Consider the following 72,089-nt stretch of genomic DNA (forward strand, 5'->3'; position numbering starts at 1 on the left):
CTACTTCTATAATATCAAGTTTTCGTTATATACAAGGCTTATGTTTAGGAATGTCACTAGACGTGAAAAACTAAATGGGAGAGAGAGAGAGAGAGAGAGAGGGAGGGGGCGAGTTAGAGCGCGAGAGAATTATCACAATCTTTATTCCTAGATCGTGTAAGGGATTTCCTGACTACTTGCATATTTTGTAATGTTACTAATTTTTACATAAAGTTTTCACAATCTTTACTCTTTACCAATATATCAGATATAATGTATTATAAAGTACCGAAATGTCATGTCATACTGGCCAAGTTATCAAGGTTGCTGGTTCCAAACAATCTTGTTCTAAACAATCGTGTGATGATCACACAAGCCCCATACCTAGTATGTTTCATTTTGAAGAACTTCAGTTAGTGTTCTCGCTCATTAATTATTAACTCCATAATATCTCCTAGCATGATTTCATTTAAAATTGCCTAGCACCCCCTCCATTGAGCCTTAGAGTTATTAGCTCCATCTATCCCCTAGCATGATTTCATTTAAACTTGCACTAACTACATCCAGCCTAGCACCCTCTCCATCTAGCCTAGCACCCCCTCCATTGAGCCTTAGAAATATTAACTCCATTTCCTAGCTAGTTTGCCATTAATGCTAGTTTTCAAAACTAATTTATGTATAATACACCTACGTGTTACTTTCAAGTTGCCTTTGATACCAGGTAAGGAAGTAATGTTCGATAATGTCAAAGTCTTCTGCAATATTTTATCGTAAGTATTGAGATAAGACTGAGTATATGCAGTGCGTCCCATAAAAAAAGAAACTGAGAATTATCAATGTTTTATCATAACTTAATCACAATTATAAACAAAGAAAATGCAATAATTTTTCAATAATTCATTGCATTTCACCCCGGTCCCCAACAGGAAAAATTCCTCTGTAGGGCTCTGCATTATGGTTCATGGAATGCCCACATAGAGGATACTTTTATGTTGGGGGTCGGGGCAAAATGCAATGAATTATTGATAATTAAATGCCTGAAACCCCTTAGCTTACTGGGAATCTGCCCTTGACCAGTGGCGGATCCAGGGGGAGCCCGGGGAAAAAAATCATAGAATTAATGATAGATATGATTCTATTGATATATTATAGAGGTAGAAAATCTAATGATAAGCTTGCTCTAAATAATAAAATAAATGTTTTTTTCTACAGCGAGAAAGACATGTACAAAGTTCATTGGTGTATAAACCATTGAAAAGACTGGAGCGACCATGTAAAACACACCGTTACATCAATCTCCAGAAATATTGGCATACTGTATAGAATAAAATGTTTTGTTTTTGATAGAATATTAGTTATGCTATATAATAGTCTAATCTTACCACATATATCCTATTGTAATATTTTGTGGGCAACATCCAAGTGTGTGACTAATAATATTCTTTTGCTGCAAAAGAAATCAGTACGCTATTTTGTACCCGAGTTGGTTATCGTGACCATGCTACCCCACCTGAAATGATAAAGGTTGATCTCAGTCATGTAGAAATACTGTAAGCATGCATGACCACAGGTCTTCCAGACACCCCGGAAACGAGGCTCTTTAAAGGTATAGACCAGTTTTGGAAACGCCCCCTCTCGAAAAATGAAATGGAAGCTCTTACTACCAATCATGTGAAAGAATATGTTTTTACTAATACGTGGTCATACAAATTTTGCCAAGAAACCGCCTACTAATTGATATATTTGGTAAATTATTTTATCTATTTGGACCTGATAGATATAACACACGTGTCGCGCACGTGTGCGTAGTCCCATTAACATCTTTCTGTGTACAGTGCTTATAACATTACCAAGACTGGGCCAATATTTCTTATCATTTGATGATTCCTGAACCTTGGAGGACACACCAATACTTAGCCTATATGCTTGATGATCAACCTTTTCTGATCGATTCCACCACGCCTCTTTCATAATGCAATCGCATGACCATAACTGGTCTTTATCTTGAAGTGATTCGCACGCTTCGCTTACTCACCACCGCCCCCAAAATAAGAATCTAGCTACGTGCCTGCAGTTAAATATATAGCTCAAGCCCGTACAAGCTTTTAAGGAGGGGGGGGGAGGGGTTCTTATAGGGTTGCCACTTTTGAGCCAGAGGTGAGAGTGAATCATTGCGAGGGGTGTAATGAGCACTTAATTTTTTTTCGTGAGAAAAAGTTTATCCGCGAATTAGCCGGCGAAAAGGCGGGGGGGGGGGGGAGGGGGTGGTGGGGGAGGTGGTAGTGAGCACTAATTTGTACGGGTGTAGCTACGATGTTGACTAAGTTAACGAAATAAATCTTAATATATTTATGTTGTCGAGGAAAATGACCTTGTGCCCATATCGCAAGTAGGCCTACTATACAGTGCGTCCCAGAAAAAACGAAACCGAGAATTAATCACAATTATAATTAATAAATGGCACATATTTGTAAAGCATAGATCCTCCTCTTTCATTTGATGTAACTCATATGATGCATATTTCACGCGCGAGTGATTAAAAACAAATTGAAGAGAGGGTACCAAAAAGTCATTTGGCGGGCGTTATCTGAATTTCAAAGAGAAAATCACATTTCTAGAAAGTTTATTTTCTGCCCTTTCATACGACACCTCAATCAGAAATAACAAAGTTCTGTTTGTTTAAATTAATGCTTGCATTTCCATAATTTGATGAAACGAATTGGTTTTTACTGGTTGCCTGCCATAGCAACGAGCAGACTCGACAAAAGACTTAACTACGTTTCGTTGACAATCAGCCATGCACAAAGAGGTCGAAAGAGCCCCCAGAAGCTTAGGGGTTTTGGGCATTAAATTTCCATCAGATTAGCATCCAGTGGACCGCCTTAGGGCCCTAGATAGGGTCCAGGGGGGGGGGGGGGGCAAAGCCACCGGATGTTCAGGGGTCTTGTTATGCCGACATGTTTTGATCGAGTTATGAAATAAAATTATTTGAATTTAATTGAATTGAATGACAATACCCATTCGAAGACTCGAATCATATCACTTCCCCAAAACGACAGAACATAACTTTAGAGTCGATTTGATATTCGCAGAGAAATTTATTTTTAATTTTTAAAGATAACCAGATAGAATGATTAAAAATAAATATATTGGCTGCCATCAAAGCTGAATCACGAGACACACTGAGCTTAAATGTGCTAAATATTACTTTGATATGTATACAAAAATCATACTTTCCGTGCGCGTCTCAAATGTCTGACGGACAATCTGTGCGGAAGAGGTCTCGCACCAATAGTCCGCCTGCCGCACCGAATGTCCGTACTCTAGTCCACACGTATACATATTCAATACAAGTATAATTATACTTAATGAATGAAACGACTGGATAACCCATATTCAGCTTTGCCAGCTAGCTAGGGATGACACTACTGGTCTTCCCGGCGCGGATCCAGGGGGTGGGGGGGGGGGGCGAGAGGGCCTTGACCCCCAACCGCCAACAAAAAATGAAGAGAGAGAGAGAGAAGGTAAAGCGGAGAGTAAGGGAAAGGAAGAAGAGGAAGAAGAAAAGAAAAGGGGAAAAGAAGGTGATCGGGGGCGAAAGGCCTTTGCCTCCCAGGCTGTTGCCCCCCCCCCCCCAGCAAAAAGAAAAAGAGAAGGAAGAGAAGGTAAAGAAAAAAGGGAAAAGAGGAGATAAAAGGAAGGAAAGAAAAAAAGAGGGATATCAGTTGCAGTTTTCCCGCGAACAAGTTGGGGATCGGGGGGGGGGCGGCAAATGGCTCTTGCCTCCCCCCTTCTACAGCAAACTTCAAAGAGAGAGAAAGGAAAAGAAGGAAAAGGGAAAGAAAAGAGAGGTACGGGAGATCAATTGTGTTTTTTCCCTCCAACGCGGTGTGGATCGGGGGCAAAAGGCCTTCGCCTTCCCTCCCCTGGCCCCTCAGCAAACAAAAAGAGAGAGAAAGAGAGAGAGAAGGAGAGAAAAGAAGGGAAAGGGAAAGAAGAGAGAAGAGGAAAGGAAGAAGAAAGGAAAAAGGGGAAAAGAAGGAGATCGGTGGGGGGTCGAAAGGGCCTTGCCGCCCATGCTGTTGCCTCCCCCCGGAAAACAAGAGAGAAGGAAGGAAAGGGAAAGAACCAAAAGAAGAAAAGAAAAGAAGGGATATCAGTTGCAATTTTCATGCACACAAGATGTGGATCGCGGAGAAAGGCCCTTGCCTCTGCCCCCCCCCCCCCGACCACCCCCCCCCCCCTCCCCGCCAAAAAAAAAAGAGAGAAAGAAGGGAAAGGGAAAGAGGAGAGCTAAAATGGAACACAAAAGAGGAAGAAGTAAAGAAAAGGGTAAAAAGAAGCAGAGATCAGTTGCAATTAATCCCACCAACATCATATGAATCGGGGGAGGGGGCGAAAGGCCCCTGCCTCCCTCATTAAAGTTAAATGAGAGAGAGAGAGAGAAGTAAGGGAAGGGAAAGGGGAAAAAAGAGGAAGAAGAAAGGTAGGGGAGATCAGTTGCAATTTTCCCGATGTGTACCCTCCCCCCCCCCCCCCCCCCCCCCCTCAGCAAAGAGAGAGAGAGAAAGAAAGGGAAAGAGGAGAGAAAGGGACAGAAAACAAAGAGGAAGAAAAGAAAAGGGGGAAAAGAATTAGGGAAGATCAGTTGCGATTTTCATTGGTTCTTCTATCATCATTGTACAACTATCGTACAAATCGTATTGTACAAATGTATTTATATATTCATTTATTTATTCCTGTTTGATAACAAAAATATGAATATAAACTCATAACAGCAACAAAATTAAATGCAGAAGGAAACTATCACAAAAAATGATCATGCGAAGGCTAAATTGTTTTGCGCAAATGGTCATTTTCGTCGACGACATAAATATACAAATTATTTCGTCAACTTAGTTAGCATCATAGCTATATATTTAAACGCAGGTGCGTAGCTAGGATCTTATTTTAGAGAGGGGCGGTATTGAGCAAGCGAATCACTTAAATAGCGCGCGTGGGGGAGGGGATGGGTAAAAGGCCTCCCGCGCGAAGCGCGGTAACTTAGACGTTTCATTAAATTATTATGAAAAGAAGACGATTTGTTGTACCGTTCTCGACTCTTAATCCTTGTCTGAATTCAGTTTCCCATCCCACGCGCAGCGCGGAAGCTTAGACGTTTCATTAAGTTATTATAGAAAGAAGACGATTTGTTGTGTACCGTTCTCTACTCTTAACCCTAATTGTCTGAATTCAGTTTCTCCCCCTTCGATGAAGACATCCTTATTTCATGATTGCGTGTGTTGAACTGCCCTGGACTTTACAACTTTAAACCTCCAGGGTTTATTTTGCATATATAGGTATTTATCAAATATCATAGGTAGTAAATAAAGGATGACTAAAAGAGGAATGAAATCAAACAGATAGGAGAGGATGATCGAGCATAATGATGTGCACCAATCTATAATGATAATGATAACCGAGCCCGGCCAAAATATGGGGGGGGGGGCTCAATGATATCCGAGCCTCTCACAAAATATCGGGGGGCTCCGTGATGTTATCCGAGCCCCACACAAATATCAGGGGGCTCCGTGATGTTATCCGAGCCCCACAAAAAACAATTGGGTGATATCTGAGCCCCACAAACATATGGGAGGGGGGGGGGGGCTCAAAGATATCTGAGCCCCACCAAAATATGGGGGGGGGGGGGGCGCTCAATGATATCAGAGTCCCGCCAAAATATTTGGGGGTTTCAATGATAATTATCTGAGATCCACCAAATATATTTTTGGGGGTCAATGGTATGCGAGATCCGATGTCTGAGCCCCCCCCCCCCTCCTCCCCAAATAAATATTTATAAAATATTTATATTTGAATGGTAAGCCTGTAGATTATAGGTATACATGAGTTTCATGCCTAGAATATAATGATTGGGGAGGAGGGGGGGGGGGGGAGGGTTTAATGATATCCGAGCCCCGCAATAAGTATCGGGGGCGGCTCAATGATATCTGAGCACCGCTTAAATATTGGGGGCTCAATGGTATCTTAGCCCCTAAGGACTCAATGATATCTAAGCCCCGCAAAATATTTTGCGGGGCTCAATGATATCTGAGCCCCCCAAGCCCCCCCCCCGGTCCCTAAGCCTTTGTACTTGTCAATGAAGTCTACTTTTTGAAACTTAAAGGGATTGGGTAACTTTGTCTCAGGTTCTGAAACAAAATCCTGGAATGATAGTAAGGGCTAGTTCTGACCGGAAAACGACCCAAATCGGATTATGCATGGCAAGCTGCCCCAGGGCCTTGTCCTATATACGGATCAGGAAAACAATACTTGTCAGGACCTGTGGAACGGCGGGCTTGGGGGCTCAAGCCCCCCCCCCCACACTTTTGAAAAAGTATATTAAAGATAATTAAATAGAAAGAAATAGAAAAGAAAGTATGCTCATGTGACCGTAATTAAATGCCCATACCCCTGAGCTTCCGGGGGCTCTGCCCCCTTGATCCCACCTTGTGCCCTAAGGCTGGCCCCTGGATGCTCATCTGACCGTAATTTTAATGCCTAAAACCCCTGCGCTTCCGGGGGCTCCACCCCTTGGACCATACGCCAATTATTGACCTGCTAGTGTCATGAATAAGGTATGAAAATATGCTCATCTGACCGTAATTAAATGCCCCTACACCCTGAGCATCCGCCAATTTGTGCTACGCTCTACCTTATCTTAAATACTCTAGCCTCCCCCACTCACTTTCAACCACATTTTCAATCACTTTTATTTTCCTGGATCACGAGTATATACTAGTAGTGAGTTGGTTGAAGAACGAAGCCACGTACAAAAGTATAATCAATTACAACAGTTTTGGGGCCGATATTCATAGAATAAAGGTTTTAAATAAAATATTCACTTCTACTTTCAAAAGGACTGGCCCATTTGCTTTAACAAAATTGTAGAGAGTTATTATTATGTAATATCTAGAAAAAATGTCTACCACATGATTTACCGAGTTGCTTCCTTTTATCAAATATACACGTAAAACAAAATGAGGACAGACTGTGCGGATAGCAAACCGCACGGATCGTCCCTCGGACGATCGATGCGAGCAGAAAACCCGCATGTTATGTCCGACGGACAAACGAAACTGGTAGGACAAACGGTGCGGTCACACCGGCGGGCAGATTTTTTTTTTTTAATTCATTATTTTTGTTGTCTTTCTTTAATTTCATTTTTTCCCCCCATTTCATTTAAAAAAAAATATTTATCGATCTAGATCTAGACCGTTATTTATTTTTCTGTAAAAAAAAAAAAATAATAATTGGGATGTCAAGCATTAAAAACGAAGGCAGAGCGAAGATCATAGTTCAGTTTACTTTGTAATTCTGCAGCCAAAAAGTATGGTATAAATTAAAAATATGTTATCAATACGAAAATGTCTTGTGTTTGCGTGCTTGTGGTGATGATACAATAAATAATGATATGATTGATCCACGCCACCTCCTCTTCCTGCCCTTTTCTGTTCTATTTTCACAGAGTAATTTGCTGAATTAAAAGTACATTTTCTCCCCTTTTCTCTCTTCCTTCCAGTTTTTGGAGCATTTGCAAATGAAACAGGACTAGAGTTTTAATTAAATCACTTTTTTTTCCCTCTGTAATTTCTTATGAAAATTCTAGCATTTCATCTCTTTTCAATTTTTCAATCTCTTCCTGCCCTTTTCTGTTCTATTTTCACAGAGTAATTTGCTGAATTAAAAGTACATTTTCTCCCCTTTTCTCTCTTCCTTCCAGTTTTTGGAGCATTTGCAAATGAAATAGGACTAGAGTTTTAATTAAATCACTATTTTTTCCTCTGTAATTTCTCATGAAAATTATGTGCCCCTTGTATCCTCAGTCATCATCGATCTTTTTCAGTTTTTTAAATCTCTTGTTCCTGTGTCAATATTGGATCTGACTCTCTCGCTCTCTTTTTACTATTCTTTCTCCCTTTCTTTCTCTCTTCAACTTCTCTCTCTCTCTCTCTCTCTCTCTCGCTCTCTCTCTCTTTCGCTCCCTGAAGTCCTTAACTGATATACTCCATCTGTTCCTCAGTATCTAATAATATGAACAAAACTTCAATTGAACAAAAACAGGTACAAGAATATTGAAAACAGTAATACACAAAAAGTTTGTATAATCTACATGAGTTATCTTTTATTAATCAGTACTTTCGTTACATTAAGATCACATCACCATTTTGGTTTCAAATGCAGATATGAAGTACTTAAGTCAGTTCCAGGTGATATTTTGACCTTATGCTAAGCAGTACATCATCAAGTTAATAAGAGACAGGTCATCATTCCACTCCTCTTAAGAATGGATCAAATTTAGCCTACCGGTAATAGTCATCGTTTCTCAAAACTATCCTACGTACAAATTCACCAATATCCGATTGGATTGTGTATATTTAAATTACCACATGTTTCATTAAGTGACCTTGCACTTAAAACACTCTTGTGAAACAATTCATGGGTTACACTGATTGGCGCTACAATACACACAGAAGGCATTTCGATGTATTATGTCTAAGAAGCACTTTTTAGCCATTCATAACACACATATAATCTATTGAAATAAATCTACAGTGACAATTAAGAAATGAGAACTGACTCATGTCATAGTTAAAGTGCGTTCAGACAAGACATGTAGTGTTTTTGTTAAAAATAATGACGTAAGTGTAATATGCTTCAAGTTTCTCTATCTTATAACACAGAGCTAATCAAATATGTGGAAGTCCTTTGTTGCATGCATTGCCATTCAATTACATGTAAACAAGCTTGGTGGTAATACTGCGCCATATCTGAACGAGGCTTAACTCATTGGCTACTGAATTATCTTATTGCCATAGGCTTAACACAGGGACCACTAGGTTCCTGTAAGCAATGAGTTAAAAGTGTTGTGAATTTAAAACGTGTGTAGAAGAGGAACCTTGGCATATAGCTCATACAAAAATACATTAGCAAGGGTACATTCTCTACAAATGTATGTGAGTTGTGTGTACTACAGTGAAATACCTTTTAACAATGATATGTTTTATAAAAATGTATCAAATCTAAATCAATTTACAGTGTTAGTATGTTCTCAAATGCCCAATATATAGTTAATATTCTACATAGCATTCATACCTTAAGTATTCATGGGAATAATTTGTTAGTTGAAAGCTTGAAGTGCAATAGCTACATGTAGGTATTAATTAAGTGACATGATGCCCTTCTACCTCAGAAAAGGTGATTTGTTTTTCAGAAAGGCACGGCTTTTCATCACGAACAAAAAATAAAACATGTCGCAGTGAAATTACAGATATTGCAACATCTCATTAACACCGCATACAAATTACATATCTAGCATGTCCAGTGTTCATTTATGCACATTGTTCCCTGAATGTCATCATTTGTACATTAATATGTTGGCTCCCTCTGATTTGCAAGGCTTACATATACTGTGAACATTTATATATTGCCAAATTTTACACAATTTATGAAAATGGCAGTGTAAATACATGTACAACTTTCATCCCCTTACCTGTATTTCCAAAATACATTATGTAAATATCCTTTTGTTAATATCTTTCAATATAGGCTCCAATTCATTAGAATTATATTAAAAAGAACCTTTGTTCTACTTCCTCTATCTCAAATATAATTATAATTTATGTTGTGATTTAAAAAGGAATGTTAACACAAGTACCATTAGACCTCACCGTACATGTATGTATGATAAATGTTAGTTTGCTTTCATATTTAAAAGCAAAAATTACTATGACAAAGACAAAAAAAGACATGAACAAAAAAAAAAGAAGATACATTTACTCTTGCCCAAAATATACTGTAGTCCAAAATGGTGAAAAAGAAAAGAAAAGAAGAGATAAACAAAACAAAATACAAACAGTATGTTTTAAAACATAGACTGTCAGATTGTTCACATAATTAGTGAGGATCTAATGTTTGAAACAAAAAAGAAAAGGAAATTCATAGGGGAGTTTCTCCAGACACATAATGCTGACGTAACATTTGGCTTCAAATTCAAAGAAAAAAAATCATAAATACTTCTCAAATTCTCTTTAAATATAGTATAATCTCATTTGTATTATATAATCAATTAATCAAAATATATATCTATATTCTTACCAACACAATGTAGAATGATCAAATGGTTACAGATAAAAAGATAATAGTGGTGAAAGAGCGTAATACACTCTAAATTTGTCCTGTACGAAATATAAATGTAACTTTAAAGGTAGGGTTATCTACTGACACTTCTTTAGATTTATATATACTGCCATCTGCTGCTCACAATGTCCCGATGTATCAACAGCCAAGTCCCATAATGCATCACCGACTGATGTCACGTGCGTGATGATGCTTGGATACAGGAAACGGAAAATCGCTCTATGTATGCCGTTACCAAGAGATGGCGCAATTGAAAATACATTCAAGCAGTGGTAGCAATCTTGTAAATTACCCTGCCTTTAAGGTGTGATGCTATTGAAATAGTCGGTAACTATCATAGCTTGGTTCAGAAGTATGGTAAAACACGGAGTGATCTACAAAATGGATCAGGGTTACAGATGTTATTTTGTCAATGTTCACAGATTTCTTTACATTTCTGAATAAAATGTATGATTCATTCAAAATGCAGGTGTTCAGCTGCAATACATTCACGTCGGAAATCAAGCAGATGAATTCTTTCATCCTTGGAACTCTTTACAGGTTCATAGTTCACTTTAAAAGGTCAAGATCTAGTAATGACAATCTATACAAATTTAGAAACACACGCCACCTGCTGAATGTATTTCATAGTAAAGTATATCAAGTGATTACATTTGTAATTTTAAGTATTGGTTTTCAGAAAGATTTGGCAATTCTGCTGCAAGGTTATCTGTGTCTTATGGGGCTTGGGAACAGTTATATTGGGATAGGACGAATTTGAGATGTATGATGATGACGATGATTTACTCTTCCTCGGCCTGAAGGATGATATCAAAGGAGAACGGGATGAAGGCGTATCCTTCTCCTTTGAAGAACTTGCTCTGGAATTCCACCCTGGAGAGAGAGAGAAAAGGAGAAACATATTATGTAGAATACCAAGCAAAACAGTGATGAAGCATATGGGACATGAATGTCCAATATAAATGTAATGATCTCTAAGGCCCGAATTCACAAAGGAGGTTTAAATCTTCATTTACATAACACATGGTCTAAAATTAGTGCAAAATAAGCGTGACAGTCAGATGTCCAATATTAGATGCCCGCTAGGCAAGGTACGCTTATTATGCGCTAATTTCAGTTTTAAACCATGGGTTATGTAAATGAGGGTTAAAACCATGGGTTAAATTTAAACCTCCTTTGTGAATTGGGGCTTAATGGTTTAGCCTCGAGTACCAACTAAGGAGAAGTCACATGAGAAATAAATGAGACAGAACAAACTGTACAAGTGTAGAGTGTGAGACAACTCTCCGCTGGGCAACTTCACCCCATCAAATAGCCACTAAAGACAACTTGTCACCTAGGACAGCAACACCTGAAAAGTTACATGTATAGTATCTCTTGGCAAGTTACTCGTTTTGGAGAACAGATTACTTAAAGTGCGGAACACGAAGGTAGATGGGGGAAGAGGAAGAAAGGGAGAGGAAGAGAGAGAGAGAGAGAGAGAGAGAGAGAGAGAGGCGGTAAGGGGGAGGGAGAGAGAGAGAGAGAGAGAGAGGGAGAGAGAGAGGGGGAAAGAGAGAGAAAGAAAGAGGAAGAGAGAGACAGAGAGAGACAGAGAGAGACAGAGAGAGGGAGGGAGGAGGTAGAGAGAGAGAGAGAGAGAAAGAGAGATCGATCACAGTCTTACCAGTGAAGTCACAGAGTATGAAGGAAGATAAGGGAGAGGAAGATAGGAGAGAGAGGTAGGTAAAGAGAGAGAAAGAAAGAGAGAGATGACAGTCTTACCAGTGAAGTCGCAGAGTATGAAGGAAGGCAGACAGTCCCTCCATGAAGAGGAGGATACTGATTGTCAGGACACCCCATATAGCGAAGATGGCCCAGATTGCAAACGCTCCCACATACCCGTTCATCCTCAGACCTATAGCCAGCATCATGTTCCACAGCACTTCAGACAACTCTGAAAAAAAGAATTGAGATGTACAGAAATTGGGTAAGAGCCTCAAACAGAATCTCCACACTATGAGGTATCACCACCACTACTACCGCCACTGCGTGTACCATCACTACTACCACCACTAATACATGTAATATCACCATGACCATCACCTCCAACACCATCGTTTACTATCAACACCGATGCTACCCTTACCATGACCATTTATAACCATACCACCATTATCACCATGAACACTCTCATATTACCAGCACGATCCAAACGGAAAGCCCATGACTAACACCATGATCAACGCCTATAATAAATAATATGCCGTTCCTGTACAGTGCAAATCATATTATGATATAATGTCTCTATGCACTTCCAAAGGACTTTGAATATTCTTTAGCTCCAGCAACCATAGCACTCAGTACATTCATGGAATACATCCTACCAGGTACCCACTCACTACACCTGGGTCAAGTGTGGCAAATGTAGATTAACGTCTTGCCAAAGGACATTAATGTCGCTGAGAATTCAAACTCAGTGGTTTGTGGTTCACAGTCTGAAGACTTATTCACTAGACCACAACACCTCTACACCCCTAACTATGCCTCTAACACCATCACCAACACCACTACCACCCATCACCCGACTACAGATCACAAGGTACAGGGTTCAAGTCCCGCCGCGGCACTAATATCCTTTGGCAAGACGTCTTGACCTCTTGACACAAAAAAACAGTATCCTAAAAAATCAGATTTTCACAAAAGCTCAACACTACCACTGGACCGTCGCCTCCGGGCCAGTAAAATTTCAGAAAAATGTTTGCTCTTTCGTTAAAATTTAATGAGAAAATAGGAAAGCAAAGTTTTGGTTGGGGTTGCGGGGGTTTACTTGTACATATTACTATGCGATTCCACTGATTTTATGGGTAAAAAAATAAAAAATTGTATTTTGAGATTTTAAGATTGCATTTCACTCTTATTATCGTACTAAATACGATTAAATCGTACTGGTTGGCATCTCTGCATTTGCCACTCTCCACCCAGGTGTAAATGGGTACCTGATATGCTTGAGCGCTAGTTACTTTGGCACCCTTGTTACGACCACGGTAATATGTGTAAAACGCCATGAGCGTCAGAACCTGATGGATACCGGCGCTATATAATTAACCATATTATTATTATTATCATTTCTAACACCCATACCACCACTGCAGCCATCACAACAACAACCACCACCACCACCACAACCAACATCACTACCACCATTACCACCGCCACCACCATCACTATCACCATTGCCTTACCAGCGTGAGCCAAGCTGAGAGCCCAGAGTCGTAGATAAGATGCTGTATGTGAGATACATCCAAGGCAGTACTCAATGGTGTGGATAGCTTGGTAGACGAATGTATCACCAAAATCAAACTGGAATAAAGAAAAAATATTCATGTAAGAAAAAAAAACACATCACTAACCATTCCCACTAACCATTCCTCTTAAACCTACTATTGCAGCTACATGTACAGGGCTCCACAGTACACTAAATTTCTTTCTGAGGGTCATTGAAATTCCCTGATTTTTCCATAGCTTGATATGTTTTTTCTACAAACTCTAAGACATTTCTCTGTCTAAAAAAAAAAAGAGATCTATTTTCTTTCAGGTTTTTCCGATATCCTGGATAGATGTCAACCTTGCAGATCACAATCATTCAACTAAAGAGCTTGTGTTCTAATGAATGTGATTTTTTGGGGGTGAGCTTTCTCATCAATTTCATTTCAGTTTGAGAGAATATTAGAGAAGAAATTAGAAAGTATCACTCTAAATCAAATGCCCTCATATTTGAAATATGACAAGAAAGATGTGATATGTTTGTACCAAACTTTCACGCCACATGTGTGTGCAATCCCGGGTACACATTTTTTTTGTGCAGTGCAAGTGACTTTCTGCGAGACTGAATCAATTTCTTAAAATTTTTACATTTTCAAAAACCTCACAGTAATCACAATCAATCTTTCTCATTGACTTTCAGACAGATTATGTCCATCAAAGTAAAATCCCTTGATCATAACTCAACTTTATCTCAAAAATCAGTACAGTGTCACCTTTTAGTGATATTTCTCAAATTTATAGAAATTACATATTGTCCATGATCAGGAGGAACAAAAATCACAGAAAATATAAGTCCATTTCCCATGCAGTACATTGTGGCATTCTTGAATAAGAACAATTTAATTGTACATAATCATTACAATATCAAAATTGGCAACACAGTGTGAAATATATCATCACTATTTTGTGTACACAGTGGCATTTTTATGTTGAATTTAGCCATTTACATTGGTTCATTTCATATTTATTTGTATTTTGTTTTAACCATGTAGGAGTAGAAATTAAGGATAATCACTTCCCATTTGAAGTGGAAAAAGTGATTTATTTAGACCTCGACAATACTGTGAGCTGCTAGGATCTCCAACCTTTTCTTCCATAACTATCAAAGATGAAGTTGAGTTCTGGTCATGCGATTGCATTGTGAAAGAAACGGTGTGGAATCAACCAGGAAAGGTTGATCATCTAGCATATAAGAATTTGTGTGTATTGCGAGGTTCTGGAATCATCAAAATGATAAGAAATTTGGCCAAGTCTTGGTAAAGTTACAAAGACTGTACACAGAAAGATGTATATGGGACTACACGAACACCTGGCATAAAAATCCTACCCTGGATTTGTAGGATGTTACATGACATATTTAGAATATGAAGGCATTTGAAGAGCCATGCTTTTCAGGGAACATGTCCTATCTGATGTTCTTCCACACTTGCGCAATAAAAATGATAACACTCTCAAATTATTTTTCACCTCTTCCCAGAACTCAACCTTCTCTTTAAAGGTATGATTACTCACATCATCATCCTTTGAAGCATTGTGAGCGGCACCGCTTGTCTCTGCTTCTAGTTCATCATGATGCAGTACCTCGGCAGTCTCCTCACTCTTACCCGACAGCATACGTACGTCACGATACATCACAGCCTGGTCATGCAAATAATAATACAAATAATAATCATATCTAAGATTTATACAGCGCTGGTATACAGATACAGTTTCTAAGCGCTCTACATAACAAATGAAATCAAATTTACGTTTAATCTAAATATGTAATAAGGATCAACAAGAAACGTGAAATGGACATTGTGCTTGATTAAGACGAAACAAATGCTCTTACTTAACTAACAGCGTATAACAATAACATGATAATAAAAAATGAAAATGAAAATACAATAATTAAGTAACATATATGAAACTGCAAAGATAAACGTGCAAGGGGGTAATTTGGAACTCACCACTAATCCATTAATACTGCTGCCCAAATTTAGGGCACTCTTGGAGTGCCCCCAACTTTTTAGACAGGCCCAAATCTATTTATACTGCCATTAAAGGGATCTGGTAACTCATGCTGCAATCATAATTATAAACCTTTAAGTCATTCAGGAATCCCATGACTTTTACAAGTCGATCGTCTGTCAGATTATCAAGGTATTTATGAAAATCGAAATTTCATTTTGCGTTTTTCTAACGGTTTTCATAACACTACAGTCTGTTGGGGAAAATGAGTATGGTAAAACGGGTCACTCAAAGATTTTTTACTTTTTTGAGGCACTTCATGATCATTTTGGGCTTCAATATTACACCATATCACAGACACTGATACCACATAGGGCCATGCATCTCAGATTTAACATTGTTAAACGATGCCATTAAGGACCACCCAACTGCACAAGAATGTTGCCATGGTAACCCTCTTAGATCACTGCGATCATTCATACTGGAGTTAGGGCGCCCCTGGACCAGTCTGGGGTATCCACTGGACGGCGCTAACTATGAGGCACCCTAAATTCTTCTTACCCACTTGTACCGGGAGGTAGACCGCCCCTGGAAAGGACATGAGGCAGTCTAAATCCCAGTATAAATGGGGTAATCAATAATCATACTGATATATACTTTAAAAAAGAAATGAGCTCAGAGCAAAACTATGCCATATTGTGCTTACAGGACCCTCGGGAATAACAGTCGATACTGATGAGGCTACCCTTGGTAAAACATACATATTACTAGCAGGACCCGCGGAAATCCGCGGGATTCTAGAGGGGGCGGGGGGTGTAAATAGATATATAGAGACTGTCTAAATTAAAACCACCAAGAACTTTATTTGCCATTCAGGCCATTAAAAAATATAAATGCTTCCTTTTTGGGGGCTGCCTCCTTTTTTTTTTTTGAAAGAAAAAAAACATGAAAAGCACTGCTAAAATGTATTTCTGATTTTTTTTTTTTTTTTTTTTTTTTGAAAGAAAAAAAAACAGCGTCCCCGCCTGCTTCCTTTTTGGGGGCCGCCTCCTATTTTTTTTTTTTTTTGAAAGAAAAAAAACATGAAAAGCACTGCTAAAATGTATTTCTGATTTTTTTTTTTTTTGAAAGAAAAAAAAACAGCGTCCCTTCCTGCTTCCTTTTTGGGGGCCACCTCCTATTTTTTTTTTTTTTTTGAAAGAAAAAAAACATGCAAAGCACTGCTAAAATGAATTTCTGATTTTAAAAGAGAAAAAAAAAATTGTCGGCCGCCATCTTGAAAAATAGCCCGAATGTCAGGGAAAATGTACGGAGTTGCCATTTTGAATAAAAAAAAAAAAAAAAAAAGGGCCTCCTTCCCATTTTTTGAAAAAACAGGACGCTATAAACAGGTTTTTTTTTTAATTTGGCGTTATATAAAAAAAACAAAAACGATCCAACTGTACCGGTAGTTATTCTTTAAGCCACTGGAACTGCGTAGAGTTTCGTAGTGTGGCGTACCGACTACGCAGCAATTAGGCTGCGTATTAATGGGAAAATAGTCCCTGCGTAGGTTATGCGTAGGCTGGCGTACAGGTTTGCTTATGGTTGCTTACTGTGTGGAAAGCTTTAACTGCTTTGTCGATCTGGCGTAGGGTAGCGTACTGTTGCGTAGTCATGTAGCGTAGTGTTGCGTAAAAAGGCGTACTTTCTGCGTCAAGTTTCTACGCCGAAAGTACGCGAAAAAATTAAACATGTTGAATTGTTTTCGTTCATCTTGCGTACCCCTTTCCGTCCCTCGGCATATAGTAACGTAGGCCAGCGTAGTTGGTACGCAACACTACGCAACTCTACGTATTGACCCCACGCTAATTAGTGACCCGCAAGTGTCACAAATAAAGTATGAAAAATATGCTCATCTGACCCTAATTAAACGCCTAAACCCCCCAAGCTTTCAGGGGGTTTATGGCCCCTTGAAACCCGTGGACCCCACGCCTATATTATATATACACTCAACTCAGGACCCGCGGAAATCCACGGGATTCTAGAGGGGGGCGCAGGCAAAAAATTAAGTTTTTCATTTCGGGGGCTCCATTTCAAATTTTTAGGAAATTTTTGGGGGCTACTTTTTCAACATGACGAAAACTCGTCGTTTAAAATTGAAACCCCCATTTGACATTCACCATTTCTACTTGTACTAGAGCTGAGATTGTGATAAGCCGTAAGTACACACTAGCGCTGTAATCCACCCCCACCGAGACCTTGATGAGGTGATAGCGAGAGAGAGATAAACATGATACAAGGGGAAAGGAAGGGAGAAGGGAGAAAGAGACACATGCAGGGGTTCGCTGCCAGAGTTAAAATTGTTGTTATATCGCCAATTATGGGTCATTTTGCTTCGTTCGAACTTTCATTTTGGTCTTCATCTAAATTATTAGTGACTTTAGGACATGAAAATATCTTAAAACAAGTAAAATACTTATTTCCTACTTCTCATTTCCTTTCAGGCAGACCCCAGTAAGAGTTTGTTTACACTAGTATTACGTAAGATGATGTAGAGTCCAGCTGCAATCCAATATCTTAATCTCTCACTCAAAGCCTCAAGGCTCTGTCCAAGTTTTTAACGAGAGAATTGAAAGTGGGGTAGTGAGACCCCATCATATTCCCATTGGTGCCTGTGTAATAGTAGTAGCTCTCTCAAAGTTTTAACGAGAGAAACGAAACTGGGGTATTGCTACCCCACCAGATTACAAAGTTTTAACGAGAGAAACGAATCTGGGGTAGTGCTACCCCACCAGATTACATTGACTGCTGTGCTATAGTGGTGGGGTATAGTTTTAACGAGAGCTTTTCGTAATGAACTTTCGGGGGCTCTTTTTTCTGGGGCTACTTTTTCATTAATTCATAAAAGGATAGGCCTACACTTTGTTGAGATTTGTTTAGTAGGCTAAGGTTTCAGGCTTCCTACTTCATAATTGCCTATTTAAAAAAAAAAACATTTTTCTAGTTCAATAACTAAGTTTTCATGCATTGATTTGATGCAAGAACTGTAACATAATAGACCTTAGATTGTGATTATTTCTGACCATGAATTGCGATAATCATTTTTCAAAGTAAAATTTTCACAAGAAAATCAGACAGTCATTTATACATGTAGACATTGTAATACTTTTACTAATTCTAAGCTCAGGTTTCGTAAATCGATTCACGAAACTATATTGAAATCGCGGCATACAATAATGATGCAAACCAACAGATAACAATTTCAAAGTGTCAAATCTCTTCGACTCAAGCTCAGCTCACGTGAACTCACACACACTACAGCGTAACTCCAGGAAGCTCGAACACCGGCGCTGCAGGCGTCGGACGCCTACGGTGCGCGGTGCCGGTGTTAAAGCTTCCTGCAAGCTCATCGCAACTCACACACACTACACAGCAGCACTGCACTTTGTGTTGACTGAAGGCAGCTTGCGACTGAATTGTCAGTCCAATGGTTTTCTTGTGAAAACTTTCCTTTAGAAAATGATAATCAAATTTTAGTATACATTGCCGTAATAATCACAAAATAAGCTTTGATTTCATACCTCCATTCACGAAAACTATATAAAAATCGCGGCAATCATGATGGAAATAGGTCTCTATAACTCTAAGTTTGGACGTCGACGGGAATTAGCCCCGTGTATCTCTCTGGCTTGTGCAGCGCTACTACAAAGGATATCCACACTACACAGCAGCACTGCACTTTGTGTTGACTGAAGGCAGCTTGCGACTGAATTGTCAGTCCAATGGTTTTCTTGTGAAAACTTTCCTTTAGAAAATGATAATCAAATTTTAGTATACATTGCCGTAATAATCACAAAATAAGCTTTGATTTCATACCTCCATTCACGAAAACTATATAAAAATCGCGGCAATCATGATGGAAATAGGTCTCTATAACTCTAAGTTTGGACGTCGACGGGAATTAGCCCCGTGTATCTCTCTGGCTTGTGCAGCGCTACTACAAAGGATATCCTGTAGAAAGATGCTTTACTCGGGTAATCCCAACCCTGTGCATGGTGCATTTAATACGCAACTTAATGTGAGTGGATAGTCATCGGTCGTGTGTCTACGGATGTCATGTTGAATATCCATGAGGTATCTCTGTCGTCACGCATATCCTGCATTATGCATGTCGCGTCTGTTTTCGCCCTGGACGTCGACACGGAGGAGGACCTCGGGCGGAGTATAGCCAATTCCACAGAGTAGACTCTCCCGCGGACGATGGCACCGGGCACGGGTACCCCGAGGGGAGGGTTCAGGAGGAGATAGCTGCACCAACTTCGGTCGGCGATCTCATTAATAAACAATAAGATACAAAGGCTCGCGGAGACGTCGCGCCCCCCGCGGAGCCTTAGCGTATTACTTATATAGATTGTTATTTAATCCAAATTGTCAAATGTGCATTGAGCACACAGACAACATAAGGGAAAATAACTGACCTTCTTCACTTTCTTGTCGTGCTGTAACTTCATAATTATAGGTTTAGGAAACAACATCCAAGGGATGCATGCAACACCGATGATGATCAAAATCTTCTGGATTTCCACCTGAAAGAGCATGGAAAAAAATAGGAATAACATAAAATAACCTCTTCTGTACATGGTATATTTAGCTAGTAGGAATTGTAATCGTTTGTTAAAATTTCAATGAAAGAGAGAGAGAGAGGAGGGGAGGGAGGGAAAGGGGAGAGAGAGAGAGAGAGAGAGAGGAGGAGAGGGGGAGAGGGAGAGAGAGGGAGAGAGAGGAGAGAGGGAGAGAGAGAGAGGGAGGGAGAGAGAGAGAGAGAGAGAGAGTGAGAAAGAGATGAAAAGGACTACTGTGTACAAGATACATCTCACATGCTGTCTTTGTTGGCACTACCGTATTTGGATGAATTCAATGAAGGCCTCCATTCTACGTGAAAAATCAGTGGCATATTTGGGGTAAAATATAAAGTTGAGTACTAGTCATGCCATTACACTATGAAGGAATCCATCTAGAAGTTATCAGGAAAGGTTGACTGCGTAGTATATTTTTAAGAACACTCCATACTATGAGGTTTCTAATCAAGTTTTCTGAAAATCACACGGTGAAAAGCACTGTACACAAATAAGAGTACATTTCCTTTTGTTTTGATGATTAAAAAAACCTCAAAGGCTACACCAATTCTTATAATCAACCTTACTCACTTGCTCCTATGGTTTCTCAATGTAATTACGTGACCAGAACTCGACTACATCTTTAAACTTAACTTTAGTTAATATGTTACTCAGCTTAAAGGGCCACTCTAACCCAACTAACATAGCCTTTCAAAACATGAATACACCTCTACTTATTAATATTCCAGCCTCTGATTTTTCAGAAAATCTCTAAATTGACCAAAAAATGATAATAGCCATCCATTTTTCACAGTTCTCACGCTTGCTGGGCTACGCCCCTCGAAAAAAAAGGTAATACGGTCACGTGGCTTGATGACGCATTTGATGTCATTGCGGGCATGTCCGATTTGATAGTTTGATAATTTCATAATTAGGAATGACGAAATTGCCAGAAACGTACTAGGATTATCAAGTGCATATTATTTTTCAGATAAATGTCCTTTAAACAAAAATGAATATCATACTTTGCCTTTTAAAAGACATTAAAATGCCTATATCATCCTCCTTTTGTATGCTTGCTTACCTGACCGGGGAACATGACTGGATCGGGTGGAGTCAGAAGTCCCATATTGATGAGGGTGAGGATGAGGCTGGGGGCATTATGCATGTTCCAAACATCGATGAAGAGCCACTTGTAGAAGATGAGAAACACCAGATAGCCGAAGATGGAGAGCATGAATATCAACTGGGGCAGAAACTCGCACCAGATATTGATCGACCTCTTGAAGTGCCTGGAAGTAAACAAGATGTCATTTAACCCTATGTTAACCGGGGGTACTTGAAGTGACTTGGAGGCACCATATGCACCTCTTGAGGTGGATATTGTCAAACCAGAACCTTCCAGATTTGCACAAGTTCCATGATACAAAGTAAAAAAATCACAACTGACGTACCACTACAATATAGTTGCCGGTTTTCTGGTTTTAAAGTAGGTGAAAGTGATACATATATCTGCTGTTAGATAACTGGGGGGTGTTTCACAAAGATTCTAAGTCGGACTTAACTCTAAGTTGGACTTAAATATCATGGAGAGCCATTTGTAGCCTTATAATGAAATATATTCAAAAGCAAAAATTGAAGTATTTTAGACTTTTCATAAATTTCACATCAAGAGCATGAAATCTCCCATGATAATAGAAAATATGAATGCTTGGAATCAACATTTTATGCCTTTTAAAATAACTTTTACAAAATATTTTCAAGGATGCTAATGGCTTTCCATAATTGTTTAGTCCAACTTAGAAGTTAATTTTGACTTATGATCTTTGTGAAACACCCCCCAGGACTCACATGTGGTTGAAGAGACTGAGAATGACTCCAAACAACATCTGACCAATCCCAAAGATGACGGACATCTTCATCTTGAAGGAATTTAAGAAGTTGATCTTATTGGAGGCCAGCTGCCAAATCTAAAATAATAATAATAATAATAATATGAAGAAACATGAAGTCATTCATATACACATTTAGTACATAATGTGTTTCTGTCAAAGAGTTTGAAAATCATTTCTGTTCTTAGTTAGTGCTAAATATTCAATTCAACATTTGAATTTTTACTGACCATTTTGCTTAGCTAAAAATTAAATGCATGCAAACATACTTTCTCCGTGTACAGGCAGCTTACTACAAGCTGCGTATGAAAAACGACTTTTGGGTTAACTGCCAGACAAGGCTACCAAAATAATTGGCTTAAGGCTGCTAGGGAGAAATCTTGAACTTGGCCAAAAACCTTAACTGAATACCAAAGTCGGATGAAAACTTGTTAACATACTTATATTTAGTATTGCACTGAATTCTGTTATCAAACAAGTGAACATTCTTTGGATCTACTCCAAATGAATGCATCCTGTTCTTTTTTTTTATACAGCAAACTGCTGTAAGGTTTAGATTTCCCAAACATTAGAAATACATTTCTGGGCCCCGTCTTAGAGTTGATATCAATCGTAACTATGTACATAAGAGATAGGAGACTGCAAAATTGCGATTGATTGGATGACTTGCGATTGATGTGGATCAATCGTAACTCTTTGTAAGACGGGGCCAAGATATTCATTGGATAAAAAAGACTCTGAGCACTTACTGGATCTACTCCAAATGGATAAGGGTCTGTTTCATTGAAAGTCAACTTTGGATCCAAGACAAGGGAGATGTCCTGTTCCAATAGTTCGTGACTGAAACAAAACAAAACAAATCATAACAGTCTAAGCAATGTGTGTGTGTGTGTATTGGGTTTTTACAGACGTGTATCAATCAGATATGATTAAATACGTCTGCGGACCGACCTTTAAACGTCACCCTCTGAAAGACGCGACTCAGTTTCGAACCTGCGTCCTCGGCTGAATCAGTTTGTAACTTCCACTTTTAGGTGGATTACAGGCGAATGCCACAACGCCTAGTTGATAACTGCTCCTTATAAAGCATTTTACAAGTCACAAATGTCCAAAATGCTCATGTATTATTGTAACCCTGGTCATATGAATAAATTGCTGTTCTGCACACGATAGTGGACATTCTCCACTCTCTGGGGAGCATTCCAGCCAGTTGCCCTTGGACAGGCCTGTACAAGCCAACTTAGCACATGGGTGGAGAAGAATAATGTAGATTAATTGCTATGCTCAAGGACATATATGTACATACCATGCCAGGTCTTGAACCCACACCTTTAGCATTTTCGGTAAAGTGATTATACCAGTCGACCTTGACATATATACACCTCTCCTACATGCTACTATATATAGCATTGTTTATATACCTCATTTTAAGATTCTTTACTAATCCTGTCTTCTGATTGGTTGAAAATGCAGTCATGTTCTTAACCATGCCCGCTAATTGAAATTCATAGTCATTTTTCCCGGCTCTACCGGTTTATATCCATTTTTCATAGCACTGTTTCCATGGCTGTGAAACGTGACGTCATTTTGCTGCGATCCCCATTTTGGTTTACGTGTTACCGTATAAGTTTCTTTTGTGCGATGACCGATGCGCAATACCGTTAACGGTGTTTGAGTGCAATTCGATTTTGGTCGCTGCATTCAGGCGACGAATCTACCAATCCACGCAGCGCAGACGACCGATCGCCATTTTGTGTACTAGTCTCGATCACAAAATACTGGGGTTTTTTGTTTCCAATTTTTTGTCAATAAAGAGGCAAAATGGAGGACACAGCTATGCCAAGATTTCAACTTATGGATGACATTCAGCTGCAAGACTTAATCGATTCTGCTGATAGCAAAAATACGAAGTATGCAGTAAAATATGGCATTAAAATATTTGAAGAGTTCTTGCGAAATGTCAACACGGACCTCGGAGATGTAAACAGACTTCCGAATGCAGACCTGGACAACGTTTGGTATTCCCTGTTCTACTGGAGCACAGCTTGTTGGATTTCATACTGTACACAAGTTATTGTTGGTGTTAATATTCATGACTTCAAAGAGATGGAAACCTAAATGGGTGAGTCAACATTTTCCTTTTTTTCGGTATATAAAATATATATTGACTGCTTTTAATATTTGAGGCATAGTTGTTTCTATAGGGTCTCGGGAAACTCACAACCTGCTATGACCCCGCGGCGCAAGCGCCTTGGGGTCATAGCAGGTTGTGAGTTTCCCTTGACCCTATAGAAACCACTATGCCTCTCAAAGCAGTCAATATATCCTTAATATTTCATGACAGTCCCTTGTACATTCTTGTTCTAATGACCCAATCAATGTGACTTTATCAAATACCATCACTAAGACTTTCAAGAAATCAACTTGGGACAATTTCAATACCCAATTTAAATAATGCCTACAGAAATCCTGTTTGGATTACGTAATGTCGCTGTATCCTTCGAACATTTCATCATGAGATGCACAAGGCTATTTAATTTGCCTTAGGTTGACTTTATGTAAGTTTTTGAGATCATGTTATCAGTAATGGTCTAGTGGATAATTCACCCAACTGCAGATCACGGTTCGAGTCCCGCCGCAGCACTAATGTCCTTTGGCAAGACGTTAATCTACATTTGCCACTCTCCACCCAGGTGTTAAATGGGTACCTGGTAGGATGCGTAAGTTAATGTGGTTGGATGAGCAAGTGTGCGCTTGTAAAATGGCGACTGGCTGGAATGCTCCCCAGGGAGTGGAGAATGTGCATACATTGTGTGCAGGTAAGCCTGAATCCGATGAAAAAGGTAATAATATATCTGTAAAGCCCTTAGACACATCCTTGAATCGATGTATTGGGCGCTATATAAATGCGGGATATTATTATTATTATTATAGCAAAGTAATATTCAATTATTAATTATAATACTCACGAATAATCTGCAGCAGACACGTTCCAGGTGGATCCAAAAATGTTGAATGATTTGGAGAAGCAGTCGTTGTAGACAAAGCCAGTGTAGATCGAGAAGAAGCCCATCATCATCAGTACGTACCTTCCTCCATACACAGTGCCAAACATCTACAAAGAAAGTAGAAATGATTATAATAATTATAATTATATTTGCTTATATAGCGCCTAACACTTGCTTTATCAGAAGTCTCTAAGCGCTCTACAATAATGCAGCATAATTTCCCTGCATGGCTTTAGCAGAGCAGCTGTCATGCGTGCTGCGTTTTAAGGAATAAATTCCTACCAGATTTAGCTAGTACATCTAAAAGGCTACAATCTAAATGATACAACTGCTCCTAGTAAGGGGGTGGACCCAGGACTTGTGTACAGCAGGGGGGGGGGGGGGGGGGAAGGGGAATCCTCTCGTTAATTTCATAGTTATTTCACTTACAAAATGTCAGAAGGTTCTTGAGGTGATCCTAAATACACAACATCCTCCTCGTTCCCCAATCTGCCTATATCACAGATAGAATCTGCCGAAATCACAGGTTGAATTAACAAGCCATGTACAAAACACGGATGCTTATTCATCACCTTGAACTCACTTTAGAGTTTGTAAATCTTAGGTTAATCTTATCCCAAATAAGATTTACAAATACATGTATATTCACATTTATGAAGGTGTTGGATTAACACAGACCCTTTTCTTTCTTCTTCTCGTTTGCATCTGAAGAAATGATCGATTTTGGTTTACATACAATGGTAAATTGAGTCCCAAACATAGGAGGTTTTATGAACACAGGCTATTAATTCTCAAATGTATTCGTCCCAAATGAATAGATTGGAAGATTAGCATGATATTGCACTTCACCCCCCCCCCCCCCCCACTCTGTTCACCCCCTGTGACCCCCTTCACTATCCAACTAAATTACCTGATAGTTGGATTGAGAGGTGTAGAGTTGCTTCTTTGGGTATTTACATAACAAATTTTGTATACCACAAAGTAAAAATGGAACAAAGGACTTGAAGGCATCGTCCTAAAGGTCGCACTTACGGTCTCTAAACCAACCTTACCTTAATAGGACAAAGGACGCCTGGGTAAAAGACTTAAACATCATCTCAAAGTACATAACCCTACATACCCTAATCCTAACAGGACATAGGATAGATGAAACAAAGGACTAGAAGACATCACTCCAATGGTCACACTTACCTCATGATCGGCAACGGACCCTAACACTAACCAACCCTTAATAGGACATGGGACACATGGGGTAAAAGACTTAAAAACATTGTCTCAAGACGTGACCATACATGCCATAATCCTAAATCTAACACGACATAGGATTGATGAAATAAAGGACTTGAAGACATCACTCCAAAGTTCACACTTACCTTATGGTTGGCTACGGACCCTAACACTAACCAAACCTTTATAGGACATGGGACACATGGGCCAAAAGTCTTGACAACATCATCTCAAAGGACATAATCATACATGCCATAATCCTAAATCTAACAGGACATAGGATTGATGAAACAAAGGACTTGAAGACATCACTCCAAAGGTCACACTTACCTCATGGTTGGCTAGGGAGGCGTGGAGTTGTTTCTCTCTCAACACCAGCCACAGTCCAAAGAGGAACATGATCGTGCCGTGACCGAGATCCCCAAACATGATGGAGAAGAGGAACGGATAGGTGATGATCGTGAAAGGAGCTGCAGACAGAAGCAAAACAAAAGAAACATGTATTACCGTTCGTTTGCATACGTCACCGTTTTTTAACGCATACCTAACAGTACGTAATCTCAAATTTGTCTATGTTATAACACACAGATAGGTGGGTATACCTAGGACCATTGTTGCACACAGCTACTTCTTTCTGGGTAAAAAAATATTTAAAAAGGTACATATGTTTAGAAATACATTTCAAAACTACAAATAACTATTTAACCAAGAGTTTTGTTTAGACCCTTCTGCTGGGCACACAATGATTTGTACATGTGGAAAAGGAGAAAGTGTACAGATTTTTGACACATATCTAAAGACATCAAAAGATATTCTTTATTGCGCATAACAATCATACCTCATTTTCTGATCTTTTATCCCTGCTTTTGTTGAATTTTACAAGCTTTAACGATAAGCAAACACGAACATGTGAAATTAACAAAAGTATTTTCAAGCCTGTTCTTGAGCTCACATTCTTGAAGGGCCTACAAATAATAGTGGTACACATTCTCACAGTTTCTTAATGCAGCCCTGTTAACATATGACATGATGCCACCTTTAAAACACCAGTGGCAATATAAAATGACTGAATAGTAATCCACTTAAACCATTTATTATGGCTATTTTTTTGGAGGCGGTTCAAAAGATCATATGTAAATCATAGTTTATCTGACCTGGATTGACCTCTCCATAGGTGCAAACACCATAGGCATCGACCAGACTCTGGAAGCAGGAGGTGAACTTGTTGACCTTGTTATACGTCGGTGGGTCTTCGCTGGTCTCCATGCGATTCAGAATGGACGGAACTGTTGAGCCACTTCTCTCCTGCATTTCAAACAAATGGTAAAAATGGTGTTTAAAATAGGGGTCATATAAAAATTATAATAATAAAAGCTCACATTTATAATGCATGTAATACTTTGTTTCTAGGCGCATCACACATTATTACCTCAGTCATCGGATTCAGGCTTACCCGCAACACAATGTATGCACATTTTCCACTCCTTGGGGAGCATTCATATATCGGAGCTGAACTCTTCATTGCTGTGCATTTGCCTTGCATTGCATATTCAATAATATAATAAATAATAAAAACGGTGCTTATAAAGCGCTTACTACCAAACTCTCTAAGCGCTATAACAAACAAAATACAATGATAAACAATTAGTATTATATAGTTAACAAAACAAAAAAAGTGCAGATAAACCTACAAATTACAATACATACAAAATATACATCAATGTGAACAGAGTAAGTTAATCATTAAAAGCAATTTTGAATAGATGTGTAATGTATTTTCAAGATGTGTACTACTCACAGTGCCTCGTCTGAGGGCCATCTGGATCTTGTCCAAGTCGGTGATTGGACACCAGCATTCCGCGATGAGGCACTTCTGGGTGACGTCCAGGTTGAAGAGATTGAGGGTGTGGTAGATGGCCTTGAGCTTGCGTACCTTGATGAACCACACCCGCACGTTCTTGGCAGCAGAGACCAGGACGCGCTGACGATGCTCATCTGTCTGGCTTATGACCTGTGGAGGGACAACAGCATTAACAACAATGGTGTTGACTCTTTCACTTCTAATGGCAGATTGAACCACCCATGTATTCATATTTATAACAAATAACACTTTTACATGCAAATACCCTCCCCCAAAACAACAAACAAACAAATTTTCAACTTAAAATTCAAACTTGGTTCATGAAAGTTAGATATCATGGAATAACATTTCATCAGGTTGAATATTGAAGAAAAAAAGAAAAAAAAGAAAGATTGAAAAATGATCTTAAGGTATATTATCAGTATTTTTATTATACTGTTATTATTATTTGTTCAAACACGTGTCGGAAAGCATGAACTAGGACTGTGGCAGAAGGTCTGAGACTAGCGAACCTTGATAATATTAATAATATTAATGATAATAATAAAAACCTTGCTTATAAAGCGCTGTCTCTAAGGATGCTAAAGACTTGACCGCATAGAAAGAAGGCCTATTTTAGAATAAATTTTATACCCAATTCAAAAGTAGGGGATAAATGGATGATGAATGGAAATGATGATGACCATGATGAAAATGATTATGATTATGAGGATAATGATGATAATGATGATGATCATCATCATGATGAAGATGAAGATGATGATTATGTTGACAATGAGGACGATGATGATGACGATGGCTCAAGAGCCCCATTACTCACCACTTGTAGATCCTCTATCCTAGTCATGACACCAATGGCCGTCTCCCTTCGCTCTGCCTGAGTCTCATGGCAGGGGTATAGAGTCGCACGGAACCTGTCAACAAAACCGTAGAATTGTGAAAATCCCTGGAAAGAACATAGAACTCTTTGTGGTACTCCTTCCTTAGCAACTAAAATCAGCATCCAAAGGTGTCACATTCTTATTTGTTTACAGAAATAGATTTTATTTCCTTCTTCAGTATTTCAGAGTCCATCATAATATTTTCCTGCTCACAACTCATGGTATTTCATATGTTTTAGAGTATAACCATTCATATTCAAATATAATCTACATTCTAATAAAATCTAGTCATGAACATAATATCATTTCGGTAAAAGATATTTCTGCATAACTCTCAAATATTGCTTTAAGGAAAAATATCTGATGAAAGGGATTTCCATATCTACTCCATTTTTTATTAGCTGTTTCAATTCAAGGTTATCCCCTGCTCTGGGACTACAAGTCCTTTGACATATTCAATAGCTCTACGCTAGTGCATAGGTAATAACAAGGCAATGAAATTCACGGCCATTCTTAGAATAATTATCAATCGGTTTACCCTTCACATATCTTCTTGACTCTGCTTTTGAGCTGGTCTCCCTGAAAGAAGATGATGAAGACAGACTTCTGGACTTGATCTCCCTGCAAAGAGGTTATAAGAAGAGGAAGAAAAGGACTCAAATGAAACAAAATGCAAACATTGATCAAACCTGTCTAATCCACTTGGTAATGCCTTCCTATCAACATGATTTCTGTCTTTTAAAGATAAGCTTGAGTTTGGTAATGATAGAAAATAAATTCTCACATCATCAAACAAAACCTACACTGAATGTTCAAGATTACAAATAAATGACATAATAATAATAATAATATTTAATTTTTATATAGCGCTTTATACAAATGTCTCTTAGCGCTTTACAAGTATATTATTACCCCGGACATGTGCCAAACGATTTTGGTAAAAAATATATAGGGGCTGCTATCTCATCAACTCAGCTCTCAATTAACATAAGAAAAAGAGGATCATGGGGGACCAATGGTCACCGATTAGGCATTGTTTACTATATAGAGGAAGCAAGTAGCTACAAGTAGTACAGTGGGGTTTTAAGTGATAAATGTGGTCCCTATAGCCGTCAACAATAACAATGACGGTGATCTTTTACTCACGGTGCTTGGATCCTCTAGGGCAGTATCGATCTCAGCTTGACGGAGGAACACGTTGCCACGGCAAACACGCCACAACATCTGCTCAAAAGCGTGGATGCGTTCACGCTGGATAACCCCAGCAACAAATCTGAATAAAGGAGAAACAAATATTAGAATGAAGTGTATATGAGTGAATATCTTGCACTCTCCCTTACATCACCATCAATGAACAAACTGATATGGCTGTAAGTAATTTACCCCTATAAATAAAAACAGACCTTCTATCATAAAATATTTTTATCAATATTGGTCAATAACCACCTTAAATGCCATTTTTTTTAAATCCTACAATCCTAATTACAATGCAATGAATGTGTTGTGGTGCATAAAGTCATGAAGTATGTGTTTATGTAGTTTCAGTTTTAGTTTAAAGGTAAACATCCAAAATAAATAATTTAAAACCTGACTTTTGAACCTATCCATATGAAAATATAAAATCTGAAAGAATTAGGCTACTAGATTTGTGATGTGCTGTTTTTTTTTTTTTTTTTTTAAATCAAAAAAATAAATAATGTTTTTATTTGTCTGTTTCTTGATTTTTTAAATTTTTAATAGAAAATAATTCACACTTGCCCAATCCCTTGATCTATTTAGACATAGTAGTAATGCAATATGTTCCATATCTAAGAGTTTTGCATTACTGGTAAGTAGAGGGATACCAAAGAATAACAACGAATTACAAACATTGTATTAAAACGCTGTGTGATGCAAGTTGCTAGCGAATTCTAATACCTTCTACTACACTCTTGTCTATTTGCTAACAAATCAACCCATATAATAGAGTAAATACAATTATAGTGACCGCTGTGTGCTATCATATGTAATGTGAGAGTTTCTGCACCTGTGTCTAGTGTACATGTAAATTAAGTTTTATCATAAATTCAGGTTCTATTTGTTCAGCCTTTAGTACTAGGATAACTCCATGGCTTCATACCACTCTTATCTCCCTTTCTATCCCTATTTGAGTGTGTTTTAAAAGAACAATGAGCATGGAATCCAATTCCAAACTGGGTTGTCTCTTTAGGGGCTTAATGTCATCCTTTACTTTATTCATACTTCTCAAGTCATATATCCTTACAATGTGTGGTAAAGTTCTCATTTGATTTTTCATCGAATTTAGATAAATACACATTAGCTTTACACAACTTATTTATTTAATGTGATTGGCCCTCTTGAAAATTGATTTAATAGGCCACTTTTATAATGTAATCCAATTTAACGCACGAACCTTTGTAAAGTGCCTCGTTACAAACAATTTTATTCACCTGTTACAAATAATTGTATTTCAGTAGTCAGTGGGAATTGCATACAGTATGTATTGTCAGGTAGGACAAGCAATGATGTTTGTACTACTTATCAACAACTAATGTATGCAATTTGCATTCTGACTATTGTAATAGAATTATTTGTAACAGGTAAATAAAATAAATTATAACAAGGCACTTACAAGATTTTAAATTTTATTACACAACGAGTATGGCACATCGAAAAAATGGCAACATAACAGCATTTTTCTCTTCGTATTCATAGAAAGCAGCTAATGCCTCGGTCACATCTTCGCGTATTTGGCTTGCATATTGCTGCATCTTTATGGCAAGCCGTTTTAACATTTATTCCTATTTCTTGATATCAAGAATTACCATTGCTTTACATCAGAAAATCTTATCTTGATATCAAGAATTCATTTCTTGAAATAGGAGTAAATGTTAAAACGGCTTGCCATAAAAATGCAGCAATACGCAAGCCAAATACGCAAAGGTGTGACTGAGGCATTTACATGTAGGTACATACCCCAGTCTCATAGTGCGTCCAATCATGGGTCCGTCGTCCCCTAGCAGCTTGTGAGCTTCCTCCATGCCGTCACCATCGTGCATCTGCTGGTGGTGGAATTCAGCCTGGAGTTTAGAAATGTCCCACACACACAAACAGACAAACAGACACACAAACACAGGCAGACAGACAGACAGACATGCAAGAGCACGAAGACCACGACAGAAACAGGTAGATATACAGCCCCATTCCCCAGTGGGTGCAGAGTGAGGGGAGATGGGGGTAGTGGTGAGGAGAGATAGGGGTAGTGGGGAACAGGGAAGGGGGTGTTTGAAGAGGCGCAGACAGAATGCATTTTTTTTTTTTTTGATGGACGGGTAAGATGCATAGGCAATACATGTGAACAACAAACATGAGTAGAATACAGTGCACATAGCAGAGACCCAGTAACAGCAGACGGAAGACGGATTCATACACAAAAGAGAGACAGGGTGCAGTGCAGAATTTTATTGGGTAAATGATGGGCACAATTCACCACAATGCACCAAGAACCAGAAAAAAGCAAGAATGAAAACCATGAATTCATATTTTAAGCAAGCAGTAAGAGGTACCAGATTGAAAGTAAATTGTAGAGAAACAGTTTAGAATTCAACAGCATCCAAGCCCCCAAACCAGGCATATAGGAGATATTTAAAAAAATAAAAAATAAAAAATAAAAAAAATTATCCATTTAATGGCAAAAGAAAGAAGAAGGATTAATTTCACCAAGTATGCAAAGCAAAAAATATTGAAAAATTGATTAGGAATATTTATAAATAAATAGACATAGATAGTAGTTTATTCAAGAAGTTTAAAGAAGTATAAAACAGTTTAGTGAAAAGACAAACATGAGAATTTTTTTCATAAATTGAATAAGCAGGTAAAAGAAATTTGTTCACCAGTGTGAATGACATAAAGAGATTAAAAAAAAAAAACAGAAATTAAATTTTGTTTGAATGGAACATGCCAAGCATTAAATACACGAAGGGTTACATGAAAATGGGAAATTAAATGGTTAGTGCACAATTCAACAAAACATGTGATGGGTGTTAATATACAAAATGCAATAAAAACATACAACTCAAATGGATTAGTCAATTAAATCATTTAAATTCAAAGCATGCATTTTAATTCAGGCCATTATAATCGATGCACAAATGCGGGAGGATGGTGAGGGGAGAATGAAGTATGGAGTGTGAAAATAGTAGGATGAAAGGTAGGTATGCACAGTACATGTGTGAAAGAGAGAAACATGAAAAGGGCGGGGTACAAAAAAAGAAACAGGAAATATATGTCAGCTGGGGTGCAATGAGTGTAACTTCTGAATGAAAAAAGTTGACAAATTCATTAAATAATTAGGAACATTACCCTTTCATAGTTATTGGCCCGAATTCACACACACACAAAAACTAATGCTCCCCCCCCCCTGAAAAGGGCGGGGTACAAAAAAAGAACAGGAAATATATAATGTCAGCTAGAGTGCAATGAGTGTAACTTCTGAATGAAAAAAGTTGACAAATTCATTGAATAATTAGATACATTACCCTTTACCGGTAATAGTTATTGGCCCGAATTCACACACACAAAAAAAACTAATGCCCCCCCCCCCCCCCCCCCCCCCCCCCCCCCGAAGCGAAATAATGGCCGGCACAATTTTGAAATTTCAAATTGATTTCAAATCCTGGATCCGCGCCTGTACAAGTTGATCTATTTTTTTTGGGGGGGGGGGGACTGGATAGGATTGGATGTACATGTATAGAGTTGTGTATTTATTTCCTAACATATGTAAATGAATGATAAGTGGGGGAAATGTTATGTAACATATTATGTGGTCGGTAATGAATGTGGACAAATTATTCACAACAGTCTATGCACATATATATATTATATGGTTGCCATAAAATTACATAAATCTGCTTATCTCTTAACTATAAATACAAAAACAAATGCCTCAAAACACGCATTTTCGAATTTAGAGTTATGCTTAAATGTACACAACCTTTTCTGAATACATGTATACAAAAACATGCTTCTCAGTCAATTTGTATGCAATCACCTATAACTTTTGCATGTGGACATTTATGGACGGAATCTTTAATGAATATATTTAGAACGAACGGTCAGAAAATCATTCATTCATATGCATGTTTCAGTCGTAGCTAGGTAAGAAATGGCCTTAAACAGATTATTCATCAGTACATGTACATGCAATATTTCACATACATGTATTATAGATTCATGAAAAGAATGGGATGTTGAACAAAAAAATTCCTTAGATGCATTAATACTGAGTAGAATACGAAATAAATGCATCATGAACATTAATGAATATAATAAGTCTGCAAATTATAATCTGAAACGCTAACCATCATGCAATCATGCGTAACTTCCTTATTAAACACCTAACAATTTATGTAAATGTTGTTAGGAGTCCTGTATATTTTGATAGCCTTTCCAATGCAAAAAAAGAAAAGATTAAAACAAATTTTCACCCTAAAACAGTGACAAAAAGTCAGAAAAATAAAAATCATAGATAAATTGATAGAGACTGGTAATCTGAGAGCAAAAAGCCAGACACGGTAACACCGACAAGGATAAAATCAAGATGCTGTAAATTCAGGAGAAAGGCCAAATAAATATTAAAGAAAAATACTGAGTGGTTTGAAAGTAGTTCTAGCTAAAACAGGCACCAATTAATTCCTCCGGTCTCTTTGCAAAGTAATCTGAATGGGACTTTAAACCAAGTGGTTCACAATCTAAATACATGTATACCAATATAGACTTGTTATCCTTAAAGCCTGTCTGCACTAGTTTGACCAGGGGATGAGACATGCCTGCAAGATCATTGACAGGTGGTTATCTCATCAATTCAGCTCTCAATTAACATAAGAAAAAGAGGATCATGGGGGATCAACAGGCACCGATTAGGCATTGTTTGCTATATAGAAGGTGCAAGTAGCTGTAAGTAGTGCAGTGGGGATTTAAGTATCACATGTTCCATTCTGAGATTATTTGCTCAAAATGTTTGAAGTTTTTGCTCCAAAAATCATCAGTGCTTTAATTATATGTAATTCAATGGTAAAGCCTTTAGAATTTCTTCAGTTTTTTGTATATGTTTTATTTTGTTAAATTTTGTACAGGTTACCTGTACACGTAACCTTTTTATAATGAATTTAGGAATATTGCTATATTGTCTATGAAAATCACTATAATCATGCAGATGTTAGACAGCTTGTAATGTTAATCTCCAAAGACATAAGAAATGTTGCTTATCTAAAATGTTGACTAATGTATTCACCCAATGCCATAGATTCAATGTAGGGCCCGCCAAGTTCTAGTAGGAAATGGCTTAACACTCGTAACATGATTACTGAAAAATGACCCAAACATGCAAGGCAACTGAAGAATGCATCTTGACAATGACAACAGCTATAACAAGAGCTGATAGAACTGACATTGAAAGTAAAACAAAATTCCCAAAAGGAAGCTGAAAAAGAAGAAGCGACAAAGGCTTCAAGACGGTACCAAATTAAGATATGACAAACACAACTGAAATAATCTCCATTTATTGAAAGTGAAGACATAAATAACTCAAACTAATTCATAACAGATTAACTCTCTGAACATGTTGTCCTATGGGCAGCTTTTGAGCCATGAGATAATGTGATACCCCTTATGACTTATGATTCCTTTTTTTAAGTGTGATTGCTTTCCCACAAAGATATTAATAACATCATATCTTTATTACAAGAGGTAAATTAATGTGAAACCAATCAAAAATCATCTATTTTTTTTTTAGGGTAATTGCTTTCGCCCAAAAAGTTTGGATCCCACCATGGATATGTCCAGTGGCATATTTAGACAATCATGCTCAGAGATTGTAACGTTTCATTACCGTTGACAAGCTCAGTAAGAATGTCTGTAAGAATGTCAAAGAAGAATAGAAACTCTCTGTAAATTAATGTGCTTTAATACATTTGAATCATGGCTGTTTCTGCAGAATAATGTAAAAATACTTCCCTAATACACAGTAAGTATAAAAGTAGATCACAAACATAGAGATCTTTAAATTTGTCCCCCCCCCCCTCCCCCGTCTTTACCCAAACAACATATATTTGTTTGTAAGCTTACAACGAGACAGTACTGACCTGATATTATAAATTCATTGGTCTAGGTTTTAAGTCAAGTGTCATGGTAAGGATAAAAATAGTGGGGGGGGGGGGGGAGGCAGAGGTGAGAGTTGACAAGGATACAAGGGGATCTTCAAAGAAATGTATACCAGTTGGATTCACCCTTGAAAGATAATCTCACATGCTAAAGTCCTGTATGTGCTGCACAATACGATACCTGCGCCCCGTTTCTTAAAAGCCGTTATCAATACCAAGTGCCGAAATTCTATGACAAGTTGGCTCGCAACCAATCAAACGCAACTATTTCAGTAGCTTATTGTAACTCGTTATTGACAACAAGTATTATGAAATGGGGCCCTGATCAAGCCTGAAATCGTAATATGGCCTGAATACTGGCATCCTTGCACAAATGATTGAGTAGTATATACTCCCTACTGTTTCAAATAATATCAGCTGAAAAGAATCCAACTCTTTCAGTAGCTTATTGTAACTCGTTATTGACAAGTATTATGAAATGGGGCCCCGATCGGGCCGGAAATCGTCATATGGCCTGAATACTGGCATCCTTGCACAAATGATAGAGTAATATATATATATATATGAAGAGTTTAATTCCCAAAGGAGCTAAATCCATTTTTGTAACTTGAGAGAAAAACGCATTTGTTTACCAGATTTTGTACAGGCGTCTACAAAAAAGTGATATTAGAGGGTGCATTTTTTTATAATTGCTCCCAAAATTTACTCAATTTTCATCAAAAGTAGATTTAACTCCTTTTGGAATTAAACTCTTCATATACTCCCTACTGTTTCAAATAATTTCAGCTGAAAAGAAAAGGCATACCTCATCAAAGAAGTGCTGGGTCTTGCGCAGGATGTGCTTGAGCTCAGTCAGCTCCAAGAAGTTCCTCTTGAGTGCTTCTTGGTTGGTGTTGACTTCCTTTAGTTCATTCTCCAGCTTTTCAAAGCAGGCCTGCAGTAAACAAAGACACAAGAGACAGAGGCACATGTAGAGAGACGAAACGAGGAGAAGAGAAAGTGTCAGTAGATAAACAAAGAGGTACTTGCAGTTTTAAAGGGATTGGGTAACTTTGTGGCAGATTCTGAAACAAAATCCTGGATTTAGCTCCTGCTGCAATGATAGTAATAAACCTTTAGGTCAGTCAGGAACCCCATTACTTTTAAAAGCCGATCGCCTGTCTGATTATCAAGATATTTATGATTGATGCCTTCAAATTCTGCAAAATTGGTTTTGTCCATACTTGGAATAACAAGCTAGACATATAACATCAATTAAATCGCTGGTCTAATCTAAATAAACTTTGATCTCTTTTCATTTTCACAACTTCTTTTATGCATACTGGCCACTAGCACTCATATTCATCATGCAGTGATGCTCATGACGCTTAGACATTATTACCCTGGTTATAGCCGAGCTGCCAAAGTAACTAGTGCTCAAGCATATCAGGTACCCATTTACACCTGGGTGGAGAGTAGCAAATCAAGATTAGCGTCTTGCCAAAGGAAATGAAAGCACGGCTGGGATTTGAAAAATTACAACGATTGCTCTTTTTTTATTTTCCTGTTATTGGAACTTTTCCTTTACTCTGTATATTTATCTCAATAATGTAAGAAGACGTCAACACATGGTAATCCCACATATTATTTGCAAAATAGAGCTAGAAAAAAATCTGATACTGAGAGGCATTCAAGGCCTGCAATTGGACAAAATCATGAAAGCTGCCACCCATTTCTTTTAAATTTTGACTATAAATCCAGGGGGTGTTTCATAAAGCTGTTCATAAAGTTATGCATGACTTTACAAACGACTTGAATATGAAGTGCAAGATAGGATGCCCTAAGTTTTTCCTGATGATTTTACAAAGTGTGACTACATTTCCAATAACCTCAGTTAAATTATGGCAAAAAATGTACTTTTATTATAAATATTTGTTATAATAAGAATGTTAATCTACATCTACACAGTTAAACTTTAGTTGATGCAGTAAAAATTGATTGAGCATCCCATTTGGCTTTTCATATTTAAGTCGTTTGCACAGTCATGCGTAACTTTGTGTGAACAGCTTCATGAAACACCCCCTAGTTGCTAACATGGCTTCAAACTTTACTCCAAGGTTACCTCTAGATCAATCATCTCCCTCGGCGCAGGCGCGTCAGGGTTTTCTCCAGTATCCAAGATAGGGATACCAGCTCTCAGGATCTCCTTCTCAAGATATCCTACAACAAAGAATAACATGAGGTTACAATAAGGGACAAGCACTGAGAGATATCCTACAATAAAGAATAACATGAGGTTACAATAAGGGACAAGCACCGAGAGATATCCTACAATAAAGAATAGCATGAGGTTAAAAAAAAGGGACAAGCACCGAGAGATATCCTACAATAAAGAATAACACGAGGATAAAATAAGGGACAAGTACCGAGAGATATATATATATATATACTTGAGGTTATTGGTCCTGTCCAGTTTCACTGAAAAGGTGTATCTGGGCCCTGTTTCATGAAACTGGTTATCACTAACAAGTGCTAAATTTCTATGACAAATTTGCTCTCAGCCAATCAAATGCCACGATTTCAGTAGCTTATAACAGTTATTGCTACTTGTTATTGATAACAAGTTTCATGAAACAGGACCCTGATCAGTAATGCGACATTGAGAAATAGTTCCTTTACCATAATCATTACAAAGATAACTTATTTTGGTAAGCTTTGGCTTGCTGTGCTGCAAGCCCATCAAGGCCCTGTTTCATAAAACTTGATATCAAACAAGTTACAATAACTGTAATAAGGTACTGAAATAGTGGCATTTGATCACCCGAGAGCAAAACTGTCATAAAAATTGAGCATTTGTTATTGATAACAAGTTTCATGAAACAGAACCCACAAGCTCAGAAGAAGCATACGGTGCTCACAGCTAATGAAACCTTATAGGTAAAGACCAGTTTTGGAAACGCCCCCCTCTCAAAAAATGAAATGGAAGCTCCGATTACCAATCATGTGAAAGAATACGTTTTAACTAATGCGTGATGATACAAATTTTGCCGCGAAACCGCCTACTAATTGATATATTTGGTAGATATCAAGCACGTGTCGCGTAGTCCTTCTGTGCTTGTAACTTTACCAAGACTCAGCCAAATATATTATCATTTTTATGATTCCAGAACCTTGCAGTACACACCAATACTTATATGCTTGATGATCAACCTTTTCTGATCGATTCCACCATGTTTCTTTCACAATGCAATCGCATGACCAGAATTGGTCTATACCTTTAAGCATGTAGTGAAACAGCAATGAGTTTCCTACTTACGTAGCTTCCTTTCCATCTCATCACACCGCCTCACTTCGTTGACAAATTTTCGTTGGAAAGCATTCACATCTGGATTTAACTGCAATGAAGACAGTACAAACAAATACAAAAATGAGATACATCAAAGTACCTGGTCAAAATACACAATAATGATCATCTCCTATGACACAAAGGCCTACTAAACGGAGCAATACAGATAAATAGAGAATTCTAATTATGAAACTAAAAGTACTTCTTTGTAATTAATGTACATATACAGTATATATGACATGTTTAAGTGGTTTGATAAAGAAAGAGAAAATTAAATCAGGTACGGTACACAACTATTTTCTCAGAGCTGTTGGGCAAGTTTAGGTTGTGAGTGAGTTGATAATAGGTTTTAGAGAGATACATTGGATCAGTCTAAGATTATGGATACTTACATCTCTAAACTGGACCAGACCCAGTTCTCCCAACTCTGCTACACATGCATAGGCCGCCTCAGACTGCAAGAATAGCTGGGCCAGGCACATCCCCTCACTACGGTACAAGGAACCCATCTTGGCCCTGTGTACTCGTCTTCCTTCTTGAGAATCTTTTCAGCTCACTGAAACTATATTTCATTTGATAAAAAAGAAAAAAGTATTAAAATAAATCATTAAGAATTTCAAATAGATGCGTGTATACTTTGTATAACAGACATTTGCATTTAACAGCAACATACATAGCACTGGACATAACAAAAACGAGGTAATTCAGAGCAACAAAAATAACAAAAAATATGAAACAAATTATTAGAAGGGCCATAACAAGAAGGAATATAGGCAGGGAGCAATGTTATTCCTTTGACAAACACAGACGAACACACATAATAGCACAAATACATACATGTACAACTTTTATACAGACCAAGTTCTGGGTCTCGTCTTCAGAGAAGTTTTTAATTGATCCACATTGTTTGCACGGCCTCTAATCAATCACAAATCGTTAATTTTCCTATCTCTCTTGTTCAAAGTACACAGTCGCAATTAATGTCAAGTTGTGACTAAATTGAATCAATTGTAAACTCTTTTTGAGATCAAACTCTCGTCTGCACTACAGTTTTCGACAATGGGCAGAAATATGTGATTTTTTCTAGTGATAAATGTACCAGTAATAAGATTATTACAAAGCCTTGGATATCAACAAAGAAAATAATAACACTAAACACAATTTGTATTTTTCTATTGAGAAGGTATTGTTCAAAAACATGATCTGCATTTATACACAAATACTGCTAGAGGTATATCAACCTTAATCTCAGAGTTTGTGTAACTGATTATCACCTTCAAACTGACTTTATCACATTGCCAATCTGGACCTTTGAAAGCAAACATCCACTTCAAGGGTGCTTATGACGAAAACAGTTTTTATATAAAGATGGCCATGAATAATCAAATACGATTGAGCAAGTTGGGAGATAAAATTTCAATAAATTATATCAAATACCAGATATTCAATATGTACAGTAAATGAAGAATAATGTTGGGCTAGGCCGCTAGATCAGCCTATTGAAAAAACCAGTAAGAGTTATAAAACTGTATTCCACTGCACTTTGTACTCTTACCGGTGATTAAAAATTACAAAATAACATCCTGAATTTATGCGTTTTATAGTGTCTATATTATGATGCCAATAAGAACACCACGACCATTACTTTATTTCTTTGCCACTATACAGGCAGAACAAGCAATGACTTTGCAATTTAAAAAAATACTGTATTGAGGTCATATGACTGTATAATGTGTAATTTTGTATGTACATACATTTACACTTCTCTTTTATTGTGGATGAAATGACTTAAAGATTTAAGCTGGTATTTTGACTAATACATACAGGTACAAATTTACAAAGAAACTGTATGAATACTTTCCGAGGGTACATGTATATGTACATGTACATGTACGCATTCTAGCAAATGTACATGAAGCATAGACATGTACCGGTATACAGAGTGTCTAGAACTGGGTATACATGTAAACGTACATGTATGCATTTTATATCTACCGTATTACATCATTTTACATGCCATGATCTGAAGATGGAAAATGGTCTTGCAAGAGATCTCCTACACGAGTATACATCAGAATGATCAGAGTTCCTACATGTACACACCAGACTTGCTGGATTTCCAATTTATTAACTGTACATGTGCTGTATTGTGTGTCCAATATGGAAAAAACTACTGGTACTACTATTTACATTCACTATCAGAGGGCATACAAATTACAATCTGGCTTGGTAGATTATTTACATAATCTCTAGACCTATTCTTGTCTTCGATTTAGGAAAAATACTTTGAAAATGATAAGAAAATTGACACGAAACAGGTAACAAACATATCCAATTTTAAATCATGACCTTTATAAGTTTATTTGGACATTTGATGAATATTTACTTCATATTTTAGTAGGGTATCTCCACGCCAGAGTTACCAGTAAGTTAAGGGTCAAATTTTGGATAGACTTATGAACTAGTCTAGATCTAGATTTAGTAGTCTAACTTAGACCTAGATCTAGATCTGGGGTCCAGACAACTCGCCACAAAGACAACCCGCCCCAAGACAACCCGCCACAATACCCTGGACATCCTGCCACAATACCCTGGGCATACAAATTACAATCTGGCTTGGTAGATTATTTACAAAGTATTTTGAGGGGGAAAATATCCCAGGGGTTTAGATTCTTCAATGGTACCGGTATTTATGAAAGCAGAACCACAGCAGAACTTATTATTTTTTTTAATACCCCCGGTAAGTTTTTTTCGTGGGGGGGGGGGGGGGTATAACTAAATATTGGCAAATAATGTGATTTACCTGACTGAAAAATGTACAGTTTATCTTTTTATCTCTTTTTTTTCCTTCGATTTCAGCAATGAAAGTAAAATAGAGATGAAAATGAAGATGTTGCAATAATGCTTAAAGAGGGTGAAAACAAGAATCAGAATAGTGAAATGAATGGTGCCTTTCTTCAACTTTTTAATTATCTATATACAGAGTTTGAATAATCTGGTGAACTTTCTTTTTATGATAGAGGGGAAAGGATATTGAGCTCTCTGCAATGAATAAAGATGTACAGCAACCCTGGGCAGCAAGATATAGCTATAGTACATGTAAGTTCAAGAAATAAATAAAGTAAATAAGAAGCATAAAGAAGAAAAAAAATCAACAACATCCAACAAAAGCAAATAGGATAAAAGCATACAGCATGAATCTACAGTGTAAGATTATGAACTGTTTTTGCCAATGTTGGTCCTTGGTTGGCTACACTGTATGGAATTTAGTAAAAGTTAATTCAACTTAATAGTTACTTATTTCACACAAGTAAAAACAAAGTCAAAAAACAATGGAATTATATTCTCTTTAGATCAATTCAACTGACTCAAAAAACAAATCAAAATAGCTTACCACCTACTGCCTACTCAATGAAAGGACTCATATATACATGTATATGAAGATGTATTCTCTACAATGTACATGCATGTACAACACCTCTCTTACTGCAAACCACTCTTTCTGATTCCCTTCCAAGCAATCGGGAGTCCAGCCTCTTGCCAATCCTGGCAAGTTTTGACTAGTCATATCAACAGGAAATGAAACCAATGCAGACATTGGCTATGACAGGATGCCACTCATACCTGTACTTTCAATATCAAGAGCTTGCCATACTGTCGTCTGTGTAGTATTTATGTTCATGACAAGAGCTGTGATTAATGAGACATACATGTATACTGAACTTCCTTTCAAATAAGTTTCGATATCAGTAATACACGTTCGTACAGTTATTACATTATATTACAAGGAATTCAAATGCTTCTTTAAAAAAAAAAAAAATCTAACAAACAAAAAAAGTACAATAACAAGCAAAGTTGTAACTTACATACCACACTGCCTGATTAATATGTTTTATCAAACTTTTATGACACGTTTGAATAAAATTCTTCAAATACGGATGTCAAATGCCAAATAAGCAATCATTGAAATGTAGCAGAGCATGATGACCTGATGATGACAAACTAACAAACTTAGTTATAAATGCACCGGACACAAGGCCTCTTCACAACTTCAGTTTACAAAAATGCACATGTAATGCCCAGGGCTGTATTCATTGACATAGTCTATCATCCTATAGAGTACCAAAGTGTGAACGTTATACATGTATTCGCTCTTACACGTATCGTAAATCTCCATGTATAAGACACATTTTTTGGCTGCCGAAAAAAAAGTTGGGGTGCGTCTTATACACAGGTATAATTTTTTTTTATATAATTAAAAAAAAAAAGTTCTGATTTATGCCTGGCAATGTCTCCCAGCTCAGTAATCGGTGTGTTGACTCAACACTCGGAAACTAGAACAACACTACCCGCATGTCTGGATTTCTGTTTGGACTTAGAAGAAAATTTGTCTGTCATCTTTAATTTTAAAAACAACATTGTTACTATTAGTGCTGTTATCAAACGTTTAACCGTCCGGTATCCGACCGACCACGGCCCTATCCATTTTCAATTTGACGGTTTTGTTTTCCTGTTTTTTTTTGTTTTTTTTTAATCAAAAGAAATCACATTATTAGCATATATAATGTACATAATTAGAAACAAAAGCACTGAACAAAAACAGAGACTTAACTGTTGGGCATGCATTAGAATAATGACTGGGTTTCACTTTATTCATCAAGTTTTGCCGATATTATAGTCATCATAAGTCAACCCTGACTGATGAATGTTGAATTGCAGAGCAACAATCTACAGTACACGATAATAATCAATTGAAAGATTGTAGATTGAGAAGACTCATAAAACTTAAGTTCCCAGCCTTGAAATACAAGCAAAAACAGCACAATACTTGACTGATGCCATATTTTAAATCCCAAATCCTGACCTCTGCAATATCACGATCGTGAGCTACAGGTATAAGCATGAATACACGTGCATACTAGACTCATCAGCTTCATAAACAAAGTGAAACCCAGTCATTGTTCCAAAGCATGCCCGACAGTAAAGTCTCTGTTTTTGTTCAGTGATTTTGTTTTTGATAAATGTGAATTATTTGTGAATAGACCTAGATCTAGATCTATCATGATTTCTTCTAATTTTCCAATTAAAACACAATTTTTATATATTTTTTAAATGGCGCTAGTTCAGCTAGCGAACGTAAACTAAGATTACATTCGCTAACTTAACACATGCGCCCGCACCCGACCATCGGGATGGTATGTAATTGTATTGTGCTGCAGTTTGCCGTGAATCCCATGAGAAAGTGCATAGACCTCTAATACTCTCTAGACCTATTCTTGTCTTCGATTTAGGAAAAATACTCTGAAAATGATAAGAAAATTGACACGAAACAGGTAACAAACATATCCAATTTTAAATCATGACCTTTATAAGTTTATTTGGACATTTGATGAATATTTACTTCATGTTTTAGTAGGGTATCTCCACGCCAGAGTTACCAGTAAGTTAAGGGTCAAATTTTGGATAGACTTATGAACTAGTCTAGATCTAGATTTAGTAGACTAGAGTAAAGGAGCCCGTTTTCGGCCACTTAAGACAAAATCCTATTTTTAGGACCCTTTACTTCCTATTTATTATCATTTTTTGTTCAAATCATGAAGCAAATATTATTATTATTTAAACAAAAAAAGAATCCCAGAAAAAAATCACGAATTGCCATGACAATATTCATTTCAATTTTCACTGTTTTGGAGCCAGTTATCGGCCGAGCGTTTCAGTTTACGGCCGCATGTACAAAGTCAATAGGAAGCGCTCGCGCGCGCCGTGCGTTTCCGCGCTGATGTACAGCACAAGCGAGCGGAGCAGGTATCCCACGCCGGAGCTCCCTGGTGCTCGCCTGGCCGAAGACAGGCACAGCGGTGATCGGAAGTTGGAATCTGAATTAGACAGACATATCGTGTGTGCGTGGCAGGGTCCGGCTGCATTGATTTAATACATGCGATGAGATACTTTTGAGCTTGCGACTAACACAAAATCGGGCTCTAAATCTGAAAAATACTTGAAATAAAGCTGATTTTATGGTAGACCGAAAGCTTCAGTCTCTATACCGTCGGTTGTTCCACTGAGACTACGTCTGGCTCCACTAGACCTCCGGTTATAGAGACTGAACGATCGCCTATGCCAGCCTATGTTGAAGATATCACGGCTAGATTTTAGCCGTTAGGCCCCTCCCACAAACATGAACAAACTTGCCACGGCCGTATTGTTATGCCCCCAAAATCCCCAAAATGTCATTTTACCTCGTGCATATCCAATTTTACATTAGGCCTAGGCTATAATACATCGGTTCCACTTACTAACTTGATTGAAATAATCCGTTTAATGGTCCCTTTTAAGGAAATTATGGGGCAAAATCGACATCCATGTTGAAAATCTTGCAAGCCGTGTTAAACTCTCGCTGCTGTCAATCTCATCCCTTCTAGTCTACGCTGAAGGCAAAATGATTATGAAGGAAAAACTGTGCGCCATCTACACGTTCGTAATGGCGTTATCACAGTTTTTCCTTCATAATCATTTTTGCCTTCGGCGTAGACTAGAAGGGATGAGATTGACGGCAGCGAGAGTTTAACGGTACGGCTTGCAAGATTTTCAACATGGATGTCGATTTTGACCCATAATTTCCTTAAAAGGGACCATTAAACGGATTATTTCAATCAAGTAATAGTAAGTGGAACCGATGTATTATAGCCTAGGCCTAATGTAAAATTGGATATGCACGAGGTAAAATGACATTTTGGGGGATTTTGGGGGCATAACAATACGGCCGTGGCAAGTTTGTTCATGTTTGTGGGAGGGGCCTAACGGCTAAAATCTAGCCGTGATATCTTCAACATAGGCTGGCATAGGCGATCGTTCAGTCTCTATAACCGGAGGTCTAGTGGAGCCAGACGTAGTCTCAGTGGAACAACCGACGGTATAGAGACTGAAGCTTTCGGTCTAATTTCATGGTACCCATATTTCTTACATATACGCGTAAGATAATCGATTTTACAGATTCGGGTAGCGGGACCGCCGATTACATCGCTAAAATGTGATATTTTAGGATATATTTTTCATTACAAATGTGGTTCTTCAGTGACACTGGCATGGTATGGTATGAGTGGGATATGTGTTATGCTATTATGCGATGTATTTTAGAGTGATTTTACCTTGCATCCAACCAATCGGCCGAAAACTGGAGCTGGCCGATTACCGGCTCCTTTAGTTACTCTAACTTGTTAGCGCCAAAATTAACGTTTAACCGAAAACCGTCCAGTTTTGACTATCGGTTAAACGGAATTAGAAATATCTGTGATGTTACAGTTTTGGAAATGCCCCTCTCTCAAAAACTTAAATGGAAGCTCTTTTTACCAGGCGCGTAGCCACGGGGGGGCACGGGGGGGCACGTGCCCCCCCAAAATTTCCAAGATCGATTGAACTTTTTTTATTATGAAAACAAAAGCCTTATACTATTTACTTCACACATTCTTCATAACTTTATTTTATTATGCCTTCAACTTCATTTCACCTATATCACATTAAGCAGCCATTTTTCAGAATTTCTGATAACTGAAACATTCCGAAAGTAAATTACATAATAGCCTGTGTGGATGAATCTACCGACTGATCGTCGCGCGTGGGGTCAAGTTCGGGACAAATACAATGGGTTCATTGTTTTGACTATATGCGCGTAAGGTGAAGTTGTATATTATGGACATTTTTCGGTGTGTACACTGTACAGTGCAGTATCTATAGATACACAGTACATTAATTAGGATTTATGATTGGCCACTACTATTGACTACGCTGGATTACATACACTGCTCTGATAATTATTTCAGTATTACAATGAAAAATGTCTCTTTTTAAATTTGGATTCACGAGTCGGGGTAAATCAGGAGCGGAATTTAGTGACAGTAAATCACGCAAAACAGAGGAATTTCGAGAGGAACATGAGGAATTGAAAGAGGGAGGTCTGCGAGAATCATCAGTAACACTGCAACCGGGTCCATCCAGTAGAACAAGTGCTGGATCGTCGGAAAGTGATGTGAAACTGATAAGTGAGGCTGAGAGTAATGCTGGGTTGTTGGATTTAGGATCAAAGGATTCTGGACCGAAACAACCAATCCTAGCGTCATTCCCTCAAGTTAAAACAGGTGGGAAAAATCGATCGTTCAACAAAGATTGGTACAAACAATTCACATGGCTGGAATACTCCGCAATCAGTGATGCTGCCTTCTGCTACTCTTGCCGGATTTTCCCGTCAATATCCGGTCACAAAGAACACAATTTCACTGAAAATGGGATAAATCAATGGAAGAAGGCTATCGAGAAATTTAGGAAGCACAGCGAAAGTGAAAGCCACAAGACTTCGTTTTCAAGATGGCACCACTACCTTCAAAGTCTGAGTGAAGGCAGCATTGCTTCCAAAATATCCGGACAATACTCTCGAATAGTGAAGGAAAACTGGGCATACATAACCCAGATTTCTAAAGTAATCATTTTCCTCGCAAGACAGGGAATAGCATTGAGGGGTCATAACGAGAGTGCGGACTCACTTAATCGAGGGAACTTTTTAGAACTGTGTTCTCTGATCGGTGATGCCAATCCTGCTTTCGGTGAAAGAATCAAAACGATGCCTCTCAATGCTACTTATCTCAGCGCCGAAATTCAGAATGAGCTCCTGAACGTGACAGCGGAAATAATTCGGGAACAAATTGCGGAGGAGGTGAACTCTGCAGGATTGGCCACAATCATGAGAGTAAAGACGTCTCAAAGAAAGAACAAATCAGCATTTGCTTGCGATATGCCGAATACAAAGAAGCAGAGGGACATATCTTGCATGAGGAATTCTTAGACTTTCATGAAGCAGATGATCTTGACGCCAAGTCACTTTCCAACCAGATAGTGCGAGAAGTTGGTAAACTTGGCTTGAGAAAATTTGACATTGTGGGCCAGTGCTATGATGGTGCGAGTGTTATGTCTGGACATCTGAGTGGAGTACAAGCACGACTGAAAGAACATTTTCCGAACGCCCAGTATGTCCACTGTCATGCGCACAGGCTCAATCTGGTCCTTGTGGATATGTGTAAAAACGTGAGTTCTGCCGGCGAGTTTTTTGTCTTGTTGGAAGCGTTGTACGTCTTCATGACCCGTTCCCTCGTCCATAAAGTTTTTGTAGACTACCAGCAACGAGCCAAGTGTCGAGTTAAAGAACTCGTCCGACTGAGTGACACGCGGTGGGTTTGTCGTTACCAGTCGCTTTCTACTTTGAAGACGCGGTATAGTTATATACTTGAGGTCTTGGAGCATTTCTGTGACTCACAAGAATCGAAACGAGATCCGAAACTCGTGGTTGAAGCTCGAGGACTTCTCAATCAAGCGATGAGCGTTTCATTCGTCACTCACTTGGAAGTGTTGATGACATTGCTGTCTCACTCCCAGGCACTCAGTGAGACCTTGCAAGCCAATGACGCCAACTTAGGGAATGCTGTGACCATGATCAACTCTGTGATATCAATTGTCGAGGAAACACGGGCATCTGGGTGGCCTGATTTAGTGCAAGATATCACTCGGATTTGTGAGGACAACAACATCCCTACAGTGCCGCAACCAAAGCGCCGGAGGAAGCAACGAACCTTTGATGATAGTTTCCTCATGGCTTCGACTGGTCATCGGAGTCAATCAGAGGCTGAGTCAAGTGCTGAGTTCCTTGATGACCTTCGTGTCAACACCTTTCTCCCTATACTGGATGCATTCAAATCTGAGATGACCAGGCGTTTCTCTGCATCCAACATTGCAATCATGCAAGGTGTTGACGCGCTACTGACACCTTCCTCTGTCAACTTCCTCAAATTCTCTGCCGTCGAACCCTTTGTTGAACTATACACAGATTCTCTGGATGTGGACGTTCAGCTACTGAAGGCTGAAATGACAATGGCCAGACAAATCATCAGCAATAAACAGAAGGACTCCAGCACCCCCGATTCATCTAGAAGGCACAATGCAAATAGCTTTTCCAGCATGGAAAAGTTGATACCCTCGGCTAGTTTACCCAATCTGCGGAAAACGACCCAGTTGGCTTTGACATTACCGGTTTCTTCGGCTGTATGCGAGAGAAGTTTCTCTGCAATGAAGTATATCAAGAACTATTTACGGAGTACAATGAGAAATCAACGGCTCTCTGATCTTGGAGTTATTTATGTGTCCGGTGAAAGAAGTAAGGAGTTACAAACTAATCCAGTGGAGGTGCTGAAGAAGTTTTCGCAGCGGGAACAGAGAACAAGGATTCAACTCTTCTAAGCGGACACACGAAGATATACGAACAGGTGAGATCGTATTTTCTTTTCCATCACTGTATACCATCATATTGGCAAAGGTAGCTAAGGAAACTCACTGTCAAAATGGGAGATGACGTGGTACCACCAGACCACTGTGGTGCTTATATAAAAGATGTCAGGAAGAAATTCCTACTCATATAATATAGTTGCCGTGCATTTGTACAGATGAGATACATGCTTGAATGAGCTGATCGTGATTTTGAAATTCCGTTTTTATGATAAAATGACATCCACATTAGAGTGAATTTATGTCAAAAAACATGATTTTGCATCTTCACCCTTTTATTATAGGCAAAACATTTCCAAAGGGAAGGGAGACACCCCTCCTCTTAGTCCCCTCCCCAGGACATTGATCAATTAAATGTATGTGCCCCCCCAAACATCAAGCTCTGGCTACGCCACTGCTTTTTACCAATCGTGTGAAAGAATATGTTTTGACTAGTCTACGCCTCGGCCTCCGCCAAGCCACCGCCAAGCCACCCGGCACCTCTCTGCTCTTTCATGCCTTCGCCCCCCGCTAGCAGCTGCCCACGACTCTATCCAGTTCACGCACAGCTCAGGGCAGGCACTACCAAAGTAACATATGATATTCCCTTCCAAAATTACACCATTATGTACCTAGTTCACCATAACAATACTAATTTTGGTTTGAACAATAAAAACATACAATAATGTCAACTAAATCATGTCAATTTAGACCACTTACCATTCAAAATACTTATATTTAAACGTAAAATTCTTCTCTTCGACTTCTGAAATTTCTGATCTGCCACACGTAGCGATGACGTAATCATGTGATTAAAATGTCGACGATATATCGCGATCGCGATATAATATTAATAGTCTACCTTCTCAGACAACATATTACTAATACTAGGCCTAGTAGTATATTTGGCGTCATGATCTCCCCCCCCCCCCCCCCCACTCACCTCCAGTGTTAATTAGGGTACGCATATGCTTGTTCTCTCTTTTTGAAAGCACCCCCTTTCTGAGGACTGCCAATATTTCCGAACCCCCCTTTCGCAGGCTTTTCGCGGGCTTTTCCTGCCTTGGAGACCCCCATAAATCATGAAAAATGCTCAATTTACCCCCCCCCCCTAAATTCGGAATAATAAGGAGTCCAAAGAGATGAGAAAAAAAAAACTTTTTGAAGAAATCACCGGGTCAAAAGTTAATACACCCCTTTTTTTTACAATTTTCGGGCCGGACTTTGTCGCACGAAAAGTACCCCTTTACCGGACATTTTGGTAACACGCATGGGGTCCGTCCGTTCTCGGAGTGGGGAGGGGAGGGGGGGGGGGGGCATGATCTGGCGTCATGATCATCATGGACTGCGATTGAAAGTTCAAAATAAGTGTTTGATGACAACAAAATACAAAGAAATAACTGGAGATAAAAGTTTGCCAGCATTATGTTTATGTTTTTGTACACAGATAGACCTAGAGATTATTGTGTGCTGTCTAAATTCTCCTGAGAGTCATTCCAGCAACCAGTTCTTGTAAAACAACTCCTAACTTTATGACCCTATTTTCTTCTTTAAAAACATCCCCTGGGGGGTACTCAGATTTGGTTTGGACGGGGTGTGCCGCTCAAGCCTCGAAACCTATACCCATAATTAGGGGACATTTTGGGGCATTTTTCTCGAAAAAGACACATTTTTCAAAACTTTTGGGTGTTTGCTTTTGCAAATTTTTAAAAAACGGACCATTTTTTAATGGTACTTTTGTTAAAGTGGGACCAATGTTTAGCGATTTTTTGTGAAAAAGTTACCAGTTAGAGTGGCACACCCCCGTATGTCTTAATGAGTACCCCCCCCCCCCCCCTCCCACTCCCCGTAGATTCATCAATAAATGTTAACTCCAGTGGATTCATCGATACATTTAGGTATACGGTACATTTTGAGTAATTCTTAATTTGTAATTATATACTTTCATAGAAAAAAGGTAATTTACTGGATCGAAGTTAACCACTGAATGAAATTCTGATAACATGTACGAGCTTTTAGCTTTTTCATCATATTTATCAGTGATTCACAAAGGAGCCCCATTGGAAGCCCACCCCCTCCCATTGCAACAATTAAGATATGGGACAAATATATATAGGAGGGGGGGGGGGTAATTCCACTTAAAGAATCAATCTTTTATAAATGTTTAACAATAATAATAATGAAAAAGATGATGATGATGATGATTGTATAATGGTGATGTACGGTGATGATGATGATCCACATCACTTGTATCTGGCCTGGCGCATGTATCTGTTTCAAACATTCAAAGGCGCCCGCTTATCCAGTCATGAAAAACAATATACAAGAATAACAGATCAAAATTATAAAGTCAGCTTGAAAAGGATAAACCAAGAAAGCTCGAGAGCTTATTTCCAGTGGGGTCCCCGACCAGTGGTGGACTTAGCCGGCGGCAAGAGGAGGGGGGAGGGGGGCAATCCATGAGAAAATATTGAGTTGCCACTCAGCCAGCCTGTGAATAAGCGGGGGGTGGGGCAGTGGCGAATCCAGGGGGGGGGGGGGACCCGGGAGGTCTGCCCCCCCCCCCCCCGCTGGGAAAAAAAATCTTGTAAAAACACGTGATTTTTACCTTTTTGGGGGGATGGCCCCCCTGGCGCCCAAGGGGGTGGGGTGCACATTTTTAAATTTTCGAGGGCCAAAAAAAAAAATGTGCTCACTGCCCTGCCCCCCCCCCCCCCCCCCCCCCCACACCACCCCCCCCCCCCCCACTGAGCGACTTTTCAACCGGCGCGCGATTTTCAAATTTTCGGGAGCAAAAATAAAAGAAGTTGGGCCCCCTCCCCTAAGCAATCCAGGATCCGTGCCTGGGTTAAGTCCCCGACATTATAAGTTAAAGAAATAAAGAAAGAAACAACTTATTAAAGATAATAATGATGATCATAAGAATAACAACGTTAATAGAAATGATAGATAATAAGTGTAAGAAGAAAAGAAGGAGAAGAAGAAAGAGAGGAGGAGGAGGGGGAGGAGGAAGAGGAAAATAAAGATGAATATGGCAAGGGGCACTTGTTATTATAGTAAAAGGGGAACCTCTCATATTTGAATTGGGCAATTGTCAGAGATGAAGGGGGCAATTATCAAAAGTGAAAAGCCTGCACTTCTCGTATCTGAAGGGGCACTTACTAGAGATTAAAAAGGGCACTTATGAGAATGGAAAGTGGACACCTTTTGAAAAGGAAAATGGGAACTTGTTGAAGGAAAAGGGCACGTTTCAGAATAAAAAAAAGGGCACTTATCAGTGGTGACAAGGGGAAGAAGCACTTTTACAAATTATAGGGGCACTTGTTAATGTAAAAGGGGCACCTTTCCTATGTAAAAAGGGAGACTTTGGGGATATTAGAAAAAGTGTGTGTGGGGGGGGGGGGGGGGGAGAGCATTATATCCCCCCCCCCCCCCCACCCCGGAGGACCGCCTCTGGCTACTACTTCTAATAATAATAATAATAAATAAATAAAATAGGAACAAAGATGATGATGATGATGATGATCAGTAACGTAATGATAAAAGACTTTTTTTAAGGAGGGCAGAAGGGGAAAAAAGGTATAATTTACATAAAAGTGAGAGAAAAACCCCGGAAAATATTTCAGCAACATTTGTAAATCCCTCGTATCGAGTTAAAAATAAAAACATGTTTGAATTTGGGGGATTTTTTGGGGGGAGGGGGCATCTACCCCACCCCCCCCCCTTCAGTACACCAGTGATGATGATGATTGATGGTGACAAAGAAAATAGTCTGTGGATTTATATACAAATACTCTGCACTGCGGATAGAGTTTAGTGGTCTGCATTATATTTCGTCTACGACTAACTATTTTAACGTTTAAAATCTCGTACGTTACGAGAAAACCCACGTACGGTCTTTTACACCTAGCAGGAATCATGGTACGGAAACCCAAACGAAAATTTCGATTAAATCCTCTTCGATCAATTACATCTTTGATTATATGAGACTGATATTAGGAATTTTGTTTTAAGTCACATTTATAGTATGTTCTGCGAAGAGTTAAATGCACTGATATTTTCCACAAGTGGTGGAAATCGGGCATTATTATGAGCATACGAATTATATTTGGTGTGAATTTGTGTAATTGTACCACTCGTAGGGATCAGTGTTGGGAGTCGGAGAACTTTCCTTCTCGAGCATATTTTGAATGGAATCCTGATGAACTGTCGTAAAATAACTCTACTTTTGCATTCGTTTATCAACTATCATTCAAATATATTGAACATAATATGTTGTATGACTATGAATTGGCACAAATTTAATTGTTTCTTTTTTGTGCATGTTGCATTGAGTGACTGTTGTTCATGAGATTTGTCATTGATTTGGGGATTATTTACTCTCTTGTTTTATTGCTCTAGTTGAAAGTTAACGTGTCCTTCATCAGTAGGGGCGCTGGTCCGGGAATGAGCATCGTTTGATTAACAAGGATATCCTCGTATGCGTAACAGCGTACAAATTGCGTCCTCTGAAATAAGGATCGTCATTTGCACTCTGCAGGTTTCAGGCTCCCAAACCGGACGCTGGCGATGTGAAAAAACTAATTCCGCCGAAGAAAATAACCCCAGTTCATTGTTTATTTTTATGGGTTGTCCGTCTACTCAAGGATTTTCATAACGTGAAAGTCTGTTCACCATGTAAAATGCATCAAGAAAATCATTGCAGAATCTGTTTTCGTATCTCCAACGCCCAGAGCGAAAATTCAGACGATCCTTATTTTTTGCGGGCGCGTGTAATGAAGACGATCCTTGTTTATGTTGACGATCCTTATTCTCGGACCAGCACTCCTACTACTACTAATTTATGTTTATCAGAATGCAAACACAATCAACAGCTTCTAGAGTAAAGGAGCCCGTTTTCGGCCACTTAAGACAAAATCCTGTTTTTAGGACCCTTTACTTCCTATTTATTATCATTTTTTGTTCAAATCATGAAGCAAATATTATTATTATTTAAACAAAAAAAGAATCCCAGAAAAAAATCACGAATTGCCATGACAATATTCATTTCAATTTTCACTGTTTTGGAGCCCGTTATCGGCCGAGCGTTTCAGTTTACGGCCGCATGTACAAAGTCAATAGGAAGCGCTCGCGCGCGCCGTGCGTTTCCGCGCTGATGTACAGCACAAGCGGGTGGAGCAGGTATCCCACGCCGGAGCTCCCTGGTGCTCGCCTGGCCGAAGACGGGCACAGCGGTGATCGGAAGTTTGAATCTGAATTAGACAGACATATCGTGTGTGCGTGGCAGGGTCCGGCTGCATTGATTTAATACATGCGATGAGATACTTTTGAGCTTGCGACTAACACAAAATCGGGCTCTAAATCTGAAAAATACTTGAAATAAAGCTGATTTTATGGTACCCATATTTCTTACATACACGCGTAAGATACTTGATTTTTCAGATTCGGGTAGCGAGACCGCCGATTACATCGCTAAAATGTGATATTTTAGGATATATTTTTCATTGCAAATGTGGTTCTTCAGTGACACTGGCATGGTATGGTATGAGTGGGATATGTGTTATGCTATTATGCGATGTATTTTAGAGTGATTTTACCTTGCATCCAACCAATCGGCCGAAAACGGGAGCTGGCCGATTACGGGCTCCTTTACTCTAAATCTTAGCCTTGGCTTGGCTTCAAAAAATGAAAGTTCATGAATATGAAAATGAATTTTTTAAATTCTTGTAAAAAATGTTAACCAAAACGACCACGGTTACCACACATTTTTCTCCATTACCGAATAGCATTACTGCCCCAAAGCAGCCCAATTATTAGTAGTCTAGGGTGTCTGAACGATTTTTCAATTATGGTTTGCATTCCACCATTATGGTTGGATAATTGAGAAGAAAAAAAATCATCTATAGATCTATAGATCTAACGGAAGAAAGCATTTCAGATTTCAACACTCACCGATATTTCTATCAAAAGATACAGCCTCCCAAAATGACCAAGCAAATATGGTAAGAAACTTTAAAAAGCTGAAATGTTGATTTGAATCATTCATATTTTCTAGTAGCAAGGAAATTTCATGTGCTTGATGTGGAATATATTTGATTTTAAGGCTACAAATGGCTCTCCATAATGTTTTAAACTTAGAGTTAAGTTTGACTTTAGAGCTTTGTCAACCCCCCCCCCCCCCCCCACCTGGTCTTCATAAAGTCTTCCATAATTGATCAAGTCAGTGATGGTTTTGAGTATTTGCTATATGAGAAAATGATTACACTATAACCCCCTCTGAGACTTGATGGAAGTACCAAATCGTTCACAAATTTTTATTTGAAACATTATGTTGCTATAATTATCCATTCCCTTTTAACCTCAGCATTCCAGCCCCTCAGCTGTTTTGTCTGATGCACAAGTACCGCTGGAAGAAAACATTTCAAATTTCAACACTCACCAATGTTTCTATCAAAAGATACAGCCTCCCAAAATGACCAAGCAAATATGGTAACTCAGTGTACTTTTTGTATTGATATATTGAAGTTAACGTGTCCCTTTTCTCTCACTTTTCACAGCCGAAAGCAAAGAAAGTCAAGGGGAAGAAGGTGGCTCCCACCCCCTATGCTGCCAAGAAGTCGGTCCCTAAGAAGGTTGTCAACCCCCTTTTTGAGAAGAGGACAAGGAACTTTGGAATTGGTAAGCAAGAAATAACTTGCCAGTTACACTAATCCTTTATTTGCAACTTAATTCATAGAACAAGCAGTATTTACTCTTATGAAGGCTGTGATATGATTTGATGTTCAAGAAACTTAGCAGCTCCAAATTTGTATTAGTTTAGCATCATATTAAATTCACCTTTTCTTATACTTTTAACTGAACTTGAAAAGCTTTCTTATGACTGTGGTCTTGTGTTAATCGCTCTACTATGATGTATCAACAGAATTTCTTCACCTGAGACAAATCATGAAGAGAAAAGCCAAGCTTTTTAAAACTGAGTAGAGCATGAAAGGTTCATTTTCATTATTCAGTGGTGGGAAAGTATATAAAGAAAACAGTGGAGTGTTTAAGAAAAAGTTTTGCTCAGTGTGCCATTTTCAATCTTTAATTAATATTGGATAAAGTTGCAGAGTTGTGTGCACGGCACTTTGAAACATTTCTGTGTGTCTTGATTGAAAGAAATCAAGCTATGCTAAAGACAAGTCCACTACATTTGCCATTTTATGTCACATGCAAGCTGCAGTAGAACCATCAACCTGATACACACATACATACAGGACAAACTACCTTGGACTTGCCCCATAAACAGCCATAATTTGGTGCTGTCTATAAATTTGTAATGTTCATATTATATTTTTTCTCTGATTCATAATCTCCCAGGCAATGAGGTCCAGCCCAAGAGGGACCTGTCCCGCTTTGTCCTCTGGCCCAAGTATGTACGCCTCCAGCGCCAGAAGGCTGTCCTTTACCAGCGTCTGAAGGTTCCTCCTTCCATCAACCAGTTCAGCCAGGCTCTCGATAGACAAACAGGTAAAATATCCTTTTCAATCGATTCTAATTCATGAAGATCTTATTTTTGACTCGGTGTTGATAGAGAAATGGGTAAAATATCATCTTCAATCCTGTTTTAATATCGATTTTAATTGATGAAGATCTTATTTGTTAATCTGTGTTTTGGATGGATCTAGAATTCATGCACCTTGTTTATCATGGCATGTTCATTTTCTGCGCTTATTTTCGAAGGGACTGATTGGCACTATGGATGATGGGTAAATTCAGATGGCAGCCATAGGGTTTAGAGAATTGAAGTACATGTAGATGTTTCTATTTGGCATTCTTTTTTTAGTGTTTTCAGAGCCAAATGACATAACTATAATTTCATCATTCATTAACATTCGGAAACTGAGAAAAAGGTACAAAGTGAAAGAGTAGTACTTAAATGTAACTTGATGTGATATTTTCAAATACCCTCAGGGGGGTGTTTCACAATTACAGATTTTCAGGCTACAAATGGCTCTCCATAATGTTTTAGACTTAAAGTTCGCCTTAGGATATTTGTGAACCCGCCCCTAGTCTTCATAAAGTTTTCCATACTTAATCAAGTCAATGATGCTTTTGAGTATTTGCTATATGAGAAAGTGATTACAACATAACCCCCTCTGAGACTTGATGGAAGTACCAAATCGTCCAAATTTTTATTTGAAACATTATGTTGCTATAATTTGTGATTCCCTTTTAACCTATGCATTCCAGCTACACAGCTGTTTCGTCTGATGCACAAGTACCGCCCCGAGACCAAGCAGGAGAAGAAGGCCAGGCTCAGGGCCCGTGCCGAGGATCGCGTCAAGGGACGTGAAGAGGTTCCCACTAAGCGTGAAGCTCGCATCATGTCCGGTGTCAACACTGTCACCCGTTTGATCGAGTCCAAGAAAGCTCAGCTTGTTGCCATTGCTCATGATGTCGAACCCATCGAGGTTTGTGACTCCTTTCTTTTAATTTTCTTTGGAATCGATAGATGTACCATTCTTCATCTTAATGCAACACCAAGGTGGATTTTAAATGCTGTTTTGTCAAGAGTAGAGGTATGCCTCATTTCATAGAACTTATCGTTTGGGCTCCTGAATAGACCAGTTTATACATGTGTACTTTTAGCTGCCTCAACTGTTGCAATGATATAAGAAATTTTACTGTTTTAAAATTCTGCAAACCATATAAATCTGTCCATGTTATAGTTGAAAACATCTCTTCCGCAATGATGTAAGAATTTCTTCACCTGAAATAATTTCATGAAGATCACACATAGAGCTTTTTAAAACTGAGCGGAAGGAGATAAAAAAGAAAATAACTGATATCAAATATTAATGAAAAATACAACAATAATCAAAATTAAATAAATTATTATTGCCATGTTTCCCCCATTCTAGATCGTGATGTTCCTCCCAGCACTCTGCCGTAAGATGGGTGTTCCCTACTGCATCGTGAAGGGAAAGTCTCGGCTCGGTCAGGTGGTCCATCGCCGTAACGCAGCTTGCCTTGCGTTCACCCAGGTCAACCCCGAGGACAAGAGCGCCCTCTCCAAGCTGGTAGACACAGTCAGGACCAACTACAATGACAGATTTGAAGAGGTCAGTTTACCAGGCCTGATAATTACCCAAATTAAATCGGTTTCCAGATTTTTATATTTTTTTCATGATTCTTCCCTATTTTCCCCCAATATTCTTACTCAAAAGGAGGGGAATGTTGTTAGATGCCATTCCCCCCCCCCAAAAAAAAAAATCCTCTCTTCTTGTTTATTACTCAAGGGGGGCGTGGTTGAGGGGGAAAAAACACGTATTTTTTTGTAGTGCTCACTATTACCCGTGGTTTACTTATTTTGTTTTTCACGGGAAAGTAGACTGCAGCTAAAGAGTATAAAGTGAACTTAGACTTTTTTCTCTCCCTGTATAACTTGATTAGGGTGTGTAGGGGTACTGCTACACCAGGTTTCTCCTATTTCTGTGTTAGAAGAGCTGGAGATTCTGAAAGTACATGGGGTATGGCCTAAAACTTTAATACAGGGCACCCCATTAACATCCTGTACCGAGAACTCATGAGGCGATTTGTATTTTCCCCAAGATACATTGAATAATTAAGAGTGAATAGGACTTGGTACTCTGGACGTGAAAATTAGTTGGCTACTATTGGAAAAAAAAAAACGAAGGAGGATGGGATTGGTAGAGGGAAGATGATATCTAAGGAAAGGTGCTATGATTAATGCTTGTGAGGAGTTATATGTGATAGCATACTATTGTGAATTACTCTCTTCTGCAATGATGTAAGAATTTCTTCACCTGAAATCATAACCTGAAGATAACAATCGAGCTTTTTAAAACTGAGCAGAAAGAGTACTTCATGAAGTAATATATGGTTGATGGTTTTATTCGAGAACATACATGTTGGTACGTACGATGCATTACTAAATGATAAATTGAGTGAAAAAAGAATGGGGGGGGGGAACTGATGCTCCTCACCACCTGAGGTTTAAATGGACCTTGTATGAGATGAGAGGTATTGGATTAGAATAACAATGAATGACTAGCTATTATTTGGGAGGATAGTTATTTGGTTGATAATGGCTGCTGGAGCTATAAGGCCTGAAAAAATAGATGTTGTATTGCCCTTTTCGACCGACCCATAAATCTTGAAATCTACGGTCCGCTTTTTAATTTTTTTGTTTACCGATTAAAAAAAAAGGAAAGAAGATTTCTGACCGACGAACCCAAATTTCTGACTGACCGACCGATGTTTTGACACCTAAAGGGCAATACAACATTATTTTTTTTAGGCCTAACTGTTGAGCTTTTAAAAATAATTTAACCTATAGGGAATTCGGGAATGATGTAACTTAACGTTAGATGTGCTGTTTTAAAGGGATCCGGTAACTTTGTCTCAGATTCTGAAATAAAATTTTGGATTTAGCTCATGATGCAATGATAATTATAAGCCTTTAGGTCAGTCAGGAACCCCGTGACTTTTACAAGCCGATCGCCTGTCTGATTATCAAGATATTTATGATTGGAATTACAAATTTTGAAAACCGTTCGCCTGACGGTTTTCATAACACTACAGTCTATTGGGGAAAACGAGTATGGTAAAACCGGTCACTCAAAGATTTTTACTTTTTTGAGGCACTTCTTGATCGTTTTGAAGCGCAATTTTTTTAGGGCTTCAATATTACACCATATCACAGACACTGATAACACGTATGGCCGTGTATCTCATATTTAACATTGTTAAACGATCCCTTTAAGGTTGGAATATCATTGATACATTTACATTTTTTTTCTTCAAATCCCTCCCTTTCCAGATCCGTCGTCACTGGGGTGGTGGACAGGTGGGTAGCAAGAGCCAGGCCCGTATCGACAAGCTTGAGAAGCTCAAGTCTAAGGAGCTAGAAGCAAGGGCTTAAACCCATCCACACAGACAGACTGAATCAGTGGCAGCTCTCTCGCTGCTGTCATTGAAGAACATGTTGATAGCACATTCTCAGAATGCAAACTTCACATCCAGGCTATTTCAACGTTATTCGTATCGGTTTCATAACCCACTCAACAAACAAACAAACGGCACTCTCATTTTTGGACACCTTCCAAAACATCCTCGCTTTTTCTTGACTGAAAGCATGACAAAAGTACATCTCTGCTATGTAATAAGTATGGAATAAATGACCATTACAACAAATATTAAGATTATTGTTTGATATGTGCTGTATCTCAGTGTGAAGATGTTCATCTCCACTGCATGCATTTTGTTTTGGTGGTGGGAATAGTGGTGAGAAGGATGATGATGATCGTGATGATGGTGGTGATGGTGATGAGGATGAAGTTGGTAGTAATGATAATGGTGGCAGGAGCAATGAAGACACTGGTGATGGTATTGGAGGTTGATAGGAACGAGTAATGGTGCTAGTAATGATGGTGATAATGATATTGATAATTGAATGCTGTAATCATAATTGTGATGGGGATGATATTATAAGGCGTTTAAAAAAAAGATGTTGCCCATCGTGACCGACCCAAAAATCCTGAAAACCTAGTAACCTACGGTTGGCTTTTTGATAGTTTTTTTTTTTACCGCTTTTTTTAGAGAAAAAAATGTTTAATGAATAAAAAGTATGTATTCTTTTTAGTGAATTTGGATATAAATATATGAAATTATTCCCAAATTCTCACTTGTCTTCTGCCCTAGTTTCAAAATCCTGCTTGGGTAAACAAGTAGCCCCCGCCTCGTGTACGTTGTATATACCATGCACTGCACCAGGTAAAAACCAGCGAGATTTGGGCGACGTTCATGGTTTTTATTTTTTTGGGCGACTGTCGCTATTTTGAAGGGGAAAACAAAAGAAGATTTCCACCCGACCGGCCTAGGTTCTGGCACCTTGAGGGCTATACAACATGGAATGGAAGTGAGAAAGAAGAGTATGAAGACGCTGAATATGATAACGGTAAACAACGATGGTATTAATGAGGATGCTTATGCTAATGGCAATGATGGTGGTGATGGTGAAGAAAGCTTATAGGGACGACTGACGAGTGGTGATGACTATGATGATGGTAATGGTAATTGATGCTGGTAACAATTGTGATAATGATGACAATAGATCAGATGATTAGGAGGATAATACAATGACATAGATCAGGCCTGGCGAAGATGACAACAATGGCAATGACTATAGTGATGGGGATACTGATGATAGTATACTGATGATAGTAAAGAGAATATTGATGGTACTGGTTAAAGGTATGGTTTTACTAAGTAGGCGGAAGAACAATTGAGTGCTGAGAGGGGTTGCGTTATATTATATTTTTCTCTCCCTGTCTTTTCTCCCTCCAACCTCTCTCTCTCTCTCTCTCTCTCTCTCTCTTTCTCTCTATCTCTGCCTCTGTTCCTCATCTCTTCCCTTTTTGGTTATTCAATAAGGGGATCTGAGGGATACTCCATTCACTCAATCTACCTTGTTATTTTCTTTTTCTTTCTGTCTCTGCTTGTATGCTCCTCTTATCCCAGCTGATCTGATTTATTGTACTCCAACCTCTCTCTCTCTCTCTCTCTCTCTCCCTCTCTCTCTCTCTCTTCCTCATCTCTTCCCTTTTTGGTTATTCAATAAGGGGATCTGAGGGATACTCCATTCACTCAATCTACCTTGTTATTTTCTTTTTCTTTCTGTCTTTGCTTGTTTGCTCCTCTTATCCCAGCTGATTGGATTTATTGTACTCCAACCTCTCTCTCTCTCTCTCTCTCTCTCCCTCTCTCTCTCTCTCTTCCTCATCTCTTCCCTTTTTGGTTATTCAATAAGGGGATCTGAGGGATACTCCATTCACTCAATCTACCTTGTTATTTTCTTTTTCTTTCTGTCTCTGCTTGTATGCTCCTCTTATCCCAGCTGATTGGATATATTGTACTCTTTTCTTGTAACTTGTCTATCCGCCCTTTGTTTAGAATGACCTTACCTACAAGAGTTTCTTATCAATATTCTTGAAAGTGTAACACATGCTGAGTAAGAATTAACAATAAATTTGTTGACTCGATGCAGTTCAGTTTGTTTGCGCTTAATTTTGCTTTTATTTTAATCATATTATAAATTATTCAAAATTCATTTAGATCTCCATACATTATGTTATATTTCCACTGATTTATTGAATGCAACAAATTATTCATAAATTGATTATTACACTATGGATTCGAAGCGTTTAGAACCAGGAAGATTCAGTATAATCCAGTTAAAATTGGCAATTATGCAATAAGAATATTATAGTGTATATGATTTATATACATCATCAAATATGACGACATCTGAAATTGTACTGAATTGAATCAGTTTAACCAATTAAGGTGAAACAATATTTGAATATTGAAATTTGGAAAGACAAGGAAGTTGTGCTAAAAAGTTAAAGTTTGTCCAATTTGTAACAAAAACAACTGAAAAAGTTCATGAAAGTACTTGTCATTTTTATATTTCTTCTTCACTATATAATGTTCCGACAATAGATTTGACCTTCCATTGGCTTTTAACCCAAATCATTCAGGCATTTTGTGAACTTTCGTGGTTTACTCTCTTGACAGAAGTACATGTATATAGACCCTACCTTTGAATATCATTTTTTTTCGTTATTAATCATCTCTGCAATTCTTCCCATTTTTACAAACGGGTGACTACAAAGCAACGAAATTTACACAAGGCCATACTTATAAGCGGAGGGCCAAAGTCAGAAAAGAGGGGTTTGCCTGCCAATTCTCACACAAACTAAGCACACCATGTTTATGCGAAAGATTTTTTTCATAATACACAATATTTCACCTTTTTTTTTTGTTTAACTTGCAGCGAACATCTCTAAATCGGGGGGGGGGGGGGGGGGGGGGGAGTGTCCCCAAAATCGGCCTTTTTGACGAAAAATAGTATTTTGTAAAAAATATTTTAAGGCAATCTTGAATCACCATGAGTTTGGTGTCATATGAAATATAATTGAATTATCAACATTTTGATACCAGTTTAAAAACAATAAGAGTTTATCACAAATAGTTTGTGTGGTAGTGGCAACCAACTCGAAACTTAGCATGATATTTGACTTTGGCCCTCCGCCTAATAGGTCGGACAGCGAAAAATGAATTAGTAAATACCATTCATTTTGTCACCAAGCTTTCAACAAGCACGTACCTCGGTCATACCGACTATAAATTGAATTGAATTGAATTGAAATCATTATGTATACACGGTTAAAAAAGCCCAAACAGTTATAAGCCTGATTTCCATTGCGGCTGTGTGGAACAATGTAAATACTTCAAAAATGACAATGGTACATCAAATGACATATTTAAAACAAACAAGAAATAACAGGATCAAAATAAATATTATTACAAAAAATTGAATAGTACTAGCGGAAAAGTACATTTATTTGAATAACAATAATCATGAGTGGCCAAACAAGAGTACTGTAAATATACTTCAAATTCAAATCGGTTATAAGAATTGTTACTATTGCATATAAACTGCCGGAAATGATATAACAATTAAAAAGGTGTGACGCCGGAAAGCGTTATATTTTCGGCGGCACAAATTGGGGTTAGGTGCGTTTTGAGCCTATGGGAAAGTTTAGGGTTAGGGTTAGGGTTAAATCAAGACCTCTTTTTATACAAAAAGCCCCAATCTGTGCCGCAGAAAAAAATGACGCCGCCGGGAAGTAATCATAATTATATTATGCCTATTCAAACACTTTTATTTGCTTTTCTGGAGGTCAGATGCTCTTTGTCTTGAAAATGCGTGGACCTTTCGACGTATATCATTTTAGTCCTGAAGTGACCATACTCTTGTCACTTGCATGGTTTCGCCTTTTTTCAAAATATTTGAATATTACTACCAATACAAAGGTGGCGCCATTGACAATTGCTATGGCGAGATAAGCTGCGTTGAATCCCATTGTATCTGCGATGAGACCTGTCAAAGGAATACAACACAATTTAGTCAACCATGCAATAGGTCACGTTATACATATACAATTGAATTGGTGCTCCTTTATTATCATGGGATTTGTATTTGGTTGGAAATGAATGAATATAAATAAATTCGGCCTAAATGAAACGAAATGAAGTGAAATAAATACTTTGAACTAGCCTTGATCTATATCTATTCTAAGTAGATCGAAGGGTTATTATCATCATTATTATTACTATTACTAGGCCTATTACGATTTTTATCATTATTATTAGCATCACCGTCATCATCGCTATCATGATTGTTTTAAATATGAAATTTGAAAGCGCATAAGCAAACTACGACTTAGTTTGTAAAGAAAAACCCCGAAATAGTCAGTTCCATTATTCAATTTCAATTTATTTATTTGCTCATAAAAATCCAGAAAACACATGCAAACATTCATAAATCAACATGATACAAAGGGTAAAATTCACAAGAAAAATTAATAACAAAGTATACATTTGGATTAAGTATGAGAGAGACAGCAAGAAAGGAACAAGCCTTGTGATTAGCTGACCCTGTAACATAATACATTAAGGACGCTACAAAAAATAACAAATCACTTACAACAACATAAAGGGGGGGGGGGGGGGTATTGCCTATACATTTAAAGAAACAAACTTGGTGAATACCTGTCTAAAATAAAGTGCCTAGATTTTGACTTAAAAACATTTAACGAAACTGCTTGTTTAATATCTGAAGAAAGAGAGTTCCAGATTTGGGGTCCTTGAAATAATATTGAGTTTTTAAAAGATACTATAATAAACCAAATGATATATTCAATTCAATTCAATGTTTTACCTTGTCTGGTCTTACTGAGGAAAACCTAAATGGGATTTTTTTTTTAATGGGAGGGGGGGGGGAGGGTACAGAGGGTGGTCCAAGCGTCTTCCCCCTCCTTTTCCCTTTCCATTTCTCTCTTTTGGTTTGGCTTTTTCTTTCATCATGTTCAATTAAGTCATACAGGGTATATTAGGTTTCACTTTGTTAGGAGACATACGAAATCAGAAGCAAAGTCGACTATTTGGGAGGTAGAGATGAGAAAGAGGGGGGGGGGGTCAGGCGCGGATCCAGGATTTCTTAGGGGGGGGGGGCCCAAATTTGAAATTATGCGAGCCAAATATTGGTACGTTATGGTGACCATCAGTGACGTAATGCGGGGGGGGGGGCGAGTTTCCCCCTCCCAGGCTTTGACGTTTCATTATATTATTAGAGAAAGAAGACGATTCGTTGTACCGTTCTCGAAAATAATTCTCGTGTGAATTTAGTTTTTCCCCTCCCGCGCGAAGCGCGGAAAATTTTACGATTTATTAAATTATTAGAGAAAGAAGACGATTCGTTGTAGAGTTCTCGACTATTAATCCTTGTCTTAATTCAGTCCCCCCTCCCCCCTCCTGCGCGAAGCGCGGAAGCTTTGACGTTTTATTAAACTATTAAAGAAAGAAGACGATTCGTTGTACCGTTCTCGACCCTTTATCCTCGTCTGATTTCAGTTCCCCCCCCCTCCTCCCGCGCTAAGCGCGGAAGCTTTTACGTTTCATTAAATCATTAGAGAAAGAAAACGATTCGTTGTACTGTTCTCGACTCTTAATCCTTGTCTAAATTCAGTCCCCCCCCCCTCCCCCTCCTGCGCGAAGTGCGGAAATTTTGACGTTTTATTAAACAATTAAAGAAAGAAGACGATTCGTTGTACCGTTCTCGACTCTTAATCCTCGTATGAATTCAGTTCCCCCCCCTTCCCGCGCGACGCGCGGAAGCTTTTACGTTTCATTAAATCATTAGATAAAGAAGACGATTCGTTGTACTGTTTTCGACTCTTAATCCTTGCCTAAATTCAGTCCCCCCCCCCACATCCCCTCCTGCGCGAAGCTTTTACGTTTCATTAAATCATTAGAGTAAGAAGACGATTCGTTGTACCGTTCTCGACTCTTTATCCTCGTCTGATTTCAGTCCCCCCCCCTTTTCCGCTCGAAGCGCAGAAACTTTTACGTTTCATTAAATCATTAAAGATTCGTATTACCGTTCTCGCCTCTGAATGCTCGTCTGAATTCAGTCCCCCCCCCCCCCCACCTCCCCTCCTGCGCGAGGCTTTGACGTAGTATTATTAGAGAAAGAAAACGAAGCGTTGTACCGTTCTCTATACCCTTAATCCTTGTCTGAATATCAAATATGTTCTTTGTCTGCTCCTTTTTCTTCCTATACGTCCTCTTCCGATTGGGGGACCGCCCCCAACCGCCCCCCCCCCCTGGCTACGCGCCTGCGGTCAGATAAACACATCTTGATACCTTGTCCGACCCCGGAAGCTCAGGGGTTTTAGGCGTTTAATTAAGGTCAGATGAGCATATTTTTGTGTATACCTTATTATTTTGTGACACTGGCAAGTCACTATTTGGCGTGGGGTCCAGGGGGCGGAGCCCCAAAAAATCAGGGGTTTTAGGTATTAAATTACCGTCAGATGATCATCTAAGGGTCCGCCGTAGTGCCCTAAATGGAATCCAGGGGGCAAAGCCCCCGGAAGCTTAGGGGTTTTAGGCATTTAATCACGGTCAGATGAGCATATTTTGATGCCTCATTATTTTGTTAACACTGGCAGTTACCTATTCTTACTTTTTTGCTCTCATTCTATTTCATTTCTCTTTAAAATACTTTTTCAAGAAAAGTTGGGGGGGGGGGGGGGGGCCCTGACATGTAGGAATCTCAAGAATCATATTTTTTGCCTGGTTGTAAATTTAGGAATTTGTCATTTTCCAACAAACACATACAAACGTATAATTTACTAAAAAGTGAGGAAAAATTTCGGAAATTATGTCATTTCAACAGTATTTGTAATCCACCGTTGTGGAATTAGAAATAAACCACGTTTGAATATGATTTCCCCCAAGCCCCCCCCCCCTATCAGTACGCCAGTATCTCCTCTTTTCCCTTTTTCTTTCCCTTTCCTTCCTTCTCTCTTATTTTTTTTTGATTGGGGGGGGGGGGGGGGGTGGGGGGGGGGGGGTGGTTAACAGCCTGGGAGGCAAGACCCTTTCGGCCCCCCCCCCATCTCCTTCTTCCCCCTTTTCTTTTCTTCTTCCTCTTCTTTCTTTCCCTTTTTCTCCTTTTTCCCTTTCTCCCTTCTTTTCCTTTCTTCTCTCTTTTTTTTTTTTTTTTGCGGGGGGGGGGGGGGGTAAGGCCCGCTCGGCCCCCCTGGATCCGCGCCTGGGGGGGGGGGGTGGGGGCAGTAAACACAAAATTATAAATATCATGTTCTAATCGCACCTGAAGTATGTAATTAACGTATACATTAATTCATCTACTCCATAGGCCTATCCGCTTTATCATTCCACTACCATTATACGTGTATTAATACAAAAAGGGAACACTTTTCGCAAGAGTGTTTTAAAAATTCAGCGCCAGAAAAATTTAGGGGTTTTATTTTTCACAAAAATTAAAAAAAAAAAAAAAAATAATCAGTAATTTTGTTGGTACAGATCTTTTCTTAATCTGGAAATATCTATAGGATAAAGAATAGTTGTCACCAAAATTAACCTCTGCACGGGCAGTAGTTTCTTAGACAATTCTTGGGGCGGGGGCAGATCTATCCAAAGTTGTTTGGAGTTGGATGGATTTTCACTGGTAGTTGTCCACGAGTTGTCGTTCTGCAGAGGATTCTTTTGGGATATTTATTCGGGGTGGAGGGGATAGTTAAAAGTCCAGAGTTAGTTGGCAGATATAGTTTTAATAGGTGAGACTTATCAGGTAGATAGTTTTCCAGAGGGTAGTAATTTTGTCAACTGGTAGTTTGGGGTAATTGCATCGGTGTAATTTAAGGATGGGTTGCTAATAGGGACTTTTTGAGTTGCACGTCGACATCACACGTACCAGTCCACTATGTCGACGTGCAAATGGAAAAGTCCCTAATGTTAGAGGTCAGTTGGCAGGGGCAAGTGAGTTGTGCGGAGATAGTTTATCGGGAGATAGTTTTCAAGAGGTAGTTGGGGTAGTTGTCTTGATGTAAATTACAAATTGGCTATATTAATGTTGGAGGATATTTATCAGGGGTGGGCGGTTGTTCGGGAGTAGTTGTTCAGGAGCTAGTTATCCAGGGTTAGTCAAGGATTAAAGTTGTTTCAGAAGTGTTACCTGAAATGGTTCCTCCTGCCAAAAACCCTGCACCATGCATCAGTTCGAGGGTCACGAAGAGGATATCAAAGTCTGCAGGCACCAACAAAAGTTCTGCTCCAAGGATAATCGGCAAAATGGCCATCCCTTCCAACGCGATTCCGGAGAGAAAGGAACAGACCAGCATCACCGGAAACTGGAGAGTAAAGACGTCGAGCAATTTTGAAAGTCCCTCCAGGATCACCAAGCAAAGGAAAACCGTGCTTGAATTCCCAGATTTCTTCATAACCAATCCAAGCGTGAGACGACTAATGAAGTTGGCAAAAGCAGATGTCAGGTTCAGAATGTTGACGTGGGTCAGTGACAGACCCATGTGAATGGCTCGTGGAACGAATAAGGAGCGCCATCCTACGATCTCCATGCCCACCACGAAGTACGCCACAAATAAAACCACCAGACAGGGCTCCCAAAGACTTCTAAAGCTCTCAAAAATTACTGACAGTTTATTGAAGCATTCGTAACTTCTTGGTATTCTTTTGTGACTTCTACTATCCTTCCCGGTTCTCATTTTTTCCGATGAAAAAGATCTTAGGGTTTGTTCTTCGATTTGAATCCTTGTCGCCCGATTGTTCGGTTTGGCGCAGTCCTTTGACCTGTAATCACTATGAAGACCTATCTCATCCTCAGAATACAGCCTTGGCCTTTCTTTTATTTGACTCTTTTGTAACTTTTTATTTCCTATAGATTCTTCGTCGTCTGTTGAATTGGGCGATGACTCCGAAAAATTTGAAGAATAATTACTGTCACTCGAGCTGTATACCCCAGTTTCCGTCCCGCTGTCTTCCGACATCGTATCTTCTTTTGTACTTTTTACATGAGCCCTTATTGAAGGTCCAATTGCGATAACGAACGGGATGATGTTTGCGGATAGTCCACCTAGTATCAACATAGCACCCCTCCAATCGTAGATCGACTGCAGATATTCAGCTGCAATGGGTACAAAGATGGTTCCAAAGGCAAACCCGGATGTAGCTATCCCGTACATTACGTCGAATCGTTCCTCTGCAACCTCCTTGAGGACGATGACAGATGAGACGAAAACCAAAGAGCTACCAAGTCCTATTAAAGAACAAAATAATAATAATAGTCACAGGGATCAGATTCTGAAACAAAATCCTGGATTTAGCTCATGCTGCAATGATAATTATAAACCTTTAGGTCAGTCAAGAGCCCCATGACTTTTACAAGCCTATCGGCTGTCTGATTATCAAGATATTTATGATTGGAAATCGAAACCAAATTTTGCGTTTGCCAAACGGTTTCATAACATTACAGTCTATTGGGGAAAACGAGTATGGACAAACCGGTCACTCAAAGATTTTTTACTTTTTGAGGCACTTCTTGATCAATTTGAAGCGTGATTTTTTTTTAGGGCTTCAATATTATACCATAACAGACACTGATAACACGTAGGGCCGTGCATCTCAGATTTAACATTGTTAAACGATGCCTTTAAAAGCTTACTACGTGTCCAAGCGCTTTACTATTTTAATTAATATTACCCCGTGGTTATTGAATATAGTTGCTACTCCGCACATGCCGCTCCGCTCCCTGGGGAGTCCCGGTCAGACGCCATTATACAAGCGCATGCGCACATACCAATCCAACCACGGTAATGTTCCTACTCTACCAGGTACCCATTTATCACCTGGGTGGAGAATGGCAAATGTAGATAAACATATTGTCTTGCCAAAGGACATAAACGATCCGGTGACGTATCAACTAGAACACGACAGCTCTACCAAAATCATCATAATAATGATACATGATAAGAATAATAAATTCCTTTATAAATCGGCTTCCGAATAGATACAAAGCGCATTAATATAATTAAAAAACATAAAACATACTCATTGTTCTGAGTACACAAAGGAATTAGAAAAAATACGTTGTAAAAAAACTACTTTCATGTTGTGAGATATTTTCAATCTCTCAGAATCACGCAGGGAAATAACAGGTTTGATGTGAGAATGAGAAAATTGTCTGGTACTACGTCACAGTGACATATCACCGATGCAGCCAATAAGAAAAGCCCTGGGGGCGTTTCACAAAGCCCTTTTTTAATGACAAACATCAGTGACAAATCTGCTGATAACCAATCAGAAGCAAGGATTTTAGTAGCTTATAACAAAAACCGTCATTAATTGTCACTGATGACAAGTTATGTGAAACGTCCTGATTAATGGTCCACGGACACGTACCCAATACAAATAATTAAAAGTAGCTTTGAAAAGGCAGAGAAGCTGCAGAAGACTCACTTGGACTGAAAATAAAAGTCGACAGGGGTGAATGAAAGCTTGCCTTCTTGAAAGGTTTGTAGAAGCATGGGCACCGTTTCACGAACCCGTGGTATAACAAGTTCACCGCCATCTCATTAAAACGTGTCTTTATAAATTATGTCTTATAATTATGCGAGTTTTAATTCCATACACGCGTTTCAATGTGATGTCCTTGTTCTTGTAATTATGGCGGTTTCGTGAAACGTTGCCCAAAACTACATGCCAAAGAAGTATTATATAAAACTAAACAATGGATCGGATGTCTTACCCAATAAAGCAAAGCATAGACAAAATATCACCGGAGTCAAGGAAAGAGAAGAGAAAATCGTTCCACATGTTGTACAAATAGCTCCCACCATGATGATTAGTCTTGGGTTTCCCAGCTGTCGATATCCTAGAATCACGAATGGAGCTAGAAGACGAAATAATATATTAAATCATTTGAATAATGCCTGACGTATATTAAAGGTATATTACTCATATTGCACACGAGGAGTAATTTCGATTGCGTTATCTTCCTGCAATGAGCCCGGCAAGGCAATATACCAGTTCTTGAGTCTTGAGTTTCTTGAGTTTGAGTTTATTAACAAAAAAAATAATAAGAAGTAAAACATAATGTATCAAGCATGATTACATAAAATATAACAATATAACACAAGATCGATAACATTACACATGAATTATGTAAACATTGTTTTACAAAGTATGTTGTAAACAAAATTAAAGGTACTGGAGTGGCCTAAAAGGATGTCACACGTTGTGGTCCACGTTCTCGTCGTGCAAATCGAAAAGTCCTAATTGTTGTTAGGTAGGACCATGCAGGTGGGACCAGGTAGGACAAGCCATTATAGGCTCCATAAACCCATTTATTTCGTAATGTAATCAAATTTAATGCACACATTTATGTTAAAGGTACTATGTCCCTTATGCAGCCAACCTCAAATCCTCTAGAACTTTGCAGGAATTATGAATAATTATGTCTTGTATGTCCT

General features: G+C 38.6%; 4 protein-coding genes and 3 non-coding genes across 9 annotated transcripts; 5 read left to right on the forward strand and 2 right to left on the reverse strand.

Moving 5' to 3' along the window:
* Nucleotides 1–8,114: 8,114 nt before the first annotated feature.
* On the reverse strand, nucleotides 8,115–50,480 carry LOC115929009 (V-type proton ATPase 116 kDa subunit a-like). 3 transcript variants are annotated; one of them, XM_030997026.1, is made up of 21 exons: nucleotides 50,389–50,480; nucleotides 39,756–39,925; nucleotides 39,334–39,412; nucleotides 38,140–38,237; nucleotides 36,844–36,972; nucleotides 31,855–31,937; nucleotides 30,025–30,151; nucleotides 29,417–29,499; nucleotides 28,818–28,911; nucleotides 27,935–28,147; nucleotides 27,291–27,441; nucleotides 26,467–26,606; nucleotides 24,871–25,016; nucleotides 22,651–22,741; nucleotides 21,861–21,979; nucleotides 21,094–21,301; nucleotides 19,872–19,979; nucleotides 14,974–15,099; nucleotides 13,380–13,497; nucleotides 11,920–12,091; nucleotides 8,115–11,028 (listed from the first exon to the last, which is right to left on the reverse strand). In XM_030997026.1, exons 2-21 carry the CDS (start codon nucleotides 39,870–39,872, stop codon nucleotides 10,938–10,940), a joined length of 2,493 nt encoding a protein of 830 aa, XP_030852886.1. In that variant the 5' UTR covers nucleotides 39,873–39,925; nucleotides 50,389–50,480; the 3' UTR covers nucleotides 8,115–10,937. The 3 variants fall into 3 exon arrangements, with proteins under 3 accessions (XP_030852886.1, XP_030852884.1, XP_030852885.1); XM_030997024.1 differs by having other exon boundaries at nucleotides 31,855–31,958; XM_030997025.1 differs by lacking the exon at nucleotides 50,389–50,480 and adding an exon at nucleotides 42,758–42,881 and having other exon boundaries at nucleotides 31,855–31,958.
* On the forward strand, nucleotides 48,322–49,644 carry LOC105444885 (zinc finger MYM-type protein 1-like). The gene has a single exon (XM_011679686.2). The coding sequence runs from the start codon at nucleotides 48,322–48,324 to the stop codon at nucleotides 49,642–49,644; it is 1,323 nt and encodes a 440-aa protein (XP_011677988.2).
* A 3,040-nt stretch (nucleotides 50,481–53,520) lies between the features above and the next one.
* LOC115919041 (60S ribosomal protein L7a-like) lies at nucleotides 53,521–60,867 on the forward strand. Its single transcript, XM_030997671.1, has 6 exons — nucleotides 53,521–53,589; nucleotides 56,226–56,346; nucleotides 57,028–57,177; nucleotides 57,901–58,121; nucleotides 58,572–58,772; nucleotides 60,494–60,867. The coding sequence occupies exons 1-6, from the start codon at nucleotides 53,587–53,589 to the stop codon at nucleotides 60,593–60,595; spliced, it is 798 nt and encodes a 265-aa protein (XP_030853531.1). The 5' UTR covers nucleotides 53,521–53,586; the 3' UTR covers nucleotides 60,596–60,867.
* LOC115929392 lies at nucleotides 56,571–56,650 on the forward strand. The gene has a single exon (XR_004066467.1). It is a non-coding gene; the product is annotated as a small nucleolar RNA SNORD36 (small nucleolar RNA).
* On the forward strand, nucleotides 58,395–58,471 carry LOC115929410. Its single transcript, XR_004066486.1, has one exon. It is a non-coding gene; the product is annotated as a small nucleolar RNA SNORD36 (small nucleolar RNA).
* Nucleotides 59,452–59,527, forward strand: LOC115929388. The gene has a single exon (XR_004066463.1). It is a non-coding gene; the product is annotated as a small nucleolar RNA SNORD36 (small nucleolar RNA).
* A 3,454-nt stretch (nucleotides 60,868–64,321) lies between the features above and the next one.
* Nucleotides 64,322–69,548, reverse strand: LOC115929250. Its single transcript, XM_030997898.1, has 2 exons — nucleotides 68,780–69,548; nucleotides 64,322–64,618 (listed from the first exon to the last, which is right to left on the reverse strand). Exons 1-2 carry the CDS (start codon nucleotides 69,324–69,326, stop codon nucleotides 64,464–64,466), a joined length of 702 nt encoding a protein of 233 aa, XP_030853758.1. The 5' UTR covers nucleotides 69,327–69,548; the 3' UTR covers nucleotides 64,322–64,463.
* Nucleotides 69,549–72,089: the final 2,541 nt, after the last annotated feature.

The sequence above is a fragment of the Strongylocentrotus purpuratus genome, unplaced genomic scaffold (genome assembly GCF_000002235.5).
Source record: "Strongylocentrotus purpuratus isolate Spur 01 unplaced genomic scaffold, Spur_5.0 spur5_scaffold_4, whole genome shotgun sequence".
NCBI lineage: Eukaryota > Metazoa > Echinodermata > Echinoidea > Camarodonta > Strongylocentrotidae > Strongylocentrotus > Strongylocentrotus purpuratus.

What these genes read in the sequence shown, in the direction of transcription:
- LOC115929250 (XM_030997898.1), bottom strand. Translation starts at nt 69,326, where the DNA reads ATGAGAACCGGGAAGGATAGTAGAAGTCACAAAAGAATACCAAGAAGT. An exon ending in GGCAGGAGGAACCATTTCAG is followed by an intron (nt 64,619 to 68,779) that starts GTAACACTTCTG and finishes TTCCTTTGACAG; the next exon opens with GTCTCATCGCAGATACAATG.
- LOC115919041 (XM_030997671.1), top strand. An exon ending in GGCTCTCGATAGACAAACAG is followed by an intron (nt 57,178 to 57,900) that starts GTAAAATATCCT and finishes TATGCATTCCAG; the next exon opens with CTACACAGCTGTTTCGTCTG. An exon ending in ATGATGTCGAACCCATCGAG is followed by an intron (nt 58,122 to 58,571) that starts GTTTGTGACTCC and finishes CCCCCATTCTAG; the next exon opens with ATCGTGATGTTCCTCCCAGC.
- LOC115929009 (XM_030997024.1), bottom strand. Translation starts at nt 39,872, where the DNA reads ATGGGTTCCTTGTACCGTAGTGAGGGGATGTGCCTGGCCCAGCTATTC. An exon ending in GGGAGATGATTGATCTAGAG is followed by an intron (nt 36,973 to 38,139) that starts GTAACCTTGGAG and finishes TGTTTACTGCAG; the next exon opens with GCCTGCTTTGAAAAGCTGGA. An exon ending in GGACGCACTATGAGACTGGG is followed by an intron (nt 30,152 to 31,854) that starts GTATGTACCTAC and finishes TCCTTTATTCAG; the next exon opens with ATTTGTTGCTGGGGTTATCC.
- LOC105444885 (XM_011679686.2), top strand. Translation starts at nt 48,322, where the DNA reads ATGTCTGGACATCTGAGTGGAGTACAAGCACGACTGAAAGAACATTTT.